This window comes from Xenopus tropicalis, chromosome 4 (genome assembly GCF_000004195.4).
Source record: "Xenopus tropicalis strain Nigerian chromosome 4, UCB_Xtro_10.0, whole genome shotgun sequence".
Classification (NCBI taxonomy): Eukaryota; Metazoa; Chordata; class Amphibia; order Anura; family Pipidae; genus Xenopus; species Xenopus tropicalis.
This window is the reverse complement of record NC_030680.2, coordinates 92,946,171-93,018,259: the sequence shown is the minus strand read 5'-3', so window position 1 is coordinate 93,018,259 and position 72,089 is coordinate 92,946,171. Positions and strand designations below refer to the sequence as shown.

Here is a 72,089-nt window from a genome sequence, read left to right as displayed (position 1 = left end):
GCCCACATTCCTACATGTGAAATTTGACCTCTTTGACTGGGTCATTTGTCAGAATTTATGAAGATTCCTCAGCTGACCTCTTTCACACAGACAATAATGTTCTCATCTATATACACTCAGCAATGGAAGAAAAGATGGGGAAGCTTTCCCACAAACTATTCAGATTTTACAGTAAGCAACTGTTTTTTTTTGTGATGCTGAAAGCACAGTTAATTAAGAGCAGCTTGTAGCTGACAGAAAACTGTAAGGCCTCTGGCAAACTGGGTTATTTTTTTTTTTGCCTTTTCGTGGGCCTAAAAAAATATTGTGGTCAAAGTAAACCTATTTCACACTTAAGGGTTGATTCACTAAAGATTGATAAGTATTATTGCATGCTTTTTTGCGTTACAATTGACGCGAAAAAAAAAGTATTATCATATGCTAAAAGTAAAAGTATTATCATATGCGTTAAGTCGCATATCGCGTGCGTTAAATAGCGCGCAACCGAATGCTTTCATTTTAAAGCATTGTGTTAACCAGCGAATAGAAATAGTATTAACGTATGGTTCGCAAATACATATGAAGCGTTAAACACGCTAAATATCGCATTAGTCTATGCGAAAATTAACACCTACTTGAGGCAGGCGGTAATTATAGAAAAGTACAGTTAATGAGCTTTTGGCAACACAATATGGACTTTGCAGTGTGATTTATTCAAGTATGTGTTGGCCCTAGAGTGATGCATCCTCCAGTTTGCAGGGAAATGGTCATTTTCAGAACAGTAGTTTTCCGAAAGTAATGGCGTGTATGGCTAATATGGCGTGCGTTTTTTCGCACGTGGCGACAATTTGTGCGTGCTGCGTTAATAAGCGCCCGTTGTGTCAAATACCGCACGAAAATAGTCTTCTCAACTTAAATAACGCAAACAGCATCGCATCTAAATTAACGCAAGTATCCTTTTAGTGAATCGCGTGTTGTTGCGAAAAATAAGACGCGTGCTATAAATAGCGCTTGTTTTAGCGCACTTTAGTGAATCAACCCCTTTGTGTCATATTTCTAAGATAGACACTAACTGATACTAGGGGTCATTTACAATGCAGTGTGCAAAGTGCAAATAATAGCGGAATTAGTCATTGTTTTTGCACTTTACACAATGCAGAACACAGTGTGCAAATTGATGCAGGCCTCTGAGCTCATCCTCCATGCAAGTTAGTGAGCAGCGGGAAGCGCAGCCTAGAATAGGGCCCTGCCCTTACCAGTAAGGACAGGGTTTGTCATAAGCTTCTTATGCCCAATTTTCAATTCGGCACAAGGAGCAGAGTGCAGCTTACCCAGGGAAAGAAGTGCTTGCTAAGGGAGCATTAAGGGGTACACTTTTGTGCCCTGTGGTAATATAAATTAGCTGTCCCCAACCTTTTGTGTGCCACGGACTGTTCTTAAATAAGAAAATTTTACCACAGACCAGTGGGGGGGGGGCGTGGCACACATTTCAGTTATTGGGGGTAATAGGCAAGCAAAGCAATCACTGTATGACACGTATGACTCACTGACATGGTGTTATGCAAGTAGGCAAGTCATACGCAGCAGCACTATACGCATTGGCGTATCATTATGTCATATGCAGCGCATCTTCCAAACGCCACTTTGTAAGCAGGCATCAGAGGTGGGCCATTGTAACACAGCCCACGGCCCGCTGGTTGGGGACCCGATATAAATGACTCCCTATTGTGTTCATATGTGAAGCATTGCATCAGAGTAATATTCTGGGCAGTGATACAGATGAATCAATATTTTAGATCACCTCTGCAAAGCCAAATCAACCCTGATAGGAATAATATGTGATCGTACCACATTTACTCTGGGCTCCTCCTTGTGGGTGACTGAGGTGAAGGAGAGCCGGAGTGGTCCTTGTGTTTAAGCCCAACCTTAAGGTTTCCTGACCTTGGCCTTAAACTTGCACGGTTTATCTGGTAAATTAGTGTCTTCAGTGAAGAACAAAAGCTCCTCCTCAGCTGCTGCTATGTTATGCTGAACTAGTGCGGCTGAATGAACTGCAGCTTTTTTATGTGGCTGTCCATCTGTGCTAACACGAGTGTGTGTTGGTGATTTCAAGATGGCAGCTGCCCATGCACATAACGTGCGTATGCATTTAATGTTAGTGGCGCGTGCCTTCAATGATATCCGTGTGTGCCTGTTGCGAAAGGGAACATCAATATGGTTGCTAAGTCTGTGCTGGAGTACCAAGATGGCCATCAATGTGAGTGGAACAGTCTCCTAAGGGAGTATCTCAATGGCCACCAGATTATGTTGTATGGCAGGATTGGGATTCTGCTACAGCCTTGAGCTGAGAGTGCCCCGAAACACACGGGGCTCACATGTAGGAGCACGTTGGTGAAGCTCATATGAGGGAATGGGCTCAACCAAGATGTTAGTCAGGGGAGAACACTGATACCTCTTGTCTGAGGGAGCAGAATAAAAGGCCTCAAGTATGTCCGTCGGTAGCACCCCTGGGCTCAATCTCAATACTTACTTGTGATGATCCTTAAGTATTAGGCACTACATGTAAGTGCAAGACTTAATAGGGAGCACTTTAAAGGAGAAATAAAGGTAAAAACTAAGTAAGCTTTATCAGAAAGGTCTTTGTAAATACAGCCATAAGCACTCACAGAAACATTGCACTTGGTGCACTTGAGTTCTCTGTCAAAAGAAACAGGATTTCTTGTCTCTTTATTTTCCTGTACCAGAGACACGCAGCACTCTCCTCTCTCCCACCCCCCCCCTTAGAAATGTGGATCAGAGCCAATCAGCAGGAAGCTTCCTCATAGTCTTACTAACTAAGTATGTACACCGGTCTTGGTGCAGGAGCGAGTCATTATGGGAATTTTCTTTACAGAGCTCAGTGTTTTTTTTTCCTACGAGGCTTCTGATCATCTGAACGGGAGAAATATGGGGAGACTTAAGGGCACTATTGAGAGAACTGAAGGTATGCCTGCAGCTTGAGATTAACTCTTTATTAGCCTTTCCTTCTCTTTTAATAATATCTGTGGAAGTAGCAGAGAAATTGCTGCCTCCAAGGCATGGCAAATTAAAAAACTGAGGAAAACAGGAAGAGAAGAAAGAGGTCTTTAGTTTGTCCTTCCTCCAGAAAGGAATGCTATTAAAACAGAAAAAAATACAAATATATGAAGGCCCATATTTTTTCAAGAAAAGGTGGCAACCCTATTAAATAACTGTCTAAATTTTAGATAGAACATTCTGGCAAGAGTTTAGTTTGCCTCATATCCCAACAGCCCGTGCACATGACAGTGAATTATCAATGGCACTGGCTTGCATAGGTAGAATTTTAAACTGATATTTGTGCAGTTAGTATTTCACACAATTAAATTAATACAGTAATGCAAGGAATCCCATTGTGCACTTTCCAGGGCTGGTCTGCTTCTTCCCTGTATGCATAACATTTTCTCCTCCTTTATACTTGTCAAAGAAGCTTTTGAGCTCTCAATTCATCCAATTAGACACAGACAAGATCCCTATTGTGCATGTTTTTTCATAATAATGAAGGGCTCTCGTACTTAATGCTGCATGTTTGAATATTAATTTATTTTATTCAAAATGCTGATGGCTGTATGCCATTAGGCACAGTATCACATGCATATAACTATACAGTAACAACACTGTACAAGTACATTTTTGGATAATTTATTAGAGATGCACCCCCAATCAATTTGCAAGCAGAATATTTGTCTGGTCCAAGCATCTCATTTCCTACCCTGTAATGCTCAACTTTGATGTTGAGTCATATTTATAATACTATATAATACTTACAATGCATACAATGAAACCTGATAAGAGAAAAGTTGTGCTAGGAAGTCCTGAAGGTGGCAGGGCACATGCCTAAAGAACATCAACATCTATAGTACCCTAAATCAACTGGCTGCTGAGAGGTGGCCTGCATCAAACATATCAATTGTGACATATCAGTCTTTATCATAGACCTGTGAATTCCGTGTTAGTACATGTGGTAGGTTCTGTAAAGATTCATTAGCTTGAGAATTTCTCACCATTACCACAGTGTAGGATAACACAAAGGTATTTTATTTGTGTTGATAAAACACTGCCCCTATAAAATCACCTTACAAAAAAGCACAAAGAATTTAAGAAAGAAAATGACTATTAGAAGAAAAACTTTGAGGGCTCACATGTGGCGTTGACAAATATCATGGTACTATAGTTATGGGGTCAAATATCTGGAAAGTGGTTATTCAAAACACTTCCCAAAATGGTAATGTCATTGCCCACAGTGTACTGTTAAAGCAAATAGCTTGCAATTGGTGTTATAATCAGACTGATGGGAACTTAGCCTTATAATTTGTTTATTAATGCAATGTGATGCCAAATTTATTTTGACTATTTGTTTGGGATAGGCCTCCAATAAATTGTACACCCCTTCCCTAAATTACTGTATAAGTATCCTTAGGGAGGGCCATGAATATAAGATATCTGGGATGATAACTAAGACCAGGCCACATGTATAACCTGCTAGGGTCTGGAGCTCTAGTTGCATGTGACAGGGGGCAATATGGGAAGGTTAGCAGATGACTTGCTTAGAGATCATAGCTGATGTTGCATCTACAAGCTACACTATACTACTGCAGTGTGCTCAGTCATGCCAAAATTTCCATTGCTAAAGGTAACATGGCATCTGTAGCATGGACGCAATACCTATGGACATTATATCATAGGGATCCTTTGCACTTACCACATAAAATAAAGTAATAAAATAATTTTTAAAGGCAAAATAGTTTAGTAAGAAATGTAAAATGATTTCTATATACAAAGGATTATTACACAATATGTATATATCATTAGTTATTTTATTATATTATCTGTTATGCTTAATAAAGAGGACAAAAGAGACACACCAATAACAGCCGAGAGGATTCAGGTTTTGTGACTCCCAAGGGCTTGCTTACATTATTCAGCATGAAAAACCCTTCTAATTGAAATAAGAATAACCACATAATAAACACAAATACGTGAGCAAAAAAATCACTACAATGAATAAAGAACATGGCACTTGATTTTGCAGTTTATGATTATAAAATGGTGAATCAGAGATATCCACAATACAAAAGAAAACTGATTACAGCTTTGAGACTCTTCTCTTTGAAAGAAAACTGTAGGGGTGTTCTGTGGGTGCAGGCCTTAAGAGTGAAGACACACATAGCTACTTAGTAGAAGCAATTTGTTACAGCTACTAAACACCAGAAAATACTCTGCCATGGACAATACTGAGAAATGCCTCTGCTAAAACACTTGTAGAGACAATTATCAGTAAATGATCGGCATGCAGCTCCATGTGTCTTCTCCCTACGATCTGCCATGAGCAGCATTTCTTAGCACCTGGGTGCTTTGTAAATTTTGTTGCAAATGTCAGGAACCTAAAACTAAATGTCCCTATTGGACTGCAAAGTGTTGCTGGCAACCGTACATGTAGTGCTAATGTTTCTGTGTACTTTATTGGTCACCTGAAAACATATGGCCATGCCAGCAGGAGCCAATTGTCTTTCCCTAAAGATGGCTGCTTCTGCAGAAGGAGGCCTGCTTCTTCCGGAGATGCAGAGATGGCAAAGTCTTTTAGCTAAATGAAAAAGAATCTGTGGCACTATAGATGTTGTTGAGCTACAACTTCCATCATATAATCCCCTCTGACTGTGAATAGCTATCAGGGGATTCTGGGAGTTAGAGTTCAAGGTCTGCCGGGCCGTAGGGCACCCAACCCATTTACTAAATGCTATTTTAAACAGACTACAAAAGATTATTAAAATTTTACAAAAGCTAAGTACCACATAAACTATAACATTAATTTCCATCATAGAACAAATCATTATTACAGTAAATAAATGTATAAAAATTAATCGTTGTGCTCCTTTCTGTGCAATACAGAAAATGTTACTGGAATACCAATAGTGAACACTTGTGACGAAATTTGTAGTGGCTATGATAGTAGTAATAGCAGCTTTTTTTTTCAACTTAATTAAATTAAAGTCAACAAAATTGTTGCTGTAGTTTGTGTACTTCAAACACTCTTGTTGTGGCTTTATCTACATCATTCACCATTTTTGTAGTTCCAAAAATAAAACCGAATATTAAAGGAGTGCGGGTGGGTGTGCATGGGGGAGGCTTATTCTAAAATAACAATTAGGCAAAAATGTTAAGTTGATTTTTCTGCCTGCTGTATCACACTTGGATGCACCCTGCTTATGCTGTTTATCGATTGCTTCTGTCCAGAAGCAGCAGTTACAGAGTTAAAGAGAGGAAGTTGATATTATCAATTTTTGGAATAGCAAGAAGTATGAATCTTTTCCAGTCAAATACAGAAATGGCAACAAGGGGTAGGGATAAGAGTAAGGGGCTAAAAACAAGAGAACAAGGCAGATAGGAATAACTGATACTGGATTTGGTTCAGCTAACACCAAGGCCTTGAGCAATTTATATTAAATAGCAGCCAATCCAACTGGTCACATATTAAATCCTACGCAACTCACACTAAAGTTGCTCCTTATCACAACTGTGGTGCAAGATGTGAAACTATAGCCACTTGCAGAGTGTTAGTACACCATGCAGTTTCAAGTCAAGCTTATGCTCAGTGCGTCTGAAAGCAATCATAACGTGTGAAATGCCTAAGCAAGCAAATCCTGCAGACAACTCCTGGATACCGTGCATCCTTACACGGACACACAGAAGCCCAAGGTCACCTTTAGTGTATTTTCTAGTGGAATAAAAGGTGCGGTTTATGGATACACATTTGTACCTTTCCATAAACAGCAAAAGCATTATTTAAAGAAAAAAAAAAAAAGAGTCAACGGAAATATCAGCAATAAAAGTGACAATTCACTGAAATATATCTAGCCTGTAAAGCAAGAAGAATGAGTTGGAACAGTTAATATTTACCTAAACAGGATAACTGTACTTACTTAGCTGTTCCATAGGCACACAATGACAACTCTTAAAGAAATACAGTCAAAACTAAAATTTACATTCCTGGATATTACACTTTCCTGTAATTTGCACCTAAACTTTATACTGCCATTAACCCAAAATGCATTGTCTCAAAGCTAACATGCTTATGCTGGTTCCCTGAGAAATGTAAATCTGAGGTTCCATTGTATAAACATACTCTTCCAGCACCTTGTCATTTATACATTGTGTCAGAAAAATTCAGTCAGATCACACTTGACTTTTTTAGCATCTGTAGATATTAAAATTGCATGTAAGATGCTGAATACTGCTCTGCAACACTAAAGCAGGACCTGTATAGCTTAGGCTACTGGTGTGATGCTTTCCCTTTATCATTTTTTGATGTAATTTTCATTTATAGAAGTAGCACTTCTGATGTAATTCCTGGGTATTATCCTGATGTTCATTAAAGGCAAATATTGTTAACCATATGATCTTCATAATCACTGCCATTTCAGAATGAACCTATGTGCCTCTGGTGTTCAGCATATAGGGATGTGTCAAAGAAGCAGTTTCAAAAGATCTTGTACAATGGAAATTCCATAAGTAGAAAGCAAAAGTTCTGGAAAGATTTCTTGGAGAAACCATTACAAAAATGTCACATCATCCTGAGATTGTACCCAGCGCCAATGGGCGTCATATTCTAGGTGAAGTTTGCTATTTAATTTACATTTTTCTATATCTACTTTTCCATTTTGACTAGATTTTATTTTTGGACTACTTTTACCAGTCTTCTCTGCTGTTGAAGACTTTACTTTAGTACAGTTCTCAGCAACTGGCACATGTCTAACCAAAGATCCATTTGGTGTCTGAGATGTTGAAAACTGTCCCACTGGTCTTGACACCCTGTTTTTTTCCAGAGTATTTTGACCAGTGGTAGATGCAGTAATGTTGTCTCCTCTACAACAGTCATTTTCTATTTTTGTTTTCTCCCGTTCTCCTTTGGAGTGTACTGTGATTGATGGAGAAAAGGCATCCTTTTCATTGTCCAGTTTGCCTCCATCTTGTTCAACTACAGCAAATGTAAAAGCTTGACGATATGGAGTGGAGGAAACAACTGGTTCACTGGTGCTCAGACTGTACTCATCCATGTCATCAGCAAGGGTGTCTAGGTAACTGCCAATGGAGATACTGTCAAGTTTATCTATAGGGTCCTGAAGACTGTTCCAACTTCCTCTACGAGATGTTCCCTGACTTTCTGCCAGACTGTACTGGCTGCTGGTGAGACTGCTGCAACGACTGGTTAGGTTTCCTTTCTCATCAAGGATCCATTTTACAGCTTCAATCCCTTCATTTACAACCAACAGCTGCTGAAGTATCTTAACATCAATTGCCCTTAAGCAGGCCTGTAAAGAGAAACGCAAAAAGACAACATTACCATTTCAATGTGCATATCGGTCTTCTTAAAAAAAAACAAACAAACACAGGTTGAGAATCGGCTCTGAAATCCAAACTCTTGTGTTTTTTTTTGCCGATTTCTGCCATGTGTGCCCAAACATGGGCTGACACAATGGTTCTAGATGCGGGCAAAGTAGAAGGCTGTTGCCAGCGTAGGGGACGATTTTTGGCATGTGTTTTTCTGCAGGCTGTGAATCAGCACTGTATGGCGTCAGCCTAAAGTAATTTAGTCAAGCGCCATATACCTTTTGTGGTGTATGTCAAAGCTTCATGTTCAAACCTCCTTACATAAGCTGTTCTATGTGCCTGCCTAGGAAGGAAAGGAGAACTTTCCCTAACATTTCAGCATAGTTCTGAGACAAACTTCTGCAGCTCTCCTAAGGAGAGATTGTATATTATTGAAGGGGTCATGGAAATTCTTTGTTAAAGGTTTTAAATTGACTTCATAAACAATGCGTATGCTCATGAAATTCAAATTATCACCATTATGCTTCATAGGAGAATAATCCAAGCATGGGTTTCAGATAACTGTTCTAAAGTAATATCTCACATCACCAGCTGCCTCTGATGGTATAAATGGAACAAAAGCAATGATGCTCTCCCATATTTACCATATGCATCCAAAATCCCTTGTTGTCCTAGTTTCTCATAATCTCTGCTTATTTACACTCTCCAGACATTGACCAGACTGCCAGACATCCCCATCTCTCAGACCATTGCAAGTTTTTTTGTCAATTATTTCCAAAAACCTACCTTTCTTATAATTAAAAAAGTCACTAATATTTACCTTGTGTTTAAAGCTACTGAAGACAATTGCAAAGAATGTTTATTATTATGGCACAGTGCAAACATTTATCTTGGGTATCACCAGCATGACCCTCCTCCTTCCAATCCTGTGCAGTGTACTGAATTGGGAGCATGATATGTAATGCACATATAGGCACCTGTACCTGCACTATGATACAATGCCCTGAACATACATGAGCAGGACTGTAGCGGTGGAACTGCTAAGATATATATATTTATACAAAATTTAGTCACAGTTTTAAGGTCACTATACACATGGTGACCCTGCCTGCTATACAGCTGATTGGCTATTGGGTTGGACAAACACATAGGGGCAGATGTATCACAATGTGAGTTTAGGGCTAAATACATAAAAACTCACCCACTTTCTATTCATTCCTATGGAATTAAAGAAGCATATTTATAAAATGGTGAGTTCTAACTTTTGATAAATAAGCTTCTAAAAATCCTATAAGAATGAATAGAACATGGGTGAGTTTTTATGTACTAAGTTCTAAACTCACATTTTGATAAATCTGCCCCATAGTGTTTCAATCATTCAGAGAGGCCATGTGATCAGATCAACAGGAAGTGAAAAGGGGCTGCTGCTCCTCTTCATCTGCTAATGCATTATATACTAGCTGATATGCATCAGCAGACAGGCTTTTCAAAGGCTGATCCCCAAACTAGTATCTATAGTACGTGGATATCAGTCAGGATCACAATACATGCGCAAATAGTATTAAATTATTTTATCAGCAAGATCTCCTTATTTATAAATCACTTTTAGAGCCTATTTCTCTCATGGTTCCTGCTCCTGCTTCTCTATGTCAAGTAGGCTCCCACTCTAGCGCTGGAGCTAAGGTTTTCAAATCTGATACACATGCAGGATAGAGAAAATTACAATCAGCTAGTGTCAGCTAGCAACAAACCAAGCCAGTGCCACACTGAGCAACTTCAGTCTCTGTGTGGCCCTGGTTTAAGAGTTCTATGGGTTTTGTAAGATGTGCTTCAGCTAACCCTTTATGTCTCCTACTTCCATGGTTAAATCTAATAAGGCATCTTCTGGCTTTAGTGGGTAGATTTTCAGACAAAATTGTTTTTCCAGGAGTCCTGTGAGAGACTACAGCATGGATTCTATGTATATAATGAAAGCCATTAAACATGACAGGAAGGCAAAGTTTTTTTCTGGTTACAGGGATTTAAGCATAAAATTACTTACAAATTCCCATTTTTCTACAACATTAAATAGTGTCCTGGCACTAATAAAAACAGCATCACTTTAATGTACATTTGCTTTTATGAGACATTTGCAAGAATGCAGCACATGCGAGAACTCCATGCAGTAGCAAATTAGTATCTTTACAGTCAGTTAGGGAGATATTCACGCTCACACAGAAATATCCAGGCTTTTCCCAACATCAGCTAATGCCTTTTTCAATCACAAGAATACACTGTGAGAACTGCCTCAGCATTATTTTCATTTATCATTGGTAAGAGCTTCTTCTGTAGATCTACAAGGTCTATTTCCAGCTGTTTACTAAAAGCTATAACCCTGCGACCCAATCGCTTCATTCTCGTGGGAGTGAGATGATAGAAACGGCATGGGAAAATAGCTTGTTTACCTCTCACATTTCTCTGCACTTGAACTTTCTTCCATTTAACTGCAAGAGTGCTTGCGAGTAGCTGTGCCTCAGATCCACCTGGACATAGGTACTGCTTGTTCCTACTACTATAAATAAAGAGTACAATTTTCTACAATATACAAACTGATATTAAAACAACAGATATTAAGGTTTAAACAGGCAGTGAAGCACTGCTGCATATTCCCTACTTACTGTAAATACACACTGGCTTCTCAGGTTATGGACACAGATACATATTACCATCTAAGAGCTGTTCCTGGTATTACATATTGTTGGGAGTCGATTTAAAACACAGTTAGAGACCCGTGGGAGACACAGTATTTCTGTGTCTGGAGCTGGATACTGGGTTCTCCTGACAAAGAATCTACATCACTGGCCAAAACAAAGTAATAGCAATGTAAATTCTACATTTACAGATTCAAGTGAATGCAAAAATGTGTGATGTGAAAGCGCCTGTATCGGTTGTCATTTAAAGGGTAAAAATCCTCTCTCACTTAAAAGTATTCCAGATGTAACCCAGGTGTTGGATTGGCGAAAGACTAAGAGGTGCAAAGTAGTGTGGTGGAAACTAGTCTTTTATATTTTATTAATATTGCACTAAATATGTATTCAGCTGCACAGTAATCTTTTTAGAACATGTGAATTTCCTGCTAGAAATGCTGTACGATGTGCTCAGGGGCCCCAATACACATACTCATGAATGACACAGATACAATTTCCCTTCAGCATGAACTCATCAGTGAGAAAATGCTGAGATGCCAATGTGAACTGATGGCCCAACTGCAGCTGCCTATGGTGCCCTAAAGGAAGGCACTGAGAGTCAGCCCACTCCAACAGATGGCTCTGCACTAATGCCACATCGCATCAGCTGAGCCATCTGACTTCTGTCTAACACATGCTTGCAGCTGTATGAACAGACATCAAATCACACTGTAAATGTGCAGCTATGACAGGCCCTTGCCATGCAGAAATCTATACTTTCAGTATCCATTTAATCTAAGCCATGCACAGCTAGAAACATTACAAATAATGTGCTTGTGCTGAAAACACAGGAATGATCGACCAAAAGGAAAGGCTGGCAGAAATTATGCCTTGGGTTATAGGGCTTCTGCCTCTGGGTCAGTACATTGTGTATGCCAGACTTAAGTTAGGGTAGCAGCATCTCCAGCTCAAGTGAGTTGCTGGCTGCAGAAAGCAACACAGTATGCCTATGCCCTAAGTCTAAAAAATATTGCCCATTGTATTCATGAAGTGTCATTAACATTCTGGTAAATGACCTAGATTTCCCCCACTGGTGCTCCTATTAGGAGAAAACCGCACCAGCCCTGGGAAGCTGTGAGGGAGCAATCCTCTTCCGTCTCTCTTCATTCTTTAGAATCCCGGGACCGACAAAAATGGCAACTTTCTTGATAACGTTTGGATTTTCACTCTACTGTACATGCGCAAGTAGCATCGCTCCCTTGCTGCAACCCTGGACGGGTGTGGTTTTCTCCTAACAAGAGCACCCAACATTTGGCACCCCCAGTGATTTTTACCTTCCCTTAAATCCCTTAATAAAGCAACACCTCTCATTAAACTCACTTCATAAACCAGGGAGGCCCAGACCAAATTTGAACGAATCTGGTCACTATGGATGGATTTAGGGATTTTTAGCACTCCTTTCTGTACCATTCTCTAAATATTTTATTATGACCAAAGCAATCTATAACACTTCTGATGACTCTGATGTACAATGCCTTGACCTGAAAACCATTGGTTCCTTTGTGTATTTTGTTTGTTTCTTGTATTAACAAAACAATAACATTTTGTTCAATCATTATGCTGGAATGACTGAAACCACCATACCTTATACCTGTTTTGCTCCTTAAGATAATGTGACCACAATCAATATTATTTTACTGGAGCCTATAGAATATGTTTTATTTTTCTCTGGCAGAAGTGAAAGTGTGGAAACTGCACAAAATACAGACATGTAGATGGACAACTTATGCCCATGTTTTACTGTTGACAGATAAAACCTGTTAATAAATACAGTATAGATTATAGATAGCCTTTAGCTAACAACGTCAGAAAACAGATTCATGCAAATTCCATGAAGAGATAACGTTGCTGTAGTGCCTTGTGAGTCATTCAATTATAAAACAAGAACACAGGTGGGAAAGACTTGGTACAGTGAACTTTCCAGGAGTTTGTTGCTAGCAGTACAAAAGATAAATCCTATAGCTGTGGATATGCTCTGATAGCAGAAGCTCCCCTTCTTCTATGTGATGTAACCAACTCATGGTTAAATGTGTAGAATGCAAGGCTAAGGCTGCAATTACAGCTTAAGCAGAGTAATTTAACCCAATCTATTCTACAAAAATGTGGTTCTTCTGTTATTAAAAACAACTATTTTACATGTGAAATTGGACCACACAGACAAAGGAGAAATGTCAAAGTGTGCTTTCATAACAATTAATATTAATATAAATACAGGTATAGGATCCATTACCTGGAAACCCATTATCGCTCTCGGGAAGGCCATCTCCCATAGTCTTCATTTTAATCATATTATTTAAATATTTTAAAATTGTTTTTTGTCTATGCAATAATAGAACAGTAACTTGTACTTGATCCCAACTAAGATATAATTAATCCTTATTGGAGGCAAAACAAGCCTATTGTGTTTACTTAATGTTTGAAAGATTTTTTAGTAGACAAACTACAGTATGGTGATTACAGAAAGCCTCCTTATCCAGAAAACCCCAGGTCCCGAGCATACTGGACCAAGACCAAGTGTCAGTTACTGGTGTCTGCTTGAGAGGCTACCAGAACAGCAAACCTTAGTATATCTCTAAAACAAAAAAGTTAAAATAGCTGATAATTTGGCTTATGATCCAGGATCAACCATAGTAGTTGCAGGTTATAAGTCACTTCAGCATCTAGACAGACTTGCTATGAAGTTACTGCGAATTAGTTTAATAGGTTCACATAAGAGAAGACTTACCAGACTGTATGGTGCTGCACTATTTTCATACTAATTGCCTGATACAATAAGAACCACCTCCAGCAAATAAGGAAACTAGACAATAAGGAGCTCAGTGAGGAAATTAGAAAAATAATGTAGATAGTGGGCCTATGGTTCTTTGGTGGGCCTTGGCATCCCAGTCTGAAATTGTCACCAGCCAAATTACACTTCTGACATAAATGCCTTGTGAGCCTGTAGCCACCCTGTAGAAACAGCTGTCCCTGTACCTTTCCAACAACTGGCAGTTCTACTTGAGGCTACCGCTAGGTAATTTCAGACATTTCTTGGATGATAATCTCATGTGTGCCTTGCCTTATACAGGGATTTACCATCACATCTGGGCCTTTTTCTGCACTAATTTAAAACCTATGAAAAAGCTCAAAAGGACACTATTTAGAAAGATTTTTGTTCTGCACTTTGCCCTCAGTAACTGGATTTACAAAAAGAAAAAGAGTTGAAATGGGCCAAGCTATCGGACTGTGAATACTCTGGCCCCAACAGGCACCAGTCCATTAAATTTTCAGTACAGAGTGTCTCACAGTTATCCGATCAATATTCTTGATGGTCACCCAAAATGATAGGATAATTAGCCATCATTCGTAACCAGCATAGCAATGTTAAAATAATCACTTCTAGCTACTTATATATTAGCATAGCCATATATAAAACAAAAAGCAAAATAATAATACATCTACACTTTAGTGGATGTTAAATAGGCTTGTTCCTTAACATGCTTCTATATGTGGAAAATTCCCATTGAATGTGGGATTAACAGGGATTCTATTCCCAGAAATCGGGATGTGTCTAGATTGCAGGCCAGTTCTAAGATAGCATATGTTCATGATGCATTTTCAAGATTCTAAGGCACAGGCGCAATGTTTGTGATGCAAATACATTCAGTCACCATCTGTTCCCCATTCTGTGAACAGGACACTATTTCACCCAGCTTCCTAAGTATATTTACTGCTTTCAGTGACACACCTTAATTTATAATGTGGGTACAAACTCCATCAAATGCCTGTATGTACATGCTTTCACTGATCACATAGGTTAAACCGACATAGCAGAGAAATCATGCAGTCATGCACCCTGGTGCACGCAACCTATTCATGCTCATCTGCTTATCATCAGGAGCAGTCTTTGAGTTTCCAGATTTACAGTAATATCCAATTTAAAACTTTGTGGCCCTTTAAACACTTCCTTTCCAACATTCTATACTTTTGATCATGCCTTAACTTCTAAACACTGAAATATGACAGTTCTATATATAAATATCAGCTCACTTTATTAATGGGGAATTACTACATTGCTCCAAGAATCAGAAGCAGCAGTGCAGAAAGGGTCAAATACTGCATTTAAATGCAATTACATTTACAAATAACATTAAAATCACTAAGATGTTATAAATAATTTTTATTAAAAGGTTGCTTGGGCTTACATTTGCTTTCAATTTTGGGTGGAGTTCTGCTTTATGTATTTCTGCAAGTTCCATGACATGTAAAGTAAAACCATCACAGTTCTGTAGCCAACAGTCAGGAATTAGTTTGTGTGAACAGTGCCTGTGTGTGACAAGGCAAAGAACCATAAAATTAGTTGAATAAACAAAAAGAGAAAAAGCTCTCACGCTGGGTTCTGCTGCAGCATCCTCTCATTTCTGTGAATACAGAGGGTTCTATTTGCATGTTAAATTGGAAATTAACTTCATGGAAATTTTGGCCTGCGTACCTATAGCACTGTGTGAATCTTCTGAAGTCCAACCTGACAAAGGTAAGACACACCCTGAAATGATGCTCATTGTGGGACTTCCCTTTTCATCTGTATGCCTTGTCCTTTACATATACTGTACTAAGGGAGTGGAGATACTAGGGAAATGCCAGCACTAATAATGTAAATGTGGCAGGTATGGAGGTGTGCATATCCCTCCAACATTTCTAATCAGGTAACCGCTATTTAGCAGCGCCTTCTTTATATCTCTCTTCAGTTATGTATTTTTGCATATAATCTATATGTTCCACCCTTCTGTTGTACAGCTGTTACTGCTTTATAAATACATGTTTATAATAATAAAGAACAACGCAAATCAAAATAAGCAATTTTCATTCAATGGCCAAAACATATGTATGGCACAAAACAATTCTGAAAGCACAGATTTCTCTATTAATGTAGGCGTTGGTGCTGGCTCAGGGGTACCCATTGCCACCCAGAAAGTTCACTCCCCAATGGCAGGCTAATGGCTTATATGGCATGTTTGCTCCAGCTATGGATGACGTGGGTAGTGCTTGGTTTGATCTAATCTAGGATAATGTAACATGTAATGCAAAGGGAATCTGATATAACTGAAACATTATGTGTACAGCAGATTTAGGCTGCGCACCTCTATTTATAGGGCTATGGAATGGGTTGCCTAGCAGAAAGAAAGGAGAAAATATAACAGTACTGTAGCAGATGGGAGACACCCCCTGCAATTAATCTAAGTGGCCACTGATTTATGGAAAATGTAGGGTGTGTGCAGGCCCTTTATCCATACAGCAGCACTGTACCCATACTTTTACCTTCAACACGTCAAAATTGTTTCCTATAAATACTCTGTACCACCCTTACATTTCATGTTTTAGAGATATGGAGTCAGTTGCAAACCAAACACAATAGGCCTAATAGAAGAATGCTGATCACACAGAAAATTCCATCTGTATCTAAATATTTAGCAGACTGATACAGAAGTGTGACTGGGTACCTATGCTCCAACTGTAGTTACATATAAAACAGGTTATCAGAGGTCATCAGTAGAAGGATGCAGCACAACCCTAATAACTGGCTGCTTTGCAGTCCCCTATTGGCTGGCTGCCCCTTACTCACCATAACCTTCTTTCCTCAGCAGTAAGGAAGTGAGCCAATATGTAGAATTCAATTAGCTTTATTCTCCAAAAAACAGCTACATGTTACTGTGGGGTAAACAGTTTATGCCCTAAGCTTTGGTTTTTCATGACTACAGTGGATCTCAGCTTTGCTTTGAGTCCTAATGTTCGCATTTGATTATTGCTAAGGCTTTGCGGCAATTCCCACGCACTAGAAGCATGCAAGTGCTGCAGAGCCTACAGAGCCATGGTTATTCATAGCCCAATACATATGGTGGGAGCTGCTGTACTCACCAGCTCCAGTTTCAGCGCTTTGATCTTCTGTGCAAGCCCATGCTCCGCACTCTCCCCCTGCCCTTGTCCGCTCTCTGCCAGGTGCAGCACTGGGTCCTCTCTCATCCACCTGAGTAGGCTCTCGGGTGTCTTCCTGCCCACCTTGCTCTCCAGGTCCTTCAGATCAGGAACGCTCTCCGTACATGTGCCCTCTGGCTTGGCCGCCGCTGCAGTCTGATCCATGGCATGGGGAGCTCGGTGTAGGCAGGTGCAGGGCTAATGTGCAATATAGTAAATACAGCAATAGTGCGTGCAAAGGTTACAATGGGATCGCGGAAACACCACTGCAGAGCATGTATGGACTCGGTCCAGATTCTGGACTTCTTATACTTTTAGCTCCATTAAAAATGTTCATTCCCAGAGATCATACCATCGTGCTGATTACAGTAGGGGGACATGCCGGACCCTACAGATAACTGTGCCTGCGTGCGTCCTCCTTTCCCGGCACTGTCTCCCTGATGGAGCTGCAGATTAGAGCACAGCCGTGGGTTTAGCTTGTCCGTCAGCCCCTCCGCCTCCCACTCTCAGCTGTCGCCTTCAACCTGCATGAATGGAAACACTGCGGAAGGACAAATTGCTCCTGCCTACAGCAGCTTACCGTATTCTTTAGAATAGGAGCGCACTCTGATGCTTTGATCCCGGCACTTCACAGCTGTATACGCACATTCCTTAGGGATGATTAAACTTTTAATTAAACTGAGTGCACCGATGTGAAATCTGCCTTGAAGTGTGTTTTCTTTCATTTCAGCGGCTTGAGGGTGTAAGCAAAAGTGAAATACAGACGCTGTATATAAAATACATTGTTTTTACTTTCCATTATTTCTTATAAGGGAAGCACACATAGCGTCCAACCATGTGTTTCAGGGACACTGCTGGGCATATAATGCTGCTCCACAAAATGGAACAGGACAAAAGTGGTAAAAGGACGGAGGTGGATGGCTGTTTATACAGAGCTCATTATCTCTAGTTAAGGATACCTATCTCAAAAACTAGTTTCCTCTAATAGAGTTGGGCAAAACCTTGGTTTAAAAAAAATGCCTTTGCAAGCGCTTAGCCCCCTGCACCTGGAGTAAGCTCACTGTTTTTCTTTAATAGAATGTGAGCTCTATAGACCAAACCTTTAGTGGGGAAATTATTTTTAGACAATGGGTGTCCTTTAAACAAACTCAGTAATTGCAGGTTAGTTAGTACAGCAACTGCACATGGGGTGGTTGAAAATATTTTGTCATCTATGGACTTTCCAGCTCAGAAGGCTGCAAAACGATCCAAATTGCCCCACTATCCACTTGAATAATAATCGCCTGCATTGTACACTCCCTGGCAGTGGTGTAGTGATGTGTGGCCTGACACCAGAAGGACCCGCAGGACTACCTAATAGGGCCAGGAGCAACAGTAGGCTATATATTTTTAACACATTCACCTTTTATTGGTCCTTTAGAAACAGTGTGACTGAGCAGTAAGACCACGTTGCCCATTACACTGGAGCTTGACTAAGTAATGGAAGTCCCAACCTGTGTGTATTCTAAAGGCTAACTTTCAGGTACCAGTAATATAAGGCTACAATTTGTACATGAAACTAAAGGTGGCCATACATGCACCGATAATATCGTACAAAACCTCGTGTATGGTATGTCGGCGAGTCGACCGATATCGCAGGAAGCTGCTGATATCGGGCGACTCGCCGATCGGACCAGTTTGAAAATTTTGATCGGGCGCCATAGAAGGCGCCTGACCAAAATCTCCCTTCAGCGCTGAATCGGCAGAAGGAGTTAGAAATCCTATTGTTTCTACCTCCTTACCTGCCGATCCAGCCCTGAATGGTGTGTGGCGGATCTGACGATGTTTCGTGCGACCGATGGTCGCACGAAACATCGTCAGATCGCCACGTATATGGCCAGCTTAAGAAAGAAAAAGCCAGCGCCCTATCTAACCCACACTATAGTTTTAACTATAATCATATGCTCTCACACTAACCAATATAACTATATATTTAATAGTTTCAAGTAAGGGTTGGGTGCCTTCTAAGCAAGTAATAAAATAGAAGGCAAGTAGTATTAATATTAGTTAGTAAAATGTTTGTCCAGCAATTTGTCCTACTGCCATTTTAGAGCTAAAAAGCAATGCTTCTTCCCTCTCTTTTTGTAAAGGTTATGAAGAAGGAGTTCACCTTCCTTTGGATCAACTACATTATGTAGGAATTACTTTGAGCAATATGTTAAACTTGATAAATATCTATCTTTTTCCAGGCACAGCTATCAAAGTGTTACCTAACATCATGTTAATGAAGAAAAAAAGTTAGCAGTGGAAGGACTCGAGTTAGTTTCTTCCTGTTCTTTATTCATGTGCCTGGGGTAATCAGTGACAGCTAATATACAGTAAAACCTCAATTTTACCCTGATTTAAAATTGTCCTTCATTTTACACTGTTTTGTGGTTACACCAATATATAATGCAAAATAAATTTCCATGATTTTACATTTTCCCAGATTTTACACCAGTTTTTTTCTGGTCTCCTAAAATGGTTGTTTTGTTTATACTGTATTGAGAATAAAGGTTCTGACCTATCAATTTTTTAATTGAAAAGAAGAGTAAGAACAACCATGCAATTCTAGGTCTCTGAATTGTATATTGTTGGAGCAGCACAAATAATAATATTGAAGGGAGTTTAGGGATACTGTGTATGAACAACTCACATGTTCACCTCTGCTGTTCCTCCAGACTTATGGTGTGTACCAGGACTATTTTCCACTATTAAATATATGACAGGCACAGGTGAAGCTTTCACCAGGCTTTGTTATTGTCTTCATTTGCAGGTAATTATTAACTACATTTGTGCTAGACAGTAAATAAAGAAAGGCGCTGTTCAGTTTGAGGTATTGAACTAAAGGGCACCAGTCTGAAATGTGTCTGTTGCATAGGAAGGGCTGGATTACAGGGAATTACATGCTTTTATGTGGGCATATGTGGGTCATATTAGTCTTATTTACAGAGAGTGCTTTGGTGCAGATAAATAAGAGACACAAAGGCTTATTTACATCTGCCGTTAAGCTCCTGCATTTTCATTTAAAGGTACTTGAGTCGAGATGCTCGGAGTCGGCACAAATTAATCTTTCCTTCCATTCAAAATTGGGTTCTGCTGCACCCATTGAAGGGAATCCTGGAGCTAAAGGCAACTTTCTGACCAGGCTGTAGCACCTGGGTTTATTTCATGTTCAGTGTTAATAGGTGCAGCACATTTGTACCTGAATAATTATGAGCAGATAACACTCCTGTGCTGAAAACGTAAGTGATGTCAGATAAACTTCCATGCAATCGCATCCCATTTTTGAATCAAATACACACTCATATTTGAAAGATTGGTTTATTTTCCATGTCCCGCACCATTTCTGGGTCTGCTGCCAAGTGAAATAATCCCTTCTGTCTCCCATTCTTTGCATTCAATGATGTCAATATCTAGACATTGCACCTACTGCCATTAGCTCCTCTAATATAAGTCTCCAGCATATAGAGCATTGCCCACTTGCCACAGGGAATAGGAAATCACCAAGCATGGACAGAGAGTAATTATATATATTTAAGTGCCTATATAAGTCACAATGACTTTAGACTGTGGTCACTAGATTATTGTATTATAGCATTATGAAAATAGGTTAATTTTGGGGCTATCAGTGTGCTCAAACATTCGGAAAAACAAAGAGAAAGTAAAACTCCCATGGAGATGAAGTGGCCCTGTCTGAAGGGCAGATATGACCTTTTAGGTTCAATGATGCGAGAGAAACTGCATAGATCAGGCTGTTAGTGATTTGCAATGCAAATGAAACTCTCTCTCCCAGGGACCTACATCTCTGAGCTGAGATAAACACACAACGATCACTGCTATAAGTAGGTCATATTTCTTTCTGTAGGATACATGGAAAATCTCTTTCTTTTTATAGAGCAGGGAAAGATGGTTAGCAATATAGGTACCACGCCTCCTTTTTATTTTTTAAAACCACAAAGACAGCTTTTCAGTCTCATGCTACAGATCTTGAACAGGCTGAGGCCACTAAGACACATATACAATCCAGGAGTGCAATTAAGTAATGGGTAGTGGGTGGATTATGAGGGTGATTGGAATGGCTTTCAAAATAGTACTCTAGTTCTGCTCCTGCACTAATGCCATGAGTATATGCCTTTGAAGCACCTGATGGCAACCCTTGGGGAATTAAAATGACAGTGATGCTATTACATTTATGTTAGAGTGTACTGATCTACAGTAGTACAAAAATATTATAACTTGTGATTTTGACTTTGAGCACTACTGCATAGGGCCCCATGCCCCACCCCAAAATGAATTGGTGCAGCTTAAAAAACAGGGCTCTGGGGCTTTTAAAACCATATTTGGTTTTGTGTATCTCCAGGCAACACAGAATTTTCATTACATGCATGTGTAATTTGTATTCTGCGTATTTATTCATTTAAATTTTTCCTGGTAAGGAGTTAAGTTGTTAAGTTGGTTAAGTTGTTGAGCTTGAGCCACCAACAAGTGGAATTAGTATAATAACCTGAAACATTGGGATACAATACTGATAGTTGGTATATTAAGACTTTGGGTGAATAGTAGGGGACTGGTTATAAAAATAAGCAATAATAAATAATGTAAATGCTTCAGACTGACCCACTGGGAAACCAGGAAGACTCCTAGTAGGCCCTCCTGCTCACCCAACAATTTGCCTTATATGCCTATACCATGGGCATTCCCTAATCCTATTTTAGAACAAAGATAATGAAGGGAAGGATTGATAATAGTACTAATGAGAAGTGATTTAGAGAATAAATAGAGTGAAACTGAAAAATAGTTTGGGGAGTGGGAGAGAAAATGCTAAAAGAGCACTGAGGTTTCTCTGCTGGTTACAAATGCAGCATTCATATATGGGCACAAACATTACTATGCAGTTTTTTACATATAGTATAAACCCCTTTTATATAGTAACAAAGACAAAACTGAACTCAGGACCTCAGCACTACAAGACAGCATTTACTAACCACTGGGCCATGTTCCCCACACTGGTTTAAATAATATAATTACAGATTATTAAGGTGACATTGTTTTGGTGGGATGCCATGACAATATTTGTAACTTTGCAATATTTTGCTATGCAGTAAAATGTATTTCGGTTGAGTTGTCATCAAGATTCCATAAATAAACTGATATTGATTTGTCCCTAAATGCGAGGTACTTGGACTATTATATACAGTACATGCATACTGTGATTGTTCAGATATTGTTGTTATTGGCTTCTTAGAAACACAAATGGCAGTGTTCTACAAATCAAAATTAAAAACTGTAGGTTGTTGCCACCAATAGGGGAAGTGAATACAGGTATATATATTTAATAGTTTCGGTATATATGATATGAGATTTGTGCAGCCTGTGGTTTATCAAATGCAGTTAGCGACACTTAGGGGCACATTTACTTACTCACGATCGTTCCGATGGCGTCCGATTGCGTTTTTTTCGTAATGATAGGTATTTTGTGATTTTTCGGAAAATTGTCGCGACTTTTTCATTGCCAATCCGAATGTTGCGCAAAATCTGGCGATTTATTCGTAGCGTTAAAACTTGCGACTTTTTCGTAGCCTTTGCGCCGAGTACGAAAGATTCGGATTCATTCAAGCTTCAGTATGGTGACTTTTCTTGGACCAGGTTGGAGCTGAAGGGTGCCATTGAGTCCTATGGGAGGCTTCCAAAATCATGCTAAGTCTGAAAGTTTCGCCTGCCGCTTACGAGCGCTCAATACGAAAAAGTCACGACAAGATACGAGCGCATCGTAATGGCGCAAATCGTATTGGTAACGAAAAAGTCGCGACAATTTCCGAAAAGTCGTAAAGGCGCCGAAAAAATGCCAAAAAATACGAAAAAATCGCAAAATGTTCATTTTCCAATCGGAATTTTTCCAATTTGGTTCGGATTCGTGAGTTAGTAAATGTGCCCCTTAGAGGCTGCTAAGATTTGAAGTCTGAAGTGCTAGTGAGAGCAGAGGGAGGGGGGTCAGCCCTTTGAAGCAGGCAGGCAATGGAAAGATCAAGCCTGCCTGCTATCTAGTTCACAATGTGATGCGAGGAGCGAGGGACAGAGGGAGGGGGAACTCTTCGAAGCAAACGGCAAGCTGAATCCTCCCAGTTTATGACGTAGTCCTTTTGACAGATTGAGAAGCTACAGTCGGGTTGCCAGACTGTCGGGTTCAGGATCTTTAGTAGGATTTATGTAGAGAAACAGGACTTTTAGGAAAAAACAATCAATATCACCTATAGGTAGGTTTGGAAGTAGGTTCATATTTTTAAAAGAATACTTTTAAAAGTAACACTTTAACAGCCTTAATCTTGGTCAATAGGAGAGGTTTGTGTCTGCACTCCAGCAGTAAAAGCTACAACTAACAATATATTAATTTTCTATGCAAAAACTGATGCCAGGTACTTTAGCATAGCAACTTACCAGACTATTTGTCACTAAGGAGTTTGTCTTTAACACAAATAGCATCTCTATCTTGCCAATTTTTATGAATTTGTCACGACAAACAAACTTTAAACTTAATACATATACCAATTTTATTTTCAATTTTTTTAGGAGACGTGGGATATGGGCTTCTGCCGAGTGTCTCGGTCATTGGGGGAGGTCTCCTTTATTCCCACAGGAATAATGTTGTCTGTGCCATGTTGCATAACGTGACAATGCAACATGGTTTACCTGCAGACACTGATGATGATCTGGAACCTGAGATTGGTATGTTTCCAAGCATGGGGATAACCAACCGCAGGGTAGAGGAGTGCGTAATCAACTCTTCGCCTCTTTACACTGTAGTTGTAAGTTGAATGTATCAATCACTTGCTAATTAACAACATTTACTTATGTGATACAAAGGGGAATGTTTAACTTGCCCTTTAAAGTATGGGAAACAGAAAGGAATGTAGGCAACTTGCCCTTTAAAGAGTGAAAAAAAGAAGAATGTGTTTAACTTGCCCTTTAAAGTATGGGAAAGAGAAGGGAATAATGTGGTTAACTTGCCTTTTAAAGTATGGGAAAGAGAAGGGAATAATGTGGTTAACTTGCCATTTAAAGTATGGGAAAGAGAAGGGAATAATGTGGTTAACTTGCCTTTTAAAGTATGGGAAAGAGAAGGGAATAATGTGGTTAACTTGCCCTTAAAATGTGTGAAACAGAATACAAATGCAGTTTTTTAGTAAGTTGAAGATTTTTTTCTAGGTAATGTGTGTTTTAAAAACGTATCCTGGAACTGTATGAACCTAACAATGACTTGGGCAAGTGTGCTAGGAAATCTGTTAGTTAATATGTAGGGCTCTCAATAGACTTGTATGTTTCTACCATATTTGTGCACAGGATCCCAATTTGGGTGTCTTCTCCATCAGTGTTATCAATGTTATTTAATAAAATGTACTCAACATTTTCATGTCTTACATATAAGGAGCCTGCTGATTGTGATGTGATGGCCTGCCCCTAGCAGTGGAACACTTTCAGGTGTAACTAGATAGACCTGCAATAGAAAATCAATAATGACAAGATGTTAATTATCAAAATTAAATGTTTATTCATTCAGGTTTATGGGATCCTAGTGTGTTGTGTGTCTAACATGGAGATCCTATGCTGCTTTGGAATGTTTCTGCTGCTCAGATCAGCCTTTGCCACAAAGAAACCCAAACCTTTGTTGTGTGGCTTGGATGTGTTTCTTATGCGACCCACATTCCGGGAAACAGGTGCTGATGAGAACTGGCAGATGCCATTTGTCTGACATCCCAGCCTTTGCTGCTAACTGGCACCTTCAGGTGTTAACGACTTACTCTGCTTTGAAGGGGTCGTTCACCTTTAAATTATTATTTAGTATGGTGTTAAGTGCTATTCTAAGACAATCTGCAAATGATCTTTAGGCTGATGTCAGACGTGGTCTATTCTCGGCAAGCGTTTTTTCAGCTTGCCAAGAATACGCCACGTCTGACATCAGCCTTATCTGAGGTTTTTGAATTTAGCTCTTTGTTCAGCTTGCAAGAAATCTAGTTGCTAGGGTCTAGTTCAATATAGCAACCATGCAGCGGTTTAAAAAAACCCAAAAAACTGGAATAAGAATAGAGGAGGGCCTAAATAGAAAGATAAGTAATAACCCATAACAAAAATCAACAAAATGGTAGCCTTTACAGAGAAATAGATTTTTGGCCTTCGGGCCAGTGACCCCAGAGAACTCAAACTCACACCAATCACCTTCTCCTAAATTAGCAATTGAGGTAAAAATCTTGCCCTTTTTTTTCACAAATTACTAGGACCCTCAAAGTATAACACCCCCCAAACAGACCCTAATTCCAACTAGTTTCAAAGAAGGAAATATTGGCATTGGCCAAAAGTTCCATGGTACAAGTCTGTCCTGTAACTTCTGAGCTTATACTGAGTGAGGACACAAAGTGCTACATAGTAGCCCTATGGGAGGCTTTCTTTGGGCCAGGTTGGAGCTGCAGGGTGCCATTGAGCCCTATGGGAGACTTTCCTTGGGCCAGGTTGGAGCTGCAGAGTGCCATTGAGCCCTATGGGAGACTTTCCTTGGGCCAGGTTGGAGCTGCAGGGTGCCATTGAGCCCTATGGGAGACTTTCCTTGGGCCAGGTTGGAGCTGCAGAGTGCCATTGAGCCCTATGGGAGACTTTCCTTGGGCCGGGTTGGAGCTGCAGAGTGCCATTGAGCCCTATGGGAGACTTTCCTTGGGCCAGGTTGGAGCTGCAGGGTGCCATTGAGCCCTATGGGAGACTTTCCTTGGGCCAGGTTGGAGCTGCAGGGTGCCATTGAGTCCTATGGGAGGCTTTCCTTGGGCCAGGTTGGAGCTGCAGAGTGCCATTGAGTCCTATGGGAGACTTTCCTTGGGCCAGGTTGGAGCTGCAGAGTGCCATTGAGCCCTATGGGAGACTTTCCTTGGGCCAGGTTGGAACTGCAGAGTGCCATTGAGCCCTATGGGAGACTTTCCTTGGGCCAGGTTGGAGCTGCAGAGTGCCATTGAGCCCTATGGGAGACTTTCCTTGGGCCAGGTTGGAGCTGCAGAGTGCCATTGAGCCCTATGGGAGACTTTCCTTGGGCCAGGTTGGAGCTGCAGAGTGCCATTGAGCCCTATGGGAGGCTTTCCTTGGGCCGGGTTGGAGCTGCAGGGTGCCATTGAGTCCTATGGGAGGCTTCCAAAATCATGCTAAGTCTGAAAGTTTCGCCCGCCGCTACAATACAAAAAAGTCGCCACAAGATACGAGCGAATCGTAATGGCTACGAAAAAGTCGCGACAATTTACGAAAAGTCGTAACGACAATGAAAAAATCGCAAAAAATACGAAAAAAGTCGCAAAATGTTCGTTTTCCAATCTGAATTTTTCCAATTAGGATTCGGGGGTTAGTAAATCAGCCCCATAGAGACAGTTATCAGTAAATGATCAGCATTGTCTATTTATGTAGCTGTGACAAGTAGCTGTTACTATTAGCTCAGTGTGTCTTCACCCTAAGTAGTGCGAACAGAAAAGAAAACAGATTGCTAACCGACCCACAGCCGCTTACTACTAGCGGCAAATCATTGAACGCTAATTTGCGCCGTCTCCGCTCGTCACTCACACAGAGCTGCTACGTCACTGCGCTTACGTTGTGATGCCCCAGTCTCGCGTGATGAGACTTGTGGCTTCGGGTCTTTCTGTAAGGAGCTTGCTAGGAGCAGCTTTGAGGGAGGTGTAAGTAGCGAGCCGGGGCTGCGGGCTGTGTTGGGAACATCGGTACTGTTGGTGCAGCATTCATTTACTTGGATTGGCCGAGTCATCTTTGCTGTCAGTGAGCTTGGGAAGGGAAGACGGGAGCTAGGGTTTCTGTGTTCTCTCACCTTTACGGCTTTATGAGCTGCACGTTTTGTCCCATAAGGTGTAGTCCCCGTAGAGCTGTATACACATAGAGGGTGAAGTTTAATCCCCCTCTGCCTATCCAGTCCCCTTGCAGCTATACAGGCTAAAACTTCTGTGACAAACGAGCAGTACAAAAGCTGTGTAGGAAAAAGAACATGCAGGCACGCTAGGTTTCAAGTTAGTGCAGTACTGCCTGCCTCCCCTTAACATCCAAACAAAAGGATATATTTGGAACAGATTTATTAAAAATCAGCTGTGGTTATTGGTGACATTTCTTCTTTGATATTCACTGTCTCTTTCTGGGATATACTGTCTCTGTGCCTACTTAGAAACCGATTGATAAGGAAATTTTTTTTTTTTTACAGGACTCTGCCCATTAAAAACATCTAGCATTATGGATGCCCCTGACTAGAGAAAACAGAAGTCAGGCCTACAAAGGACTTGGCCCTGCTTAGAAACAATGGATGAGTGGGACCCAGATTCCCATTCAAAGCTCCCTCTGCCACATAAGAAGCGTAGTTGGTACCTTGCCTGGAAATATAAAATGAGCAATCAGAGGGCTATACGACGTATGTGTCAAGTAAGTCTAAGGGTTTCTACAAAAAATGGGAAGCATTAACACACCCAGAAATCACACCCCACTCTGCATGCCATTGTGTAATTTGTATGCATGCAGAATGATTTAATTTCTTTAGAAGTCATTTTCTGCCAACTATTTGGATTGAAATACTTTGAACTGAAATCTTACTTTCTGCAGAGCAGATATGATACTTTGCATGATCCACGTTCAAGATCATACAATGTATAGCTGCCACAGATGAAAGCAAAATAAGGGGTAAATATAATCATGATAGAAGTGCCTTGACAATGCCGCTAGATGGTGTTGGGGAAAGTTGGCAGCGTCCTGTTTTTAGGATTTGGAGTGAATAGAAAAATCAGCTTTGCCAAATGAAGAAAACTTGGGTAGCTAAAGTACAAAATCTTAGCAAAATATGTGGAACAGTACATTACCTGATATATAATATGCTGTAACGTTTGCACTTTAAAATACTTCTAGCGTTAGGTATTTTCACTTAGTGGTGTAAAGGGTTGGGAAACTATGGAGCCCAAATAGCTTGCTTTTAGGATATAATTTGTAAGTAATACTTTACCAAACTATAATGACAGGTCAGTGTGACCAGCCTTTTTTTCTCCACTTGACTTTTCCTCTGGGTTAATTGTAAAAAACAATTGTCACAGCAGTCTGATTTTGTATACAGTTTTTGTAAAACTGCATTATAATTATTAGTTATTGAGGTTCTTAGTCATATATTGAATTAATGCTTTCCTCCACCAGGTATTCCCATCTTGTGTTGTAGTGGTTAGTTTTGAAAGGGCCTATTTTCATCCATGGCTTTTGAAATTCTTTTGCATGTCTCAGACATAGCTGAGACAAAACATTCTTTATTTTAGTTTACATTGGTTATCCTATGCTATAGTACAGAATTCAGAGCTGCGTCCCTCCACTGTGAGTGTAATCATTTTACAAGATACTTAGTACATAAGATAATCTGTTGTGTTTTTTTTTCCTTATATGAAGACAACAGCTGTTTTGTTCCTACTTGTAACAGTTATTGTAAACATCAAGCTTATACTGGACACAAGAAGAGCAGTAAATGAAGAAGAAATTGATCAGGACTATGGTAAGCCTATAAAGGATGGCACATATTTCCATACTACCTAAGACATAGATGAAGGATCTAAGTTTAGTGTAGTTAACTCTGGGTGATGCTTTTTCAAATGGAGATCTTTGTGATCTACAAATCAACATCTTAAAATATGCTGGGAATTTTTTCTTATTTGCAAATTACTGACTAAGTCTCTGAACCCGAATTTGTGGTTTGGCCCAGTTTTATGCTTTTCACCACATAGCAATCAGGCTTTTTTTCTATTCAGTTCAGGGGGGATTAGCAGGGAGTGATTTCTGGTGGTTTGCAGCTGACTAAAAGGCACTCTGGTGTGCTATCAGTCTTAAGATGAGTTAATTTTATTTTTTTAAATAAGCTTACTTGCTGTTTTTTTTATTGTGTGAAAGAAAGAACGGTAAAGATAAAGACTTTGAACAGAACATAGTTTTTGTGTATGGTTTTAATCACAAAACAATATACAGTTTTTTACTCTAGTTAAACAGAGCAACAAAATCTTGTGAGGTAGGTTACCAGTGCATACATAAACCAAAAGACCATTAAACAGTACACTGTTACACATAGTATTATATGTTCAGTTATGCTGGATGTATAATATGAAGTGCAAGCTGGTAAGCTTTTTTTTTTTTTTTTTTTTTGCAAATATTTGTTTTTCACTCAGATGAATCTTTGCAACAAGAGGATTCCCCACGTCGACCTGCCAGCAGTAAGAAAGTGCTGGACATTGAAATTTACTCAAGCAGATCAAAGGTTTACATAGCTGTGGATGGAACTACAGTAAGTCTTGGCTTAAACTTTGGAAATATATGCAGAAAGGCAAGATTCCAGTGAGATAAAAGCAAACATTTAATTCTGACAAATATTGATTTTCAGAAACAGCTTATCAGGTGTCGCATTATTTAGCACTCCCACCCTAAAAGGGCATAGGAAACCTTTGTTTTATATTTTACAGTGTTGACATGCACAAAAGAGGACTTTATTTTAGCCTTTTTTTTTTGATGTTGTAAAGAAGTTGCTGTACAAAAGTATCCCTCTGGCATTTTGTTGCCAGTTTTCACAACCTTCTGGTTGTGGCCCTTTCTGTCCTTCATGGGTTTGTTTGACAGACTTTCCTTTCTGTAGTTTAGACGCACAGGTTGAAATCTGTATCTGCCATATTTATGATTTTTATAACAAGAACTTCTTGTATTGTTTATTACACCACTTTTCTAAAACTTTTTTTTTTTTTTTTACTCTTGCCCCCTGAAACATCCTCTGTGGAACATGCACCCTTACCTACTCACTCTGTAACAGCTTCTTGCTTTCAATTGGTTTTGTTCCTTGTAATTTATGATATAAACTTCAGATAGACTTTGTTTTTACAATGGATTGCTTCATGTTCAAGGTTGCCGGCTCATCACATTTATAAAGTATATGGGACATCTATATTCTGTACATGTTATTAGCAGTTTATTTAGATGCATGCTACATGGTTGTAGTAAAAGCAATGCAGTCTGCAGCATTTATTTTTATAGCAATGCAGAATATGGGTTCATTTACAGTGAGGTGTTATGTTAAGAGTTGTCCGCATGTAATTTGGCATGTAATTCTGTTTTCATTCTTTTAAAGGTACTTGAAGATGAAGCTCGTGAGCAGGGAAGAGGAATACATGTGATTGTACTGAACCAAGCAACGGTATTTTTTTTTTTTTTTTTTTAAATGAAGCATGTTTCAGAAATGTAATAGTTTTTTGTTGCTTGTAGAACAAACTTCTTTGACAAATGCAGACATAGCCTAGGTAATAATCTTTTTACGGATAATTCCTTGTACTGGCATGAGGGTAAATGCCATGAGGAACTTAGATGTTAAATAATTTGACTTGTTTTCAGTTTCTTTGTAATATTTGCCTTGCAGTTCAGTTTACAGAAAGTGCATATCTCTGTAATGATTGTTATAGGACATATGTGGACTTATGAATTGTATTGTTTATGGAAGTTTCTTGATTTATTACCTACTAAAATGATTACCTCTTCTAGTTGACCTACTTTTTGAGATTCAGTTTTATGCTAGGTTTACATAAAATAACATCCGAAATTGTTCCTTGATGAAGGGGTGATGCATTTGGTTGTACTTTGCCTTTCTTTATATCTGTATCTTAAAGGAACAGTAACATCAAAAAAGTGTTTTAAAGTAATTTAAAATATAATGTGCTGTTGCTCTGCGAAAAACTGTTTTTTGCTACAGAAAAGCTACTATATAAATAAGCTGCTGTGTAGCCATGGGGGCAGCCATTCAAGCTGGAAAAAAGGAGAAAAGGCACAGGTTACATAGCAGATAACTAGTAGATAAGCCCCATATAATGGGGGTTTATCTGTTATCTGCTAAGTAACCTGTGCCTTTTCTCCTTTGAATGGCTGCCCCCGGGGCTACACAGCAGCTAACTTATATAAACTATAGTAGTCTTTCTGAGGCAAACACACCAGTTGTAGCAATGCAGGGCAACAGTACATTATATTGTAATTACTTTTATACACTTTCATTTTTTGGTGTTACTGTTCCTTTCAGTTCACTTCATCAAATTTAGAGTAGATATTTAAAGAATTTAGATCAATAATCTTAAGTTTACTGCAATAATTTAACTGCTGTTGCATTTCTTTGGGTTAGGGACATGTGATGGCAAAGAGAGTTTTTGACACTTATTCACCACATGAGGATGAAGCCATGGTTCTATTTCTTAATATGGTGGCCCGAGGCCGAATTTTGATATTTACTATTAAGGTAAGTTTGTTTTTTTTGCCAGATGAATTTCAGATCTAAGAGAAAGATTAAACATGGCTATGCATGATCCTCTGCCAAACTGTAAAATTCAAGCTAAATTACACAAATGATTGTGTATATTGGAGTCAACCCACAAATGATTGTGGGTTGACTCCTATATATATATATATATATATATATATAAACTCCCAGCCCAAATCTTGAGCTGGGAGTTTATATTTCATTTCCATTTAGGCACATGTTTTATGAAGACTTCCTTAAGAGTGACCTTTCCCCTTTAAGTTATTTTGAATGATCTATGTAAAAGAACTGGCAGCAAAGCAAGAAAAGTGCATTAGTGTATTAATTGCATTCCATCGCACTCAGATGTCAGAGTGGTTTCAAAAGAAGTACATTACTAAGTTTTCATATACCTAAGTATCAGTATTAGAAGATAAAAAAATCTACTATTGACTTAAGTAAGTGGGAGTGGAATACCAGAGTATAGTTGCAATAAAATATTACCATTACACAAATAAAAAATATAACAAATTACCATAAATGTATTCATTTTTTTTTACTTTATCAGGATGAAGGCTCCTTTCATTTAAAAGATACTGCAAAGAACCTTCTTAAGAGTCTAGGAAGCCAAATCGCACCCTCTTTGGGATGGAGGGACATGTGGACTTTTGTGGTAAAGAAAGGGGGTAAGGCATGTACATATGGACACCTAGCAGAATGTTTATCTGTTACTTACGAGTAACATTACTTGGATGAATTTTCTATATCTACCCCTAATTTGTTAATGCTGAATATTTACTTGCTTTCAGTTAATTTAATGACTGCAAAGGTGCTAAATATTTTTTGGTTGCTCTCTTCATTTTATATACATGTCGTGAATTAATGCGCATAATCTGTCCATACAGGACAGATTTTTGGGGAGAAGCATTCAAAATCTCCAGCTTTGTCCACTTGGGGTGACCCAATTCTTTTGAAGACTGATATTCAACTTGTCCCTCCAGCAGGTAGGTTTTAGTATAGTGATTCATGTAATTTTACTCCTTAAGGTTGTGCACTCCATCACCCTTAGAAGCTGTGTTTGAATCTGTAAATGATTGCTTCTAATTTATGACATCTGCTGTGTAGTGTACAGAATTCTAGTTTAATTTGAAACTTACAGTTCTTAGTAACATTGGTTTTATACTTGCCTTTTGATATAGTTTTAAATCCTGCACACATAAGTTAAGAAAATTTAACTTTTAATTCGACACTTCATATGTGTACACTTCTGCTCTGTTTACAATTTTCCTCAATCTTCCCTGCATTTAGAAAATAAGGGAGCCAGTAGTTACATAAATGGTATTCTGTGCTCTAACAATTTTCCCATTAAGAGTTACACAAAAAAAGCGTAATCTAAACACACAAGTTTCAAGCCAGAATTTGGATTGCTGCACATTTCTATAGTAGAGGGTGGCTGTGTAAATTTAAGTTCACCTTTGTGATTTAGACTAAGACATTTGGGTGAATGTACTACTGAAAAGTATCCATGCACAAAAAGTCCCCCCCCATGAAATCAGGTACTTCTGATTATGTTCTTATGTGTTTTAAACCGGTGTCTTTAATGTGAAAACATTTTGATTATAGATGCAGAATGTCATTGGCCTGATACAGAACTAAACAGAAGACGGAAAAGATTTTGCAGCAAAGTAGAAGGTTATGGCAGTGTCTGCAGCTGCAAGGATCCAACACCCATAGAATTCAACCCAATGCCTGTAAGTATAACAGAAAATGTTCCGTCTGTTTACTATTAAGCACAATTAATGGTATGAGATGCACACATCAATGTTCATGAATCTGACTAGGTCTTTTCCTAAAGGGTCTTTCTTTCAGATATGACTCTCTTACCTAATAAAGGTCAGGTTCTGAAATCCATTTTTTATGTGATGATGACCTGTTGGTTTGTTTCCACTAAAGAAGTGGGGATAATAAGAAAATAAATTAGCAGAAAAAAACAAGACAACTGGACAGCATCCTGTGGATGGAAGGAAGCAGAATAAAAATATATTGCTTTATACAGCTAGTTAATGTGGCCTTATAATTAAAGCATGGTTGACGCTAATATAATAAACATTTATGTAAATATACAGTGGAGGAAATAATTATTTGACCCCTCACTGATTTTGTAAGTTTGTCCAATGACAAAGAAATGAAAAGTCTCAGAACAGTATCATTTCAATGGTAGGTTTATTTTAACAGTGGCAGATAGCACATCAAAAGGAAAATCGAAAAAATAACTTTAAATAAAAGATAGCAACTGATTTGCATTTCATTGAGTGAAATAAGTTTTTGAACCCCTGCCAACCATTAAGAGTTCTGGCTCCCACAGAGTGGTTAGACCCTTCTACTCAATTAGTCAACCTCATTAAGGACACCTGTCTTAACTAGTCACCTGTATAAAAGACACCTGTCCACAGAATCAATCAATCAAGCAGATTTCAAACTCTCCAACATGGGAAAGACCAAAGAGCTGTCCAAGGATGTCAGAGACAAAATTGTAGACCTGCACAAGGCTGGAATGGGCTACAAAACCATTAGCAAGAAGCTGGGAGAGAAGGTGACAACTGTTGGTACGATTGTTCGAAAATGGAAGGAGCACAAAATGACCATCAATCGACCTCGCTCTGGGGCTCCACGCAAGATCTCACCTCATGGGGTGTCAATGATTCTGAGAAAGGTGAAAAAGCATCCTAGAACTACACGGGAGGAGTTAGTTAATGACCTCAAATTAGCAGGGACCACAGTCACCAAGAAAACCATTGGAAACACATTACACCGCAATGGATTAAAATCCTGCAGGGCTCGCAAGGTCCCCCTGCTCAAGAAGGCACATGTGCAGGCCCGTCTGAAGTTTGCCAATGAACACCTGAATGATTCTGTGAGTGACTGGGAGAAGGTGCTGTGGTCTGATGAGACCAAAATAGAGCTCTTTGGCATTAACTCAACTCGCTGTGTTTGGAGGAAGAAAAATGCGGCTTATGACTCCCAAAACACCGTCCCCACCGTCAAGCATGGGGGTGGAAACATTTTGCTTTGGGGGTGTTTTTCTGCTAAGGGCACAGGACAACTTATTCGCATTAACGGGAAAATGGACGGAGCCATGTATCGTGAAATCCTGAACGACAACCTCCTTCCCTCTGCCAGGAAACTGAAAATGGGTCGTGGATGGGTGTTCCAGCACGACAATGACCCAAAACATACAGCAAAGGCAACAAAGGAGTGGCTCAAGAAGAAGCACATTAAGGTCATGGAGTGGCCTAGTCAGTCTCCGGACATTAATCCAATAGAAAACCTATGGAGGGAGCTCAAGCTCAGAGTTGCACAGAGACAGCCTCGAAACCTTAGGGATTTAGAGATGATCTGCAAAGAGGAGTGGACCAACATTCCTCCTAAAATGTGCGCAAACTTCGTCATCAATTACAAGAAACGTTTGACCTCTGTGCTTGCAAACAAGGGTTTTTCCACTAAGTATTAAGTCTTTTTTTGTTAGAGGGTTCAAAAACTTATTTCACTCAATGAAATGCAAATCAGTTGCTATCTTTTATTTAAAGTTATTTTTTCGATTTTCCTTTTGATGTGCTATCTGCCACTGTTAAAATAAACCTACCATTGAAATGATACTGTTCTGAGACTTTTCATTTCTTTGTCATTGGACAAACTTACAAAATCAGTGAGGGGTCAAATAATTATTTCCTCCATTGTATATGTTTTTGTTTTATTATACCCTGTTAAGAAAAGTTTTGGTGTGATTAAATTAACCTAATCTACTGAATATACTATTATTTTACAATTGAAATAAGAGTTAACTAGAACATTTGTGGAGTTTTGTTGTGTGTTTGTCAGTGTATTGCATGTTGCTCACCAGTGTAATTCGCTCAAATTATACAGCTAAAAGAAAACAAAGTGACTACTGTTCCTGTGGCTGTTATTGCAGGCAACAGACCTAACTACCTCTACAGGTAATGTTTTTTTCATTCTAAACAGACATTTAATTGACTTAATAGGGTATTGGTTCTTATGGTTATGTGACAAGAAATTAGGTGCTTTAACGTGCTCACAGTTGTGAAAATACATCTCTACAACATACTCCAAAGCTTATACAGGTATTAGCAAAGTGACAGTGTGATGTAATTAAATGCAGAAAAACTGGGTTTATAGAGTGTGATTGTTTTTTATAGAATTGTTTTACCCTTTGATAAATTATTCCTCATGACCCGTTTGTCCATATTTTAAGATTGCAATTAGGGCCCATACATCAAATCCTTTGTAATATTATTGTGTTACTTGCTGTAGATGTATAATGATATAACAATAATAAAGGAAGAATAAAGGTACTACAGTTTTTAACACCTATAGCAACCATCCTGCAGGTAGCATTTCCTGGCCACCTGTTTTACATCAAACATCTTATTCACTGCTATGGTTTCTGCACATGGACAAACATTGTGCCTTTGTTCAGTGAAAGGGCTTATAATTTGTTCTTATACTGATTCAGTACCAGAAATACACACATAATTGTAAGATTTTGGAGTATTATATCTGGGGCTTTATTTTTAGTAATCTTTGCAGTGGCTTACATAGGATGAAGATGTGTTCAAGCTGTCAAACTTCTTAGAAAAAGAGGGCCATAGTGGTCCTATTAAAACAGGGAATAATTTCCATCATAAGACCACACCACCTTTTTCAAGGTACACTTGCTTCTTAAAACCTAAACACAAAATACAGAACTACCCCCAGTAGGCCTACTTCACTGCTCTTTAGTCCATTCTGCACCTTCAGGCATATGTCTGACAGGGAGTCTCCCACAACAAAACTCTGCTACTACAGATGACTGATCTTCCCAAAATGCCTTCCCACCACCTGTAATTTGAATCTCTAATGGGAAGGCATATGCATCGCTTAGCCGCCCAAAGTTTTCTTCGGGAATGCTTTTCGGGTAGATTAGTTATAATACTTTAAGGTAGCCGATTCAGCAGCTTATCTGCCCTTTCATGGGCACCTAAAATTGGCCAGATCTCAATTCTGCAGGTTTTATTTTCCATCAGATCGGGGAGCACATCAGGTCGTTGATGCGGTCCTCGGTCTGATGGTGCCTATGCCCCTCCTAGGGCCAGACGATCGAATTAGCCCAATATCGCCCACCTTAGATGGGCAAATAGGGAGAAGATCTGTGACCTCACCAAACTAGTGGATCTTTACGTGTATGGCCACCTCTACTTTGCTCTTCAAATATTTCTTTCTCTTCTCTTTATTGGTTTTCCAGTCTATTGGTTTTCTTTATCTGTCCATTCTTTGAAGTGAAATCCTACACTGTGTATGTATATGCAGAGTTTCTAACCCTCGTGTGTGGACCCTGTTTTACTCAATAAGAAAACCAACCTAAATTTTAATTGTTCACAGTCAGTTAAAGTTTATGATTATTGCTTTCACAGGATGCTACGTTCTCTTCTGTCAGCTCAAGGCGTCAGTCCACAGATGATCACAGTGTTTATAGATGGCTATTATGAGGTAACTGAAAATGAATATAATTTTTAAATTGATTGACACGGATTTTTCTCCATACTGGGGCATCAGCCAGTAAAGTAAATCAGCATCTATTCTGCCTTACCATTGCTGCCTGCTCTGTACATTTGTTGCAAAATTAGTACTCTGGGGGCTTTGACCAAATAAGTGGACTTGAGCAGAGAAAGTGTGAAAAGCTTTAAGCTACTCACTATGCATATTGCTTGCTATTCAGGTAATATGCGCTGTGGTTTGTCTTGCACATGTGATTATGAAAATACACTGCTGTGGTAGTGCTCTTATATTTATTTAGTTTTTTTTATATAGCACTTACTTGCACTTTAGAAAATATTGTTCATTATTACTATCTGTTTCTACTGGAGCTGTCTAAGGTCCTGAACATACACTAGGGTCTATTTCAGCAGCAACCTCCTAACCTCCCTGTAGGATGTTGGAGTGTGGGACAAAACCACGCAAATAATGGGGAGAATGCAAACTCTATCAGATAGTGCTAACAGTCCATTTTGATGTACCACGTCTTTTACTGTTTTAAAACATCAAAAAATATTTTTGACTCCGCTATAAATTACAGTAAGTAAATATGAAGTTACTTTACTTTAAAGCTGTATATCTCTTTGTTTAGGAACCAATGGATGTTGTGGAACTGTATGGTTTAAAAGGCATTCAGCACACTCCAATAAGCATTAAGAATGCACGTGTGTCTCAGGTAACGGACAGAATGTCAGTGTAAAATGTAATATATTTCTATAACTGGCTTACAGCATACATTAAGCTACATTGTTATGACTAAAACAAGATGTATTTAAATATGTTTTTTTTGCTTCAAATTTCCATCTTAGATTATTGCATGGTTGCCACAAGTATGCATAAATGCACTCTTCAACCAGTAGGATTTTTTAACCTGTCCAATAGCTGTCTGGTCAGTTGGTCTAACTAACAATCAGGAGCGCCCCATACACTGGTTAGTAACCTTCTGACTCTGGAGTGACTGACATGGCAGCTTTTGCCAGGCCCTGGATTGCCACTTAAAGTCTTTTGTGAATTTTACATTCTTTATGCAATAATTTGCCTCCTTAATCCTTCTGTACTGCAATTTTATTTGGCTCCACCTGTGGGAATTCCCTCAAAACAGGGAAAGAAGATCACTAAAAGACTCTGATTTTAAAGGGGCAGATCTGGCAACTCTGCAATACACATGTATGTAAAAGGGGAACTTCTGGTTCAGATCCCCCAAACTGTTTGTAGTGAAACAACCTTTTTTCAATCCCGCCCCTTCAAAGAATGCACTTCTTCAGAGACCTGCAATCATGAGAATACTGGTTGATTAAGGCAAGGGGCAAGGGTGTTTTAACTTTTACACTTGTTGGAGGGATCTCTTGAGGACAATATAGCTTAGCATAGAAGTTCCATTTAGTGCTGCAACTGAGTACTGAGAGTGTGTGTACAGGAAGGGAGAGGGAATGAGCAGGCTGGTAAGTGGAGCCTAACTAATAAGAAAGATAAGGAGAGGAATTGTGGAGGATTTAGTTTTCAGGCTTGGTATTTGAAAAACTTGCACATTTAACACACCTACACAGGAGACTTTTGAAAGTAAACACACAAATCCTACTAGCTTTCTGCAACAGAAAACCAGTAAAATCATAGACAGTGATTAGGAGTTGGGAATTTTTGGATGCTTAATATTATTTTATATATTGTGACTTTACTGAAGATTTTGAAGAGTTCCCCTTTAATGGCATAGTGAAATATATGCAGTCTTACATAAGGTACAACCTTGTTTAATCTATTCAGTATATTTTTTGCTAATTATTTGGACACTCTCGCATGTTGGACTGGTAGAGGGAGAGATGAAAAATGCTGCAAAAAGAAAATTCATATCAATCTTAAATAGTTTCTTAGAAAATAAACTAGTATTCTATTATTATATTATTATTTCACATCCCTGTTACCCACCAGTGTGCATCTACAGTAGATCAGTGTTCCCAATAATTTTCTAGTAGCAGCCTGACTGAAACCAGAAGTAAAAGCAGTATATGAGAGCTTCATGTGCTAAATGTTTACAATCACGAGGGTCACTTTAACACTGCAAAGTAATATACTTTAACACTTGAAATATTGAAACTTTTATTTAACTGTATTTTTTTTATGTCATACAGCATTACAAAGCAAGTTTGACTGCAACATTTAATCTGCATCCAGTAAGTTAAAGCATGTTTTTTTATTTCTTTTAGTGAGGAATCTTTTGAAGCCATTTATATATTTCAGTTCTGCCTTTTCTGTGTTTCTTGAATGCCCAAACCTGTCTGTGCTGCCTCTGACTGTAATGTAATCTGCTTATGCCAGCAGTGTCAGGTGGGTTTCCATTATAGTCTGTTATAGGTGGCATTTTTTTCTGCTATGGAGAAATCACTACATGTGCCTTAAGTCTGTGGCTTATGGCAGATGTAGAGTTTCTCTTATGGAATATTTCAGCTTGCAGAAAGATGCCTCCAAGCTACATGACATTGACATGAACGAATAATTGAGTATTTTCAGCATGAAAGCTAGCTGACAGTTTGGCTAAGAAACACTCATGGACAAACACTGTAAGGGTTATTTATGGATGTAGCCCACAAGTGTAGTAATGTATGCAATTATTGTGCTAAGTGATGGTAAGTCAGTAATGCTACTTGCATCAAAATACATGCTTTGTTCTTTTGTTTAGTTGTAGCGAGTTCCTCTGTGTCTGTCGTGCACGTATTGATTGTTAGGGAACCGTAGAGCTATTGTCACCCTGGAAGTGGCAGTAATTGCAGGGGTCTCAAAGCAGGTTGCATCAATAGGTATAGGAGACATAACATGCTAATAGCGTGCTAATGCTGCGTGGTGACAGTGATGCAGTCACAACTCTGAAAATGTCAGCCACAACTTGCACCCAGTTTGTGAACATGTGCAACTGTTTGTTTTTCTCTTTAATAGTGGCAGCCAAACCTATTCCAGTGGCTGTAATTATGCTATGGTTCTGGAAAAACACTGAGTTGTGGTAATTTGAATTACAAAATTGCTCTGTTACAAATTGCTTTATTAGCAGTTGTTAAACGGGTTCATAGCTTTAAACCAGAAAAAAATTATGTAAATTGCAAAAGTGCTTAGATAAGCACCCTGAGCAATTTTATATTGATTTTTAAAGTAATTTGCACTGTGCTCCTGGCAAACAGCTTGGGCAATTCAATTTATCAGGTTGAGTTAGCACTTGTCATTTGTATGTAAAAAAAAAATCATAAAAAAAATGTAATGTATTTGTGAAAAATAACAAGCAACCGCTAGAGTGCTGAAGCATGTTTATATCCTTGACCATCTCTCTTTAATGTTTGATATCAAATTGATGATTGTGTTCTCTGTTTTCCTAATATGAAAGGATGCTAAATTTGTAATTGTGCTTGAAGAAGACTTGGACATTTCAGTAGATTTCTTCAGGTATGTATGTGTGTGATTGTGTGTATATATACATATCAACATTTTGATCATGTTGGAAAAAAATTGTAGGATATGTACTGATTAAAATCAGTAACTTCAACTGAGCCAGTTGAGTGTGATACTTTTTTTTGTTGCTCTTAGCACATTTTACCTGCACCCAGGTTTTTTAAATTTTTATTAAATATTATATATAATATAAGCATTATAGTCTCTTTACTTGAAGTTAATTTGATTTGTAAATATGCTGAATAATCACTTACTATTCTGCAGTTTCCTGAGCCAGACTATCCATTTGCTGGAAGAGGATGAGAGCCTTTACTGCATCTCTGCATGGAATGATCAGGTTCATAAAACCTTTATACAACTCCTGTCCTACTTCCTGACGGCAGAAATCAAACCCATCTTGTTGTATTGCTTTTGAAACATAATGGGATTCTATCTATACAGGACCCCTTATTCAGAATGCTCTGGACAAAGGGTATTCCGGATAAGGAGTCTTTCTGTAATTTGGATTTCCATACCTTAAGTCTACTAAAAAATCAATATAACATGAATTAAACCCGATAGGATTGTTTTGCATCCAATAAGGATTAGTTAATGGTTGTAACTCTGAATTATACAGTATTAAACCGAATAGAATTCTTCTAATGTTTTTATTAAAAGGATCAAGATTATTTTCTAAATATGGTCATTTATTCCCTGTTATTTTTCTGTTTATGTATTGATTGTAGTTTATTGTAATATCTTATTTATTATCAGGGATATGAACACACTGCTGAGGACCCTTCCCTTCTCTATAGAGTGGAGACTATGCCGGGATTAGGATGGGTTTTAAGAAAAAATCTTTACAAAGATGAACTGGAACCGAAGTGGCCAACTCCAGAAAAAGCAAGTGATTTATATTCTGTCAACTGTGTGTCCTCTAGGGATGCAACAAATCCACTATTTTCGGATTCTGCTGAACCCTGAATCATTTGTAAAAGATTTGCCCGGTGAAAAACTTTTCAACATGACAAAAAGTCATACCATTTTAAGGATTCGGTTTGGCCAGGGGCATGAATTCGGCCAATTCCTGCTGAAAAAGGCAGAATCTTGGCCCAAACTCGAACCAAATCCTGGATTCGGTGCATCCCTAGTTTTTTCACGAGAAATATATTAACAATTTTTTTCTTTTGCATTCATCTGACAGTTGTGGGATTGGGATATGTGGATGCGTATGCCAGAGCAAAGGAAGGACAGGGAGTGCCTCATCCCAGATGTATCAAGATCATATCATTTTGGCATTGTTGGCCTTAACATGAATGGCTATTTCCATGTAAGTCAGACTTTGCTTGATTTAACTTATATGTATATTTTACATATGCTGCATTTCAAATGACAGTAAGGACAATACATACATATGTAAATATATACAGTTAATATTAAGTGCTATATTTTAAGAAGGAAGCCAAGGGTTAGACTTTCAGTTTAGTTTTGAGGTTGAAAGAGTGTTTACTATGGAGTTATTAAAGATTTAATTGATGTAACAACAATTAAGAAGGGTTTAAAGTAGGAGACAGCAGTGAATTTAGGTGGCAATAAAAGGTAATGTATTAAAAAGATAGGTATGTGAAGAGAAGTGAGGTGCAGTGAAGTAAATGGCTAGAGAAGTTATTTGTTAAAAGGATATGCTTTATAAAAATTGGAACAGCAGGGCAGTGGGTTTTCTTTTTAGGGAAGAATCCAACAGTGGAGACTGAGGGGTGGGTCAGAGGGAGGCTAGGAGGTTGCAGGAGATAGAATAGTATGAGGGAATGTGTAACTGTGTATAAGTATTGCTTGAGAGGAAGAGTGGGACAGTTCTTAGCAACATTGTATAGGATTAACTAACAGGTTGTGACTGGGAATTGGCTTAATCAGCAGGGTTAAAGGGGATGATCACCTTTAGAACAATAGTCTGAGTTTAAACAGCCCCTGTCAGAAAAAAAAACATTTTTTTTTTTTTTTACAGTACAGGTTCAGTGCACTTTTTTTTTGTCTTCCTGCACATCCTGGTGTCTGTGATCCCCTGCAAAAAAAAAAAGCAGAGAGAGTATTAGTGGTGCTGATTCACAGCTTATATGGTGTCTAGCTTCAAAATGAACATTTAAAGAAAAAAAAAGATTTACAATTTTTCTGACAGGGGCTGTTCTAACTTGGACTATTGTCTGAAGTTAAACAACCCCTTTAAAGGTATGTTCACTTCCAGACAATAGTCTGAATTTGAAGAGGCCCTGTGAGAGAAAACATTATTGCTCTCACTCATCTCTCTCTGCTCTCTCAGTAGGCTGCTCTCTATTTTCAGTAGGAGTTTTTCCCAGAGAAGGACTTGCCAGCCAAAAGTTCATACTAAACTGGGTTACTATGCATGCCTTCCTGCTTAATTTGCATATGTTTGATACTATTGGCTGGCAAGATTCAGCCAGTCGGATCAGTGAAGGGAAGGCGTGCGCAGTAACCAGTTCAGCGTCAACTTCCTGTTTTGGGCAGAATGCAAGCTGGAGTCTCCGATCCCTTCAGAAGACAGGAGAGAGCTTGTCAGCTGCACTGATCTATAGCTCCAAAACTAAACATTTTAAATAAGTAAGGCTCATAGTCTTACACACTGAGCATGTAAACTTGGTCTTGGTCTCGGTGCAGGAGTGAGGCATTATGGGAACTTTCTTTACACAGCTCAGCATATTTTCTTCCTGTTTGGCTTCGGATCATCTGAACAGGAGAAATATGGGGAGACTTAAGGGCAATATTGAGAGAACTGAAGGTATGCCTGCAGCTTGAGATTAACTCTTTATTAGCCTTTCCTTCTCCTTTAAGTAATGCTGGTACATACCTGGGCAGGATAGTCTTTAAGGCACTAATATGTAATAAACTTGCATAAAATAAATGGCAGATATGCTAATTACATTCAATAAATTAGAAACATTTCTACAATTTAACATTTACATACAATGAGAAAATGAAGATTGCATGTAATTACTTAAGACATTGCTGTTGAATTTATTTTTATATTGTTGGATATTTTTCTTTAACAGGAAGCCTATTTTAAAAAGCACAAGTTCAACACTGTACCAAATGTGCAGCTCTCGAATGTAAAAAGGTATAGAGGATATATACTCCTATATATTTTACTTTTTTATTTTTTATAATCTGTACTGGTCACTAAGTACTTACTGCATTATTATAAAATCATTAGAATATTTACATTTTTTCCCTTTATCTGTAGAATGCTTCATGCAGTAATTGAAAAGATTCAGTTTTTTAGTCACTTTGGACTAAACGTATATGTTCTTTTCAGATTTGCTTTCTTGAAATCTTGTTACAAAAAATGTACTTCTAACATTCTGTTTTGTATGTTCTATGTAGTCTACAAAAAGATGCTTATGAAATAGAAATCCACAGAATTCTTAGGTAAGCTAACTTTATGACTTGTTTGATTGGTAAAAGGATAAATTGTCCATATCCGTTCAGTTCAGATGTTTTATTGTCATCTCAACCGCATAAGTACAGTGTACAAAAAAAACCCCCATAATAATGTGCAAAGAAACTGCAATACAGTTTTGATTTCCAGTGCGTCACCACAGTATATAATAATATATACCATTTCCTCTCCCCTGGTCCCAAATTACAAGCCCCTAAAAAGGAACAATACATAACACATTTTAGATGTGATTACTCTGCTTCTTTAATATGTAATAGTAGAACACGTGCCAATATATTAAATGCCAAATAGTTTGAAAAATGGTTCTCTAAAATATGTATACAGGTATGGAACCTGTTATCCATAATGCTTGGGCCCTTGGATTTTTTGGATACAGGATCTTTCCGTAATTTGGATCTCCATAACTTAAGTCTGCTAAAAATCATTTAAATATTGAAAAACCCAATAGGCTTGTTTTGCCTCCAATAAGGATTAATTATATCTCAGTTGGGATCAAGTAAAAGGTATTGTTTTATTATTACAAAGAAAAAGGAAGTCATTTTTAAAAAATAGAATTATTTTCTTTTAATGGAGTCTATGGGAGATGACCTTTCTGTAATTTGGAACTTTCTGGATAATAGGTTTCTGGATAAGGGGTCCCATACCTGTACTGCATCAATGTTTCAGCTTTTAGATGTCCCATTAAACCGAGGTATGGGGCAAAAGCATCATTTATAATTAATATTTATATATGCAATCATTTTACAATACCTCTTTAGCGAAGCAGAAATCCTTGACCATAGTAAAAACCCTTGTGAGGATTCCTTCATTCCAGACACAGAGGGGAAAACCTATGTAATGTATATCAAAATGGAGCAAGAAGCAGATTTCACCACCTGGACTCAGCTTGCAAAGGTAACCGTGTATTTTCTGTTTTAGTTTTAGTGTGGTCTTATACATAATCTTCACATTGTTTGCGTCTTAATACTAGAAGGGCCATGATTGGTGTTTGTTTTTACAGGTGTATAGTAGATAGCTAACTAATAAAAGAATTACTGACTGCTTGTATCTTGAATTTTAGTAGGGCTATGTTATTCACACATGAGCATTTAGTGCTGCAGTTGTTTGCAAGAATTGATGCACAATGTTTTATCACACAACTATATTAAGGTTTTATATACTTGACTTTTTAGTGCCTGCATATTTGGGACCTTGATGTGAGAGGTAACCACAAAGGACTTTGGCGCCTTTTTCGAAAGAAGAACCACTTCTTGGTGGTGGGGTTTCCTTTTTCTCCTTATGCGTGAGTTATTTTATACGTCTTGTCTCCTGCCATTTAAAGGATCAACCTGGATATCTAAGATAGTCGTGAAATCCTGGCCGCACAGAATTTCTGACTAAATTGTTTGACTTGCAGTGTCTATCTCTGGGACAGTTGCAATGGCTTAAATCAGTGCTGTCCAACTGGCGGCCCGCGACCCCCCTCTGTGTGGCCCCCCGCCTGTCTGGCTGCTTTGATGGCTTACTCTTGTGTAAGCTTTAAATGGTATCAGTACTGTGATTAACTGCCCCCCCTGCACAGTTCTCACCTCAGATTCAGGCTGTAATCATGGCTGTATTGTTTAAATATGTAATTCCCTGTGTTGTTCACACCTTTTAATCTCTGCATTGTTCAACCCCTGCAGTGTTCACACCTCAGGCTCAGGCTGTAATCACCCATATTGTTCCCTGTTCACACCTCAGGAGCAGTAGAAACCCACAAATAATCCCTGCACACTACAAAAAGAACATATACTGAGGTGGTACTGCAATTAAAAAGTTTTTTAATATATAGTTATTGTGCAGACTGTAGGAGCAGTGCCAGCATTGTGTCACTGTAGGCTGCCTGTGTGTGCCATACACACAGGCATCATAGGGCAAGCAGAGTATGGCATACACAGGCAGGGTAGGGAAGGCAGAGTATGGCACACACAGGCAGAGTATGGCACAAACCAGCCAAGAATGGCAAACACAGTGAAAGTATGGCCCACGCAGGCAGGGTAGGGAAGGCAGAGTATGGCACACACAGGCAGGGTAGGGCAGGCAGAGTATGGCACACACAGGCCAAGTATGGCACAAACCAGCCAAGTATGGCACACAGGCAGGGTAGGGAAGGCAGAGTATGGCACACACAGGCAGCGTAGGGAAGGCAGAGTATGGCACACACAGGCAGAGTATGGCACAAACCAGCCAAGAATGGCAAACACAGTGAAAGTATGGCACACGCAGGCAGGGTAGGGAAGGCAGAGTATGGCACACACAGGCAGGGTAGGGAAGGCAGAGTATGGCACACACAGGAAGGGTAGGGAAGGCAGAGTATGGCACACACAGGCAGGGTAGGGCAGGCAGAGTATGGCAGGTTTTGGCTGTACTACAACCATTAATATGGGTATGGTCATGTGATAACATGGGTGTGGTTTCAAGTGGGTGCGGTTTCAAAAAGGGGAGTGGTCAAAACTGGCTTCCATTATCGGCCCTCCACCACGTAGGTCGGAAAAATTCCGGCCCTCGGTACAACAGAAGTTGGACAGCACTGGCTTAAATGGTAAACTGGGATGAATGTTGATCCAGGTTAGAGTGTCTGTATTGGTCTGCTGCCAAACTGGGCAACAAAAACCACACATATACAGGTATAGGATCTGTTATCCAGAAAGCTCCAAATTCTAAAAGGCCATCTGTCATAGAATTAATTTTAAGAAAATGATTCTACGTTATTTCCTTTTTCTCTGTAATAATAAGAGTGCCTCATACTTGATCCAAACTAAGCTACATGAATCCATATTGGTGTAAAGTCAATCCTACTGGGTTTATTTAATGCTAAATGATTTTTAGCAGACTTATGGTCTGGTGATCTACATTATAGAAAGACTCCTTATCTGAAAAACCCTAGGTTCCAGGCATATTGGATCTTAGATCCTATACCAGTATAACCATCTGTGTGTGGCCATTGTGCATTAATACCAGACTTACTGTACTGGTAGGAAGGATCAGTTCTAACCTTGGCCTATGTGTGGCTAGCTTAAACAATGATTATTTTAAATGATAAGTAAGCATTTTATCATAAAAGCCCCATTACGACTCTATACAGCCCCCAGAATAACATACCTTTCTCTTTTCATTTCAGGGGGACAAAGGCACTGAGGGTTAATATTACCTTCCAGGAGGACAGGACACTGAAATATTAAGAGTCTTGACAGCCCTCCCAGTGGGCTAGCAATCTCTCCTTAGCAGACTTACACCCCCTCCGGGAGGCAGTCATCACCCAGTTCTTCTTTTGGAATTTGTATTTATTTGTCGATTGCTTGATTTGAATGATTAACTGATGGATTTATTCCTTCTTTTTAACAGCTTCTGGGGAAAGAATTCAGATTCAGCCCCCAGCTGGAGCCTCAGGGAATGGGCAGGAGCCAAGGCTCAGTCCCATCCACTCCCATCTCCAGACTGGGCCCCTGGAACACTAGGTGACCATGTGGCCCCCTAGGTTTTCAGTATTTTCCACTTTTCTGCTCAAAGGAAAAGGGCTTTCCTTCGAGTTCCTTCTTGACCGGGGGAAGGGGGGTTGGGTGGGGGCAGTACAGACTTTCTCTCTATGCCCCAAGCCCAGTTTTCCTCCTCCGGGCACCAATCTAGCTTCACAGCTTCTTCTTCTTCGGGCCACTTCTGCTCTGGATCTCTCCTCACAGACTACTCTGTCCTCCAGAATAGCAAAATTTCCAAGTCAGTTGCTCTTGGCTCCTGTATTTTCTTCACTCTTAAGGATGTTTCAGTCACTCCCTATTTGGACGACTGCTCATCAAGGTTCCCTTCCCCCACCAGAACAGCTCCGACCTAACCAGGGTGATTCAGACAATACAACCACATGGCTGGATTGATGACTGCTGTAAGTCATCCCTGACACCTGCTCAGAGGATGACCTTTCATGGCACTGTGTTCGGCACCAGACTTTGCCCCACCATGCTTCCTCTGGACAAGGTCCAGACCCTGCTGGTTTTTAGCCTCCTCCCCGAGGTCTCCCATCAGGACATGCATGCAGGTCTTGGGCTCAATAATATCTACAATAGACACTGTTCCTTTGCCCACTTTCACACTCCACTCCAGCACTCGGTCCTCAGTTAGTGGGACCCAGAGAGCTCAGCTCTGGACTCCCCAGTCGACAAGGAGGTTGTTCACTTGGTGGACGCACCCTGCCCTCTCTCTCAGGGCAAGCCCTTTGCCATCCACTACTGGACTATAATAACTACAGACGCCAGTCTTCGGGGCTGGGGTGCAGTTTTCCAGGGTTAGACGACCCAGAGCAGGTGGCTCTCCTTGGAGGCCTCACTCCCCATCAATGTTCTGAAGCTTCGAGTCATCCGTCTAGCCCTCGTTGTCAGGAGCAAGGTTCTCAGAATTCAGACCGACAATGCCATGGCCCTGGCATATATAAACCACCAGGGCGGCACCCAGAGCAAGGGCGCCATGCAGGAGGCAGAGTGTGAGCCCCCGATCTCGGCAGTCCACGTCCCGGGGGTGGACAACTGGACATCGGGCTCTCACTCTGGATCAGGGGAAATGGGCTTTTTACCTGGAGGTCTTTCAAATCCTTGTCTCCCTCTGGGGGATCCTGGAGGTCGACCTCATGGCCTCCAGAGCCAACGCTCTCTTGCTTCATGTCGCGGTCCAGAGATCCAGCTGCCATAGGGGTAGACACTCGCACAGCCCCCTGGATGTTTGCCCTTGTCTGCATCTTACCCCCTTCTGCCTTTTCTCCCCAGAATCATCAAGAGGGATTCTGTGCCTCTACAGCCTCTGTTAAGCCAGTGCCCAGTGTTCCACCTGAATCTCAAGCTGTTCCATTTGACAGCCCAGCTCTTAAAACACTTACTCAAGTGTCAGGGCTTCAAGGACAGGGGAATTTCCACCATGCAACCAGAAAACCATTCTCCAAGGTTTTACTGTCGAACGTGGCATGTCTACATGTCATGGTGCTCTGCCAACGACATCCCTCCAAACCGTTACAGGACAGCTTACATCCTTGGCTTCCTTCAGCAGGGCCTTGAAGAAGGGTCTTCATTTGGCTTCTCTCAAGACCCAAATTTCAGCCCTCTCAGTCCTGTTCCAACGTCAGTTTGCTCAGGATCTTCATGTCAGAACTTTTCTCCAGGTGGTTACCCTCGTAGCCACTCCATTTTGACTTCTTGCCCCTGGCTAAGACCTTAAACTGGTACTTTCTGTACTTTAAGACTCCCCTTGTCCAAGCCTCAGACACCCTGCTCATGTGGAAAACCATCTTTCTTCTGGCAATATCTTCAGCCAGATGGGTGTCCGAACTTGTCCTACCACTCTCTGTTCTTTGTTTTCCATCTGGATAAGTTTATGCTTCGTACTCTGCCCTCCTTTCTCTCCAAGGTCGTTTCTACCTTCCTTTTAAATCAGGATACCCTGGTGCCCTTGTCCTGTCCTAACCCTAAAAATTCCAAGGAGGCAGCACTTCATTCTCTCAATGTGGTGAAATACATTTTTTTTTACCGATCAGAGGCTTTCAGGAGATCCAATGTTCTTCCTGTTAGTTTGCGTAAGGGTCTGCGAGCTTCCAAGACTACCCTTGCTAGGTGGATCAGGGATACTATATCCAAAGCTTTTCAGATTGTCAGCAGCTTTTGGCTTGAAGGTGCTTCAGGCTGCAGTGCAGAAGGAAATTCATCTCTCCACCATTTTCTTTAGGGACTGCTATTGAACGTCCCTTCAGTGCCTGTGCCCCCCTGAAATAAAAGAAACAGGGATTTTTGCTTTCCCTTCTTGCATCTGTTAGCTGTGGAACTCTCCCTGGAATATTTTCTGCATCTGAGCTCCCTTCCTAGACTCGTGCCAATGAGAGTCCTGTCTGGCTCTTCGTCCCTTTTGACAGTATGTCCTCCTATCAGCATGACAGGAAAGCGATGTAGCCCAACAGTTTAGTTCCTGTTAAGCTTCTGCTTTTGGTTTCCTGGTTCCAGTTCCAGTTATTTGTTTATTTTATATGTTTTGGGTGATTAAAGCCTCCCAGAGGGGGTCCAGCCTGCTGAGAAGAGATGGGCTGACAAGACTCTTGTTCTTTTAGTGTTCTGTCGTCCCAAAAGGTAATGCTAACCCTCCAGTGCCTGTGTCCCCTTTTCAATGCAAAGAGTAAAGGATTTTACAGGTAAGTCAAAAAATCCCACTTTCTCCTTGCACAGTCTGGTGCAGATTCTGTACCACAAGCAGCTTTACTTCAGCTGTTCTAGCTACTTCCTAGTCTAGCATGAAGCTCTGACCCTTTTCTGAGCGCTTCCCTGTGAAGATGGTTTTTACTATGCATGCCTGATTTCCATTGAAGCAGAGGCAGCTAAAGTGCATTAGATACCTCTTTGACAATCTGCACAGTCAAATGGAGAAGGAGAGCTCGGCAAAGAAAAGTGGGCGGTGCGTCACACTAGACAAGGAGGAAGTAGCTGAGAGAACTGTAATTGAGTTGCTTGTGGTACAGAATCTGCATCAGACTGAGTTCAGCGAGAAAGGTATGATTTTCTGGGGGCTGTATAGAGCCATTTTAGAGAGAGAAAAAAGGGTTAGAGAATTTTAAACGTTGCTGTCCAGTTTGCAAAGGGGTACAAAGGGACAGTATTGCATATCCTTTACTGATATAGTGGAAAATGTACCTCTTTTTGTATAATATAGGCCTCCTAGAAGTTCCCAAAGGTTCCATGACCATATAAGGGCACAAGGTGTAAGCCAAATACTCATTAGAGAATGAGGTCATAGAACTTTGAAGTAACTTCTAATAGTTAAATAATTTAACACTTTTGCTGCCAGGGTTCCCTGATCTTGCTGTCAGATGCTGCCAATAAATATGTAGCTCATATATGATCCGAGAAGCCTACATTTTACAGTGTCTGTGTTAAGGTCCCTGACATTGTTAAAATTTACAATCCCGTGAGGTAAATTGACATCACAAAGCATGGTTTATAAGGATATAGATTACAGGTCACTAATTGCTCATCTGTAGTTTAAACAAATACAACTACATACTTCATCCTTATGAAAAATTATATCTAAAAAATCCTGAAACCTAGCAGATTATTAATTATTATTAATTATTAATTGCAGATTAGCATTAAATCACTGTCAATTTATTTAGTAGACTGTATTTGGTAAAGTGTCTTGTTATAGTTTCTGAATGAGGCTACATCGCAGAGCATTATGTGGATAGTTAGGGATCCCAGTGCAGAAAATACATATTGAAAAGGACTGTTATAAGTGACTCATGCTGTAACCAATGAATGAGATTAAATTGCTTGCATGTTACACTCATACATGCATGAACAGTTATTTTCTCTATTAGTTTACATAGTTAGATACATATTTGTTACAAGCAGTTTTAGTCACAATTTGGTTCTCTTATACAGGGTAAAGAAACCTGCCTCTGTTACACCAATCTATTTGGAACCTCCTCCAAAAGAAGAAGCAGCTGTGGCTGGCATTGACCAATCCTGACGCCTGGATTAAAACTTTTCCTTTTCTTCTGGGTGGACCCTCCAGTAGTGCATTTTGGAGCTTAAACACTAACCTCTGGCCAGCTCCTCACTGTTCTGTCAGTTGTAGTTTGCACATTTTTAATTGGTCAATTCACTGACCTAACATTGGGGACGAATAACTGTAACAGCATAAATAGCTATTAGATCCTTTTTAAAGACCACTACTTCTCAGAGAAAGGAGAATTTCAGAGAGAAGCCGTAAATGATTTTCTCTGTTTAAAGCAACAATTCTGTCCATGCTTCCTGAAACCTGGAATACAGAATGGGACGATCACTTAATGGTTTTTTTTTACTAGAAAGCCTCGTAAGGAAAATACATTTCAACCTGTGGGTTTTTTTTTTTTTTTGTTACATTTAATTTATTACTGTGTATTTTATTTACACCTCATGTTTTACTTGAAGAAAATGTATATTTACTGAGGCTTGTGGGTGCTCACTTGAAAATGAAGGCTATGGTGAACTTTGTCTCAAAGTTGTGTGTCGTTTTGAAATTGCTGCAGCCCCTGCAATAATACACCTACTGCCGGAAGCCTAGGTTGCAGTGGTCTTTTAGTTTCATATTTTAAATTAATTCATTTACACTCCGGCAGCAGCTTTTACCGGTGCCTTATTGCTGTTAATCTGCTTTGCTGACTTGACTGGAACCTAATTAACTTTCTACTTGTTTATTAGGAAAGAACCATTTGCAGGTTGATGCCCAATCCAATCAGATGGAAGCAGCCATATGTTTTTTTGTTTGGCAGGGTTGTTTAAGTACTTTTCCAAATATAGTGTGTATTTATTGTACAGGTGGATATATTGAGTGTGTGTCTCTATAAATATAATGTGAGTAATACTTGTGTACATGAAAAATACATGTACACGTGTGCCATATACACATAAGTCTGCCACAACTGCTTGAGTAGAAACTTCTTAATTATAACCGAATAACTTTAAGGTGTGACTTTGTTGTGTGTAGCTCCCATTACAATCTGCTGTTACGACAAACTATGATTTGCACTTTGCCAAATCCCCAAAAAGTTATGACTGAAAGTGTGGGCATTTGCCTTAGAAGCCTGTGTTCAGGGGTCACAATGATAGAGAGTGATATTCTGATACAGTTTGCAGTTGGTCTTCATTGTTTTATTGGTTGTAATTTTTAAATTATTACTTTATATGTAGCAGGTCCACAGAGTTTCAGTGGTTTCTAAGGTCCAAATTACCCTAACAACCAGGCATTGATTTGAGCGAGAATTAACTGGAATGTGAATAGGAGAGAGCCTGAATGGAAATATTAGTTAAAAAAAAGTTAACAGGAACATTAAAATTGTAGTCTCAAAGAGCAACAGTTTTTTTTTTTTGGCTGCTGGGGTCAGTGACCCACATTCGAAAGCTGCAAAGAGGCAGAGTAGGAAGGCAAATAATTAACTCCTTTAAAGTAAATGTAAACCCTTTAAAGGGGACCTGTCACCCTAAGAATAATAACAAATGCTTTTCTATTGTGTTTGTCCAGCAAAATAAACTTCACTTACACTATAAAAAATATTTGAATCTTATTTTCTTCAGTCTTGGAATTCACAATTGCTGCAAGCAGACAGGTGCCATTGATTGGGCACTGGTATCAAGGCAAGATTTGTATCACCCCAACATCTTGTTTCTGTGCTAGTATTGGGGGGGCCTGATACCCAGGGGGAATGAGGAGTGCAGTGACATCTAGGAAGTGCTGAATTGAAAGGCATGGGGGTGGGGTTCAAGTTTCATTTGAAAAGGGCTTTAATTATGCAGCTTTTTATGTCTGGGTGACAGGTCCACCTTAAAACAAATAAATGTAAATTTTCTCAGAGTGCTTTTCTGAGCACTTTTAAGGTTTGCAGGTGATATTAAACATTTTAGGATGTTTTCCCATGAACAAGACAGTTGAAAATGTTTGTAGTTGTATGGTATATTGCTTTGACAATGTATGGGATCTGTTAACCAGAATGCCTGGAGTCTGAAAGTTTCTGTGATTTTAAGCACCAAGCCTTAAGGCTAATGACAAAACATAAAAAAAGATAGGTTTGTTTTGCAATTGATGTAGCTTAGTTAGTTTCAAACATGCAGTTACTGCAGAGAAGACGTGAATTTCTCTCAAAGACTTTATCTGGATAGTGTATCCATTACCTTGCATGCCATTCATCTCTCTCCCTCCTTTTTTTTTTTTATAGATTTGCATACTCCATTGATAATTTATTTTTACTGAATCAGTCTTAAACTTCAATATCAATATAAACATATGCAGCTGAAAGCAAAGATATCTACTGAAGTACAATCACGGTTTTGTATAACAAGAGAATATGCTCATCCTCTGGTAACCAAACCTTGTATGCAATGCTATTTCTGCATTGTGACAGACCCTCTTAATAAAATGTATTCTAATTTTATGTTAAAAAAAAAAAAAGTCTAGGTATGATGGGCACATATGTAAAGTCTTCTGTGTTTTGTACATGATGTGATTCTACTGTGTAATCATGAGAAACTTGTGGAACGCTGGAATGTATGCATTTCATAGTGAATCCCTCTGGCTTCATTCAAACTCCACATTCTAAACTAATGCAAAGAAACAAGGTGCACGTCTCTATATTTTTATTAAAAAAAAATCTTTTTATTGATATGTTAGATTGATGGCTACCAAATTCCTTAAACACTGTTTTCTTCCCTCTTCATTTTAAAGGCAATTCTGATAAAAACCATTTCAGAAGTCTTTCATGAACATACTCTTTATGCAATGTCCTGCTATAGAATTCAGCCTACTTTTACCTATTTCAACAAACTGTCAATTACCATGCTGACACTATTTCAGCCATCAAGTTGTCTTTGTATTGCAGTCACACTGGGTGCCCCTGAAACTGGCTATTAATCTGCAGGGAGTTGTAGTCCATAAACAGCTGTAGCAGGGCAGACCGGACATCTGTATCCTGCATGGAGATGTTCATTTTATTACAAGAAATGCAGACTCCATATTATTTGGATATGGCCGAATACTGAAAATGAAATGGAAAAAGTTCTATTAATTTTGAACAAAAAAAAATAACAGATTTGCACAGACTTAGTCAGTAGGCTTTAAGGGTTGGATTTGGTTTTGCCAAACACTTGGGATTCTGCTGATTCTAAGACCTGCAAAAAGTGCTGGGATTTGACTTTATCCCAAACCGAATCTTATGTTTGGCGAATTCTTGCAATCTAATAGTACATTAAACTTTCTGTGTGGTAAAAATGTGCGGTTTCTCTTTTCTATTGAATAAAAGGTATGTGATATAATAAAATATTTAAATTTAAAATAATTGGCTCCTATGTAGGTGTTCTATATACTGCATACATTTACCAAAGTTTTTCTTTCCTCCCCCAAGAAATACAAATGAATTAATATTACAAAATACAGTGACATACAGGAGCCGCATTTTGCAGTAAATGTGATGAATTGCATAGTATCAGTGGAGAGTGACTGTTTTATAGTAAACCATAGTTTGAAAAGTAACAAAAATCTGATTGGTCGCTATGCATTACTAGATGTGAACAAATGTAACTTTTCATTACGATGCCCCAATAGTGTTGAATGGTTTCAGCATGCTTCTTTAGAATAAATGGTGGCATTTTCTGTAGTAGAAACCAGTGGCGTCATGTAATGTAACCCATGCAGGCCACTGGGGAACCACCTTCTCCAGTTACTGAACAAATAATATTTTGATGTGTACATGCACATTGTATAATAAAATGTGATGGTATTTTTAACAAATGTTTCGCTTGTGTATATGTACATCACATTTGTTTGCTCAATATTTCTGAAATCGTTGGGCATAATTTTATTAATTAAAGCTAAAGCTTTTATTCACAGCCATGACTGAGGAGTGTAGAGGGGGCATTTACCCTGCTCCTAAAAATACTTGTTCTTACCTCACTTTACAGATTTTTTAAAATAATTATCATTCACGTCGGGCAACCCAGGGGGTGCACAAGCATGTTCTCTTCAGCATATATTGAACATTTACCTTGACACTAACCTTTCGTTTCTTAGATGGCTATAGAACGTATTGCTCAAAGTTCCCAGAGACTCCACAACTGTAGATTAGGGTGGCAGATATATAAACCTAGGGGGCAGGATAAGGCAAAGGATCTTGGAAAAGCAGGAAACTAAGTACTTATAAGATTGCTGCCTTGTGCAATATTCTCAAGGAACATCATTACCCTACTCCTTCCAGTAGGTTGGTCTCCAATCCAAGCAGCCAACCCCCATCCTGGTAGAGTATATTGTTTTCCAATGCCCAACCTGGCAGTATTGCGTAAGTCCCAAACAGGGGGCAAGTAAATTAGATTGATGCCTTATATTAGTTGGGGACACAAAAATTCACATTCTGGTGCCTCAGATTGTATAATCTGCAGTCTGTGCCAAAAAGTGCCCACAATATGATGCACTTCGGATTAAAAAAAAAATTACTAGGGTTATTCAAAAGAGGCTTTAATTTTCAAATGAATATTGGATATGGTGTAGGCAGTAAAATCTACAAGAGTTTGCAATTGGTCTTAATTATTTTTGAATTATTTTTTATTTTGTTTCATGGTTCTTGGCTTCAGGCTTGAAAGCCTATAGTGTAATCTGGTGGCCAGGGGTTAAATGTAAAACACACAATGTAAAACAATGATGGGCACTTGTAAGATTTCTTAGAATAGGTCCATCTACTTGTATATATACAATTTTAAAGGTGGAGTTCCTTTTGAAAGCTCTTATAATACTTCTGCTCCTTGACATGGTCCTAGGCAAGGAGTGCAAGGAGGCTGGAAGTTTACCAAGTGACGTGACCACGTGTCTGCTGTTGTCCTTTGATTTCCAATAACCCCTCTACTGTCTTTGACGGGTTTACCCCGTTATGTCATAGGCAAAGTGGGCAATGACTGGTCCCTTAGGGGGATATTATAGTGTGTAAACCAATATCACCAGTGATGTTGCTCATAGCAACCAATCAGCAATTAGACTGGTTGCTATGGGCAACATCACTGGTGATTTAGGTTTACACACTATAATAAATATGCCCCACATGCAGTAAATGTTTTCTAGGATGCAGCTTACTGTATAATATTTACTGTACAGGGGTTTTGGGGTCTCTACATGCCTGTAAACATCACTTTTATGCAGATGTGGCAATATGTAAAAAAAAATGCTATATTTGGGAATACGCTGGTAAAAGATATTATTTGTAATAATGCATATTTCTAAAATATTATTTCCGGTTCATCACTTTGAAAGTTTGCTCTTGCTTTGCTTTGGGGTTTTGAACTGTACTATACCTGAATCTTTCTAAAAGTATATATATCTGGGGTAGGCGTGAATGGGGAATATGGGGTTTTCAAATTTATGGAGTTTTCATACAATTTAAACTGTTTACATTATATTTATTTACATTATAAAAAAAAACCAAATATTACCCATTGACATTCAGTCATATTGAAAAAGCCATTGTCTTATAAACTATATTGTTTTCCTTGATAAATCAAAAGCCTCATGAAGATGCTTTACCATTGTGAAAAAGCACAAAATGTTAGCCAATTTATTTAACCCAATCGAAGTTTAAAATCGGCATGATTTTGGAAGGGTCAATGCACATGTTTTTCAATTTTTACTGATCCTTCATAGTCTCACCGATACAAACATAAGAAAAATAATGAGGAAAATTATTTCGTTTGAAACTTCACGTCTGCAATACTCAGGTCCTGTCACTAGGTGGCATAAAAAGAATGTTATAAAAAGATGCTGAATACAAAAAGTTGCATGGGCCTTTGTCTAGGTTCTGATGTTCTCTTGAGCACACCTCTATCACAGTAAAGCAATGAAAGCAGCATTACATTTTGGGTACTGTTGCTTATATCTAAATAATCTTTTCAGTGCTCCACACCATTTAGCAAAGCAGTCTTTGCATATATGTATGTGTGTGTGTGTGTATATATATATATATATATATATTTATTTATTTATTTTTCATACATTCATATATAAATATAGAGAGAGAGAAAAATGAGAGAGAAACAGAGTACTGCACACCCAGGGACTTGGTGCAAAAGAAAAAAGGTTTAGTGAAAAAAATCCAATGTTTTGAGTACCAACTGTACCCTCTTCAGGTGTGTTAATAATAAAAAAAAAAAAAAACCCACCCTTTTAGAATGTAAGCTCTTTTATGCAGATCCCCTTTACCTTTTGTATTGGTTACTGGTTGTTTTTATATGTTGTTTTCTTATGTGTTTATTGTACAACACCCACTTTGTACAGCATTGTACTATGCTGAGGAATATGTTGCCATTTTATAAATACACATTATTGTTAATAATAATAATATATATTAGTACTATCAAAATACAAAGGGCTTAATGAAAATATGCAAAACAGAATCTTACTGAATATCAAGTTTGCGTGGGGTACTGATGGCTATTTGTGTACTTCAGCTGCACTCTAGTTCAGTTCACATACTTACATAAACAGCATGTAGAGTCCTCTGTAGATTCATTATTGTATGGTACAGATACTTCAATTAAAGATTAAATCACTTGTATGATTCTATAGTTCTTTAAGTCTTGAAACACATTTTGCCCTTAAAGTGATACTGACATAAAAAACTACTTTTCAAAATAATAATGTACATGAAAAATGTTGCCTATAGGTCATGTTGATCGTTTCTCACTGATAAGGCTGCTTTTGTAAGTAAATGTTACTTGAAGTTCCTAAACCTGTTTAGCCAACCTGACTGTCCCTTCTCAGCCTGTCAGTTATAGCTTCTAATGCTAACGGACTCCTGCTGCACAAATATGGCAGCCTCCTCATAGAGGAACATGGGGGATCAGATAGGTAATGTAAAAGTATCAGGAAGTACTTGTGTGGCAAAATTATAAATAAAATGCAAATACAATGTTATGATATATTTCAAAAACAGTTTAATTTCAGGTGTCCGTATCTCTTTAAGCCAAACCTATTGTTAATATGGCAGATGGGGATCCCCAAACAGTTTGGGCTGCACAGCTGAGGTGTGGAATTGTATGGTTATTGCTTTAACTGCATCTGTATTAACGTGATTTACAATGTTTTGTATTTAGAAAGTGGCAATTGTTAACAATAATGGCAATAGAAGTGTGCGCGACTTAAAGCTAAAATTTCACATGATAAGGGCATTTGTGGCTGAATACATAGAAGCAAACTCCTCCCCAATCACTACTAGTCTTAAGAATCCATTTCTGATGAGTAAAGGCAGTGCCAAGTGGCAAAACTGAACCCCCTTAGTTCATATAGACACCACTTGCTCCAATATACAAGGCAAGCTATATGTCTTGCTCTAGAATAAAAATCTAGCACAAAGGAGTGACAAAGCCTGGTGTCAAGGTACTGTCGTGTCAGTGAAAGCTCATGTTCCACACAAGTGCTGAACCATATTGCTGCCAATGCTGTACACATTAATAGGTACAATTCTTTGCTGCACTTTGCACCTTGAGTCTTGGGGTTTTTTCACTGTTAATTTCTTTTGCAATACCAATAAAAGTTACTGTATATAAACAGGAGTTTATACATAACAATATGCTTAGGCGTACCAACAATAAGGATCTCCTTTTTTCTTGTGTTTTGATGTAATTACCTTTTGAATTAATGTTCACGTTTAATTTAACTTTTCCCGTGGGTACTGATATTGGGAAACAATTTGCAACTGGCCTTTCATTTTTGTGCTTTTTATTCAGCAGCTATCTGGTTGTTAGGGTTCCATTTATCCCAACAACCTGGCAGCAGTTTTAATGAGAGACTGAAATATGAATAGGAGAGGGCCTGAATAGAAAAATATAAAATGTAACCGTAAACTAAAAATTGTTGCGTCGCAGAGTGATAATTTTTGGCTGCCAGGGTCAGTGACTTCCTTTTAAAATATGGAAATAAGCAGAAAATGGCATTGCTACCATTACAGCATTCTATTAAATACTATACACTAACTTTAAAGTGATACACTAAAAATCTACTCTTTAAAAAACGAATGTGCATAAAAAGTTGCCTATAGGTCATGTTGACCATTTTTCGCTGATAAGTATTAAGTAATTGTTACTTGAAGTTCCTAAACCTGACTGTTTTGCCAACCTGTCTGTCCCTTCTCAGCCTGTCAGTTATAGCTTCTATATATACAGTAATAAATGTAAAGGTGAGGAGGTGAGCAGAAACCAAGACTTTGGGATGCTAGTGGATGTGCCATGCAGAAGGTTAGTGGTTAAATAAAGAACCTGAAGCATAATATTTGTACTTGGATAGAGAACTGGCTGATGAATAGATTACAAAGAATGTTGGTAAATTAAACATTAAAAAGTTTATTTTCATTTGAATAGGAGCCAAGTGATGTTTGCAGTGTAGGTTAAAAAATGTACGACTCGAGAACATAAGTGCCTCTTATCTAAAATGTACTTACTAGTGGCCTCTCTAGATGACAATAACTTCATTTTCCTATATTTAGAAATCACATGATCAGCATTTGAGCTGTATGGCATACTGGAAGGTTGCAGAGTACCTCCTTTATGTACAGAAAGAATGCATTTGACTTTGTTAATATATTTGCTTAAGGCTTTCTAACATTACGTATCTATCTGCCTTTTGTGTAAGCACAAGCAGAGGAGCAATTATTGAAGTACACGTTGGCAGTGTTTGCCTTGGGATGTAAACTGGACATGTACTAGTTTGTTATGTTAATATATGGAAACAAATTCTGAAAAACATAACTGCTATAGAGTTTGCACTATCCTGTATTCACAGCACAATACTAATGCTCTATTACCTGTGTGGTGACAGCTGCTAACCTAGTGTTTTGGTGCTGGCAAGAAAGCTACAGGTGGGTTTAAACCCTCATCTAATATATTACAACTCTAATATATTAATTATCTTCTATCATATTACAACTGTTTCCCTCCTTGAATTAACTCAAATTTGTTTTCAATGTATTTTTTAGTAGAAAGAAACAAGATAAATGAGATCAATTCAGGGAACCCCTGAAATAAGATGGTATAGAGCCATATAACAAGTGGTGAATAGACTAAAGATAGAAATATTTATTAATGTAGGCTCGTGTAGATAATGATTAAAATATGAATCTGAAAAGCTGATATATTACTCTCTTGACGGATAGCCACTTTTGCATGGAATGCAGTTATCCGGAAACCCATTATCCAAAAACCTCTGAATTACTGGAAGCCCATGTCCTATAGAGTTCACTTTAAGCAAATCTGATTTTGAATAATGATTTCCTTTTTCTCTGTAATAATAAAACAGTACCTTGTACTTGGTGGTAAAAAAAAACTGCATGAATCCATATTGGGGGCAAAACAATCCTACTGGGTTTATTTCATGGTTTAATAATTTTTAGCAGATGTAAGGTATTGTGATTCAAATTACTGAAAGATCCCTTCCCTGGAAAACCCCAGGTCCCAAGCATTCTGGGTAATAGATCCTATACCTATACATGTTTTGTTTAAGCAATATTTATAAATATAACAATCAGGAACATTACCAGAATATTATGTAAATCTTTTTGTTGCATTTTTTTCTACTTTTTTTTTTTTTTTTTTTTTTAAGTTTGGTTGAAAAAAGACACACATCCATCAAGTGACCTTTTATGTCTGTATATAACCTGCCTAACTGCTAGTTGATTCTGTGCCTTTTGGCACAGTGGGGAAAAAGTTCCTTCCTGACTCCAAGATGGCAATCGGACCAGTCCCTGGATCAACTTGTACTATGAGCTATCTCCCATAAACCTGTATTCCCTCACTTGTACTGAGAGCTATCTCCCATAAACCTGTATTCCCTCACTTGTACTGAGAGCTATCTCCCATAAACCTGTATTCCCTCACTTGTACTGAGAGCTATCCCCCCTACCCCTGTATTCCCTCACTTGTACTGAGAGCTATCTCCCCTACCCCTGTATTCCCTCACTTGTACTGAGAGCTATCTCCCCTACCCCTGTATTCCCTCACTTGTACTGAGAGCTATCTCCCATACCCCTGTATTCCCTCACTTGTACTGAGAGCTATCTCCCATACCCCTCTATTCCCTCACTTGTACTGAGAGCTATCTCCCATACCCCTGTATTCCCTCACTTGTACTGAGAGCTATCTCCCATACCCCTGTATTCCCTCACTTGTACTGAGAGCTATCTCCCATACCCCTGTATTCCCTCACTTGCTAAAAAGCCAACCCCTTCTTGAGTTTTTCAAGTTTCCATGTGTGTACTGCATCAAATTACCAAAATATTCACAATGATTCACAATGAACATTCGGTATATATAGAATCCATTGGGTCCATAAATGTAGCCATAGGGGCACATTAACTAACCCACGAACGGGCCGAATGCGTCCGATTGCGTTTTTTTCGTAATGATCGGTAATTTTGCGATTTTTTTCGTATTTTTTGCGATTTTTTCGGTGTCTTTACGATTTTTGCGAAAAAACACGAGTTTTTCGTAGCCATTACGAAAGTTGCGCAAAGTCGCGATTTTTTCGTAGCGTTAAAACGTTTTGCGCCTTTTAAGTTTTAACGCTACGAAAAAGGCGCGACTTTGCGCGCAAGTGTTAACGCTACGAAAAAATCGCGACTGCGCAACTTTCGTAATGGCTACGAAAAACTCGCGTTTTTTCGCAAAAATCGTAAAGACGCCGAAAAAAATCGCAAAAAATACGAAAAAGTCGCAAAATGTTCGTTTCCAATCGGAATTTTTCCAATTCGGATTCGAAATTGTGTCTTAGTAAATCAGCCCCATAGTGTCCTCTTCAGATGCGCTCATTTTTTCCCTAGTGAAGATTTTTGGATTTTAGTTAAAGCAGCTTTCTGGCATTTCTTTTTAATAGTTGTTTTAATAATACGGGTTTATTCAGAATGCTGGGGTTTTTTCGATAAGGAATCTTTCTGTAATTGAGATCACCATACCTTAAGTCTACTAAACAATCGTTTAAACATTAAATAAACCCAATAGGATTGTTTTGCCTCCAAAAAGGATAAATTATATCTTAGTTGGGATTAAGTACTTGTACTGTTTTATTATTACAGAAAAGGAAATCATTGTAAAAAATTTGATTAATCTAATTAAAATTGAGTCTATGGGAGATGGCTTTCCCATAATTCAGAACTTTATTCAAAATGAGTTTTTGGATAATGGATCCCATACCTGTACTAAATTAGTTGGTTATCACTTTGGACAAAAAAATTAATCCAGAACATTTGTTGAAGTGTCAGTATGTGGCTACTAAAGCAAATAAAGTGCTGCCTTGTATAAAAAAAGGGCATTGACTCAAGGGATGAGAATATAATTTCTTTATAGGTCCCTGGTAAGGCCTCACCTTGAGTATGCAGTGCAGTTTTGGGCTCCAGTCCTTAAGAAGGATATTAATGAGCTGGAGAGAGTGCAGAGACTGCAACTAAACTGGTAAAGGGTATGAGGTTAGACTGTCAAGATTGGGGTTGTTTTCTCTGGAAAAAAGTGGGGGGGGTGGGGGACATGATTACTCTGTACAAGTTCATTACAGGGGATTATAGGCAGATAGGGGACGTTCTTTTTTTCCCATAAAAACGATCAGCGCACCAGATTAGAATATTAGATGAACGGAGCTTCCATTTGAAGCAGCGTAGGTGGGTTTTCACGGTGAGGGCAGTGAGGTTGGGGAATGCCCTTCCTAGAGATGTGGTAATGGCAGATTCTGTTAATGTCTTTAAGAGGGGCCTGGATGAGTTCTTGAAGAAGCCGAATATCAAGGCTATTGTGATACTAATATCTACAGCTAGAGGCACATTTACATTTGGCATGAACGCTCGAGCATTCGTGCCTTTGTAAATGTGCTCCTTAGTGTTGATGTTGGTATAATTGGTTTATGTGGGTGTATAGATAGGTCAGTATAGGTTTGTGTGCTGTGTTTAATTGGAAGGGTTGAACTTGATGGACTCTTCTTTTTTCAATCCAATGTAACTGTGTAACTACATAAAAGTGGTTTTACAGCAATGTTATAGTTCTCATTTCTCAGTTCTCATCTTTGTTGAAAGAGTGAAGTTTCTGTTTGTTGTTTAAACTTTAAAGCAGAAGAAAGGCCAATGATGATTCACAGTTTAACGTGAGTATTGTATAATGTATACACTTCTTTTTTTTTTTGCTTTTAAAACATTTTTACACTTCTTATCTGATTCCACATTTGTGCAATCAAACCGAGCCCCAGTGGCTTCACTCACATTCACTAACAATTACATCAGTTACGCAGTTATAGACATTATACTAATCAATAGTGATTTAGAAAACAGGCTGTTATGGTTTAATTTCCTAAATACAGGAGTATTCTTGTCTTACTTAAGAGGACCTTAGAAGAAGCTGGGTTGGTCACTTGGTTGCTATTTTCATGATAATTATCCTTTATTTATAATGTTTCAAATTAGTCTCTGCCCCAAAGCAATTTAGTCAATGGGGAGGAAATATCAAAAGGTGAAACACAGCTTGCCGTAGCTCACCAGAGGGAAATTCCACCACGCTCTATTCATAGGATATTTAAGGGCATACATATTAAAGGGTGACTTTTCACTACTCACTTAGATAATACACTCCTGAAAATTCCATGGAAGTGAAAAAGTGGCAGTGAAACTTCCCTCTGGCAAGGAAGGAAACTCATGCAGATACATCCACAGACTTACTGTCCATACTTAACATCACTTCCTAGGCAGTGGCACTGTCTGGTGTGGGGGGGGGGGGGGGATCTGCTGGACGAAGTTGGAATCCCAAGAGGATTACTGTGAAGGTGGTAGGTCCCAGGAGATGTCTGGTGAGGATAAGGGTGTAAGGTACCATGGCAACATTTGGAAAAGGTGGCCACTGTATGTGGACCCTGTTAGATGAGCTCATGTATTTTATCTGCTCCATGTTAGCAGCTGATTCATTTTGGAAGTGTCTACTCATTCATTTGGAGTGTTCATTTTGGAAAGATAGACAACTCCTGGCATATCATAGTTAGAGAAGTCTGAAAAATATATGGTGGTAGCTTAAAGCAGTGTTTTTCAACCTTTTTTGGGCAAAGGCACACTTGTTTCATGAAAAAAATCACGAGGCACACCACCATTAGAAAATGTTAAAAAATTTAACTCTGTGCCCAGCAGCAGTGCCCCCCTAGTACATTGGTGCCCAGCAGCAGTGCCCCCTAGTACATTGGTGCCAAGAGCAGTGCCCCCCTAGTACATTGGTGCCCAGCAGCAGTGCCCCCTAGTACATTGGTGCCAAGAGCAGTGCCCCCTAGTACATTGGTGCCCAGCAGCAGTGCCCCCCTAGTACATTGGTGCCCTGCCTACGGCACACCAGGCAACAGTGGTTGAAAAACGCTGGCTTAAAGCACCTTTTTAAGGTACTTAAAAGTACAATAATGTGTTTTAATATATTTCCCCTTGTTTAAAAAGCATTAACACATACACAATTTTATGTACCTGTACTCACTAGAGCCATACAACCAGATGCTACACTGGTTAAGGTGCCAAATTCTGTTTATACTGGGAACCTTGTAGATTTGGGTGTGTGAAAAGGTTGGGTCTCCGACTGACTTGGGTCTCTGGCTATTATGCAACATCCTCAAAGGAAGGTCATTCACTGATTTTCAGAAAAATGTCTTTGATATGTTCCCCATATTGACCTATTGTGCCTAATGTTGATAATGTTGATTTAGTGACACAGAAAACTGCAAAATATACAATGTTTACTTTGGGAAGGGGAATGATTTTTCAACTACATAAAATACACTAGTGTTTTTCTTGAGAGATTACAATTGTTGCCTAATCTTATGGTTGTGCACAATACTATACAACTGTCCAATATTACCCAACTAAAGAACATTGTGACTGTTACCCTATATATTTTAGAAATGTATACTTTGATGCTTAAGAAGTTCTGCCTGATATGTTAATCATTCTGCTATTTTATTATATATTTTCATGTGGACTAAGTTTTACCTGCTTTTTAGTTTTCAAGGTTAAAAATCCCAAGTGCTATGCTCTTTTTTATTGGACACCACAGGGACCACATCATACATATTGGGATGGACAATATCGTAAGTGGGATAGGAAGCCTTTGGTATTGTACTCCACCGGGGAGCGTAACTGTTTATGCAATGGCTGTAGTTGTACTTTGACATCTTACATATTGAAGGTTGCTGATCCCTGTAATAAAGACACTAAAGGCCCCCATACACGGGCCGATTTTTTACTGTCAAACTACCGATTCCTGAACGATCCGATACTATAGTTAAGTTATCGTATAGTTGATGGTGTGCGAACGATCGTCGGCCCACTAATCAACCCGACATTATCGTCCGCAAAATCGAACGGCCAGGTTTAAAAATTTTAGTCGTTTAACAATAAAATCTGCCAGTTGGTGTGAGTGTCAGACATTTGTCTTCGGACGATTGTTCTCTGCGCATGTCATGATTGCCAGCAGCGGAAGTCAACGAACATAAATAAATAAATACCGCTTCCGCCACGACATTGGATCGTACGTAGATGTACGATTGTACGTATTTTACGATAATGATACGATGAAATCTTTTGCAAATTATCGTTGCCCGTGAATGGCATATCGTATGGAAACCCGATCGCCATACGATCATTTGCCGATATAATCGTTCGTCGCCCAACGAGTGAAATCGCCTCGTGTATGGGGACCTTAATAAAGGAGAGCTTTAAGTTTTAGCTTGTTAAACCAACATGCATGTAAATAAACCAAAGCCCACACTGATATATATATTTCTTTTTGCACAGACATTCCTGCACTGCCTGCACTGATATCTAAGTGAAAACAATATATTTACAAACATACAGTTTATATATAAATACACACACAATTATGTGGCAGCCTAAAGGGATCTGTATCTATTAAACTGCAGAAAATGTTGTCTTTCAGGGTTTCTGATACATTTAGTTTTTATTTCAGTACATTAAATTCGACCTGTTAGCTCTTGGGAAAATCCCATATGTAATGACCTAGATTAAAACCATAGTTACTAAACTGCCCTCCTTCTACGTATTATGGTCATACAAAAGATTCAATTGGCATGGCAGCTGGGTTTATTATTAACTTTTCTGCCAGCATCATTTCACTGCATCAGGTTAACAGACAGAGGCTTTGCCTGAGCAACAGGTCCTATGGCATTGTGAAACCACAGGGGTGGATAAAACATGATACACAACAGTAATGAAAGTTATTATTCCTAATAAGAAATACCACTTCTCATATAAGATCAACTTCTTATAAATGAAGGTGCAAGTTGCATTAAAGATATCTGGATACCAAGGGGCTGATTTAATTACCCACGAACGGGTCGAATGGAGTCCGATTGCGTTTTTTTCGTAATGATCGGTACTTTGCGATTTTTTCGTATGTTTTGCGATTTTTTCGGATTCTTTACGAATTTTTCGGATCCAATACGATTTTTGCGTAAAAACGCGAGTTTTCCTATCCATTACGAAAGTTGCGTAAAAAGTTGCGCATTTTTCGTAGCGTTAAGTTTTAACGCTACGAAAAATGCGCAACTTTTCGCGTAAGTTTTAACGCTACGAAAAATGCGCAACTTTTTACGCAACTTTCGTAATGGATACGAAAAACTCGCGTTTTTACGCAAAAATCGTATTGGTAACGAAAAATTCGTACAGAATCCGAAAAAATCGCAAAACATACGAAAAAGTCGCAAAATGTTCGTTTTCAAGTCGGAACTTTTCCAATTCGGGTCGGATTCGTGGGTTAGTAAATCAGCCCCCAAGACTGTGTCTTGTGATGTTGCTCTGCTTGGAACAGAGTTAGATGACTCTTCTCTGCTCTCTAAATTTATTTCTAAGCAAAGCAACGTTACGAGATGTTCTTTTTCTCAGGAAACTCATTGTAGGCTGAATGTAGTCTGCTGTCTAAAATGACCAGTAGCCAGCGCTGTTGTTTCAAAGGAATAATATTAGCCATTTAAAAAACAAATATTTTGAAAACTAGAAACAAATAAGGAATGTAAATTGCAAGAGTGCTTAGAAGATGGCTCTGAGGGTTTACATTGCCTTTAAAACTATAGTGAGTTCTAGACAAAGATTATTTTCTCACCGATCTTTATATATTTACCTCTGCCTCCCCTATGCTGGCATTGCAGCCTGGTACCAGTGGTAGGCACATATTCTTACACTGTTTCTGGTACATTGAGTATGTTATGTAGGACACATGACAGAGTTATAATTTAATTTAATCTTACTTCCCTAGACCAGGCATGTATCCATTACAACAAAAGGGTGTATTTAGGGGTATGGGGAATGCAGGGAACTTGCACACATTTCAGCTAACTTTTAGTTTTTTTATAGAATGTCCTATACCTTTGCCAGTAGCCTTTTTATAGTTTTTTTTAATTATTTGCTCTGTGAATTTCATTTTTTAAAATTTTTTATTATTGTTACATTTTATTCCTTATCTTTCTATTCAGTCCCTCATTCATATTCCAGTCTCTCATTCAAAGCACTAAGTTACTAAGGTAAACAGGGTCCTAGCAACCCGAGAGCTGCTGGACAAAAAGCTAAATAACCCAAAAAAAAATGAAAACCAATTGAAAATTGGCTCCGAATATCAATGTTTTGTCATACTAAAACTTAAGTTAAAAGTTAAAAAACCCTTTAAGTGCATAATGCTGACATCAGACATATGAAATGTTAAAAGTGGGCAACTCTGCCCTAGTGACACCTTTACATCTGTATATAACCGACAGAATTATAACGTGAGAGAAAGGAAAGATAAAGCGACACATTTTGTAGCACATACAGTGTATGTATGTATGTATGTATGTATATTATTATTTATATATAGCACTACTTAAGAACCAGAACTAAGGGTCCAAGAGACAAGAGGATGGAGGTCCCTGTCCTGTAGAGCTTACAATCTAAATGTATGCAATGCTGTGCTATATTGAGTATTGCTCAAAGTATGATTGTGTACCAATGTAATTTATATGAAAGCACAATTAAACATCCTTTCATCTCTGTATCCTTCTGTCTCTAGGTGAGGACCATGAGCACCATGATTTAAGAGCCACCTGGAGAGAAAGACTGGAGGTAAATATTTTATAGAAAGTAAACAAGAGCCTAGAGGCAATTTATTTGTGGAAAACTTAAGTAATACAGTATGTGCCCTAACATGACATGAGAGGGTTTTTTGTTATATTTTTTTATTTAAAAAATAGTATTATATAGTGAAAATATCAATTATTCAAATACATGTATATATAAAAGAAAAGGGTTAGGGAATCTTTTGTATGTTTTCATTATTTAAAGCAAAATTGTGTATAGGGTATTTTTCTACATGTAAAATAGCTCCAACATTGTAAGTGCTTGTCTGTGGTTAGCTACTATGAGTATTACACATACAACTAGTAAATAGACTGGAATAGTAAATTGATTACAGTGGTGGTAATAAATCTTGTAGTTGAGCCTCCATATAGGAAAAAAATCCAGTTTTCTACTGTTTAAAAGGAAGTTAAAGCATTACAAGGATGTAAGATGATCTATTATTAGATGGATGAACCAGTTTTTCAAATGGCAAATACATATCCTGGGGCTTGAGCCTGTCTCTGCCAATGTCATGCTGTGTCTCCTTGGGGACGATTCATTAAAACATGAGTTCGAATCCCGAATGGGAAAAATTCGGATTGGATACGATAATGTCCGAAGATTGCAAATATCATTACATTACATTACATTAACATTTATTTATAAAGCGCCAACATATTCTGCAGCGCTGTACAATAAGTGGGTTTCATACATTGGACATACAGAGTAACATATAAAGCAATCAGTAACCGATACAAGGGGTGAAGAGGGCCCTGCCCAAAAGAGCTTACAATCTACAAATGCTTACAAAAAAATCGTACTAGTCACAATAATATCGTATTGGCGATCCAAAAGTCACAAAATTTTTGTACCGAACGATTGTAAACAGCGGCAGAAGATTTCCGAATTTTTCACGCAAGCGTACAAAAAAGTCGCCCAAGCGTACGAAAAAGTTGCACAAGCGCGAAAAAATTGGCGAAACTACGCTCAGAGCGTTCCAATGAACAATTCGAGCATTTGTGTCTTAATAAATCTTCCCCCTGGTGTAGCAGGTAAAAATGTGCAGAAATGTCACTGTGAATTGCCCTTCTCTAGTTGTTTCCAAACTCTCCATTAGTTCAACCACTACATGATCCAAACTATGAATATGTGTAAGAGGGAAGCGCTGTTATTATTAACTGTAGGATATCCTTGGTGATGAGCTCAGTAATGTAAAGGCAGCAGTTCTTGAGAATAAGGAAATGACAAGAAGCTGCATATTTCTCCTCTTCCTTGAGGCCAGCAGAATTTATTTTGGTTCTGAAACGTACACATGTATAAATGGCAGAGGACACATCATGGTTTTTTCCTGCAATCACATTTCTTTTTGTCAATAATCAACTGTGATTTACAATCTAACTACACCCTAAATACCAATGCACTTTCTGTATAGTCACTTAACCCTCAGATTCCTGATTCTCTGACTTTCAATGAGAACTGTTGAGCCAAAAGCTTGATATTAGCAGTGTATAACTCAGAAGCCTCTAAAAATAGATAATGTATGTAAATTGCAAAAGTGCTTGGAGAAGCACTCCTGAGTAAGTTTACTTAAGTTAAATTTTTGGGGTTTAGATCAACTTTTAATACGCTAAAGTAAGTATTCACTTCAACTGGCCTTTATGCTAGTTTTTTAAACCACAACAAAACTCATTTCCATGAATGTCAGTCATTGTCAAAAGATCTGAAATGAAAAAGTCACAGGAAAAACGCGAAAAATTGCAACTTTTTCATTTTGTCGCACACAAACTGTGACTTTTTTTGTATTGTTGTACAAAAGCCAGCGTCTAAAAAAACCGAAATCCTCTAAAACTATGAAGCAAAGAAAGAGCTTCTGCAATTGACTTTTGCATGATCTTGACAGGTTTTAGATGGTGAATTTTTGCATTGGGATTTGTCACGGTTTTGTCGCATAATAAATTGTGACAAATTGCATTTTTTTCTATGACAAAATCGACAAAAACCCCAACCACAAAAATCAAGCATTAGAAAATGCCCCCCTAGTGTTTTTTTTCAGAAACTCATCTAGTCCCATTGGTGCTATGACTTACTTTCAACCAACTTGTAGTTAAAAAAAAATGACAGCCCTAAAGCTGGAGGATTAAGTAGCATTACAAGAAGGGAATCACAGACAAGCCTGCGCTTCAATCCCACCCTACTTTCCTGTGTTTGTAACATGATGCTATGGGCCACTTAAGATCTTTGTCCTTGAAAGTAAGAATAGAAACTACAATTTTAGTTATTAGTATAGTAAATACTACTAAATCCCATCACAATGTTCCCACAGCCAATAGTGTTTTTTGTAGCATTACTCTGAACTGGACACTTCCAAAGCAGTATACTTTTTTACAATTATCAGAGACCCAGAGCCTGGAGTTTGAATTAGGTAAGGTTATTGTGAAAATCCCTTAGAATTACATGGGATGTTAAAAAGGAATGTTATTTCAGTTGACATACAAAGCTGCAAAACAGGTGTGGGAAAATTTGACAGTACTTTTGCATAGCTTGGTAGTGTTTATATTCTGCACTGACATTTAAATGGGGTTTGTCATCAGCTATCTGCACTTAGGCCTGCAGTATTAATTCAATCAGCAATGGAGTTCTTGCCTCCTGCATCATACAGATATGGACACTGCATATCATGGCTATGTAAGGGCTCTGGCACACGGGGAGATTAGTCACCCGCGACAAATCTCCCTTGTTAAGGGGTGACTAATCTCCCCGAACTACCATCCCACCAGCGAAAATGTAAGTTGCCGGTGGGATGGCACACGCTGAGCAGGTGATTTCGGCAAATCGGAGATTAGTCGCCCGTGACAAGGGAGATTTGTCGAGGGCGACTAATCTCCCCGTATGCCAGAGCCCTAACACTTCTTGGTTGAAAGGGCTTCTGAATTACTCAAAGAATGAGTACAGTCAGTATTCAGCCCCAGCCTTTATCAGCTCTTTTACAGATTAGGAAAGAAAAAGAGCAGTTTGTGGCTTAGTCAGGTGTTACCTTTGGTTAATGTTAAATGAAGGTATATGACTAGAGTCAGATAGGTGTCACTTAATATTACTGTAAATATTTGAACAGTCTTATCTCTCAAATTCGCTCAGCTTGTCATTTATTTTTAGTGACCTCTGATAAATGACAGGTTTCAGAGCAAAAGAACAAAACTGCAGCTTCTAATGTTGTACTTTCCAGTTATGACGTTCTTACATGCAGAACAGCAAGGGACAGTGAGGGAAATTCTTCTTGCATTTGATTAAGATGCCCTTACTTTCAAAAATAAACTAAAGCTTTAGTTATGGAATACATAACATAAAGATATGAAGAGAATTAAAATACATTCAGATATATTATACTGTTCCTACATAGAGGAATGATTTATCAAATTGCAGAATACAGCTAATATTTGGGGGTTCTCAATTTGTTTCTTACATGAAGTAGAAAGGTGTACCTGGGAGTGACATGACAAGTACTTTTTGCAGCTTTAAATGGCTGAATTGGCAACAGAGCATCTATTTCACCACTGAAACTGCAAAACAGGGTCCCTGTTCTACAGGTTTTCTGTTCAAAACATA

At 38.8% G+C, this 72,089-nt stretch overlaps 2 protein-coding genes across 3 annotated transcripts; one reads left to right on the top strand and one right to left on the bottom strand.

The window, feature by feature from the left end:
* Window positions 1–3,558: 3,558 nt before the first annotated feature.
* Window positions 3,559–19,731, bottom strand: lurap1 (leucine rich adaptor protein 1). 2 transcript variants are annotated; one of them, XM_004913976.4, is made up of 3 exons: window positions 19,717–19,731; window positions 16,986–17,775; window positions 3,559–8,345 (listed from the first exon to the last, which is right to left on the bottom strand). In XM_004913976.4, the coding sequence occupies exons 2-3, from the start codon at window positions 17,205–17,207 to the stop codon at window positions 7,587–7,589; spliced, it is 981 nt and encodes a 326-aa protein (XP_004914033.1). In that variant the 5' UTR covers window positions 17,208–17,775; window positions 19,717–19,731; the 3' UTR covers window positions 3,559–7,586. The 2 variants fall into 2 exon arrangements, with proteins under 2 accessions (XP_004914033.1, XP_012817042.1); XM_012961588.3 differs by lacking the exon at window positions 19,717–19,731 and adding an exon at window positions 15,275–15,395 and having other exon boundaries at window positions 16,986–17,074.
* Window positions 19,732–27,304: 7,573 nt separating this feature from the next.
* pomgnt1 (protein O-linked mannose N-acetylglucosaminyltransferase 1 (beta 1,2-)) lies at window positions 27,305–51,633 on the top strand (the record flags this gene model as incomplete). Its single annotated transcript, NM_001128021.1, is given in 21 exon segments — window positions 27,305–27,506; window positions 28,506–28,608; window positions 29,273–29,388; window positions 30,220–30,285; window positions 31,255–31,368; window positions 31,937–32,054; window positions 32,274–32,372; window positions 32,992–33,119; window positions 35,293–35,363; window positions 36,837–36,912; window positions 37,550–37,633; window positions 39,084–39,125; window positions 40,325–40,383; window positions 40,654–40,726; window positions 41,143–41,271; window positions 41,573–41,698; window positions 43,434–43,498; window positions 43,765–43,809; window positions 44,599–44,734; window positions 45,013–45,122; window positions 51,262–51,633. Coding segments are annotated over 21 exon segments (1,968 nt in total). The 5' UTR covers window positions 27,305–27,386.
* Between the last annotated feature and the right edge of the window lie 20,456 nt (window positions 51,634–72,089).

What these genes read in the sequence shown, in the direction of transcription:
- lurap1 (XM_004913976.4), bottom strand. Translation starts at nt 17,207, where the DNA reads ATGGATCAGACTGCAGCGGCGGCCAAGCCAGAGGGCACATGTACGGAG. An exon ending in AAGCGCTGAAACTGGAGCTG is followed by an intron (nt 8,346 to 16,985) that starts GTGAGTACAGCA and finishes TTCTCTTTACAG; the next exon opens with GCCTGCTTAAGGGCAATTGA.